The following is a 72089-nucleotide window of genomic DNA, read 5'->3' as shown; positions in this document are numbered from 1 at the left end:
GCAGGCTTCTCCTCTGTTAACAGTTTGCCTGGGTCACAGGGTGCCGCGTCACTCTGGGGATGAGGAGAGCTTTTGAAGTTCCAAAGCTCTTTCTGCACCAGATTCAGAGCCTGTGCATTTCAGCAGCTCTGTTTACTCCTGCAGGGATCCACCCAGACAGGTAGGGACAGGGCTGGGTTGAGTTGTGAGAGGTGGCCTGGAGCAATGTTGGCGACCACCACAGCCAGTCCTGGTTTCACAGCTCCCTCCCCTTTGCTGTAATTAGTTGGGCTGTGAATCTGTTTCTGCGGACCACAGTTCTCAGAACTACAAATATTCTTTTATTTTGATCTGACACTGCTACTGTTCTGTTCCACTTCTAGAACTGGGCTGTGGGGGCAGGGCGAGCTCTGGGAGGATAGGGAGGTGGTAGCTAGTCTCAGTGCCTACGGCTTCTGTTCTCTGCTAGGCAGTGAGGGCTTAAACCACCATTTTCAGCCTTATTCCCTCAGTCTTTGCTCCAAGGTCTCTGCCATGAGCGTGGGTTCAGCCCTGTTATATGCTGTCCCCTCAGCCCTGTGGGCTATTAAACGGAGCCCTAGCAGTCCAAGTTCTTTCCTCTCATACAGCTGTGGTGGTTCCGGGATGCAGCGAGCTCGGAGCACTGAGCTAGGTCTGCGTCCTGGGCCCGTGCAGCTCCGTCTCTGCGCTTCTTCCTTCCCTCCTCCCCAACTTGCATGATTCGCCCACCTTTTGGTGAATTCAGTAATGAGCCTCTTCATCTGGCATGTCTGCTGTGCAGGGAGTTCTTTGTGGAGTTATAGCTGTTTAATTTGTTGTAAATTCCAGGGGAGATTTCCAGGGGCTCACCTCACGCCACCATTTTGATGACATCCGGCCTTTATGTTTCTAAAACGAAATATTTGGATTTTAAACATGAAATTATGTGAGTTTTTAAGTCAGTTTTCTTAGTAATCAGTTAAAAATATTTAAATAAATCAGGTGTTCCAAAAGTCAGTCAAATGGTTTGAACATTTAAGTTTCCATATCGCAGTGTCTCTGTTTTATTCATCAAAAGGATATATCAGCGTGTGGAGGGCATATGTGTGAGGTGTGAGGTAACAGTGAAAACACATGTCTGCTAAGCGGATGTATGGTTGCAGTGGGAAGCTGTTTTTAATCTGTCTATAACCATTCTCCCCTTTGGTCTGTGCCCTGACTGATCCCTGCAGTTCTGGTCTTATCACCCTGATATCCTGGCCACAATAATGACTCATAGCTTGCTATGCTTACTAGATTCTCTCATCAAGAAATTTTAGTTTTGAATAAACATTTGGAAGGGCAGAAAAGAAGCTGAGTCATCTGAAAGGCACACCAAAAAACTCTCTCAGTATTGCTCATGATCTTGACACTTTTGAAGAGAAATGGTTAGTAATTTGAACTTGTCTGATGTTTGCCAACGGTTAGAATGAGGCTATGGATTTGGAACAGAATACCACATATGTCATGTGATCTTCTCGGCTCATCATAGGCATATGTCCTGTTACTGGGATGGTAACCTTGATCAGGTTATTGAGGTGATGTTTGCCAGGTTTCGCCACTGTAAAATTACTACTAATTTTCCTTTTGTAATTATTATTTAAATAATAAATATACTTTCACTCTTTATAGTATGGATATCATATTCCGGATGGACAGCATTTTTTTCTTCTGTTCAGCAGAATGTCACTCCATTGCATTAAAGTTTGCAAAGTATCTGATGAGAAATCAGATCTAATTCTTTTTTTTTTTTCTGTCTATGATATGTGTTTTTTCCCTATGTGAATTCAAGATTTTCTGTCTTTTGTTTTTGTGATTAGCATTTTAAATATCACATGGCTATCTGGTTTTGTTTATTCATCTGCTTGGTGTTCTCTGAGTATGTTTGATCTGGTTTAATGCCTGTTATTAATTTTAGAAAGTTCTTGACCATTTGTCTCCAAACTTATTCTAACTCTTCTCATTCTGAGATCTCATTATATGTTTATTAGACAGTGTGAAGCTCTTCAGAGCTGTCTGCTGTTATAGCTACTTACCCCTCTGGAGAAGATTTCTGCATCACTGCTCCAGAGATGGAGACAGAGACCATGTTGTTCTCTTGGAGTAACACTACTTTACAAGCAGGGTGTTGGGTGGGAGCAGTAGTTTCTGTTCTTCTCAACTTGTCCTTCATCTCCTGGAAACTCAGCTCTACTGGCGTGCTGGAATGAGGGCAGTGGGGGACACAGGATTGTATACCACCTGCAACTGAGTTACAAGACAGTGCTGGGTGGGAAAAGGGAGTCCCTGGTATCATGGCCACTGTCACTTGGATTTTACTCTCTTCAACATGAAACTGGAGCTGTGGTAGATGAAGAATAACGGCAACTTGCCTTTCCTAAGGAGATGGATTACACTCAATCTCCCTTTTGGAATGTGGAAACAGCAGGTGAAATTTCTGCTCGGCCTTTTCAATGCCTCCAGCTGATGTTTACTTCCCGAATCCTTGGAAAACCTTCTGTATACAAGCAGTTCAGCTGTCTAATGGATTTAAACATAGTTTACACAAATGTTTAAAAAATTCCAATGCTTCTACCTATTTTGGGCTCTCCCTCTAAATCTTCACAAGCTATGATAGCTCTGAATTTAAACCTCTGACTCCTGAATCCAATACAAGTTTTGTTTGACTTATAACCATACCAGATTTTTTGTTTGAATTAGATTATTTTGTTTGAATTCATAGTTTGGAGAATGCCCATATAAATGTGAATCTCATTCAGTATAGTTTCCATCTTTCATGGGTATATCTCTCTAATTTTTACCTGCTTTTGGTCAGTATCAAGTGTTTTCAAACTTTTTTTTTTAATATGGAATTTACAAAAGTAACCCAGCTACTGAAACTTGACTTTTTGTTTGCCTGATTTTGCTTGCAGATTTCTTGGGGTTTTTTTTGCAGACAGATATTGCATGCTTCTCTATAAATTGATCAATCAGTGTGAATAATGTCTACCAAGATAGGCCATAATAAGGCAAGTTTTGGCTCCTCATTCTCAATTGAGGCTCAGCTTTCTCTATAGTGTCTGAATGGTAGGAGAAGGCTAAAAGAAAAACAGAGTTTGTAGGCAGATTAAAAGTTTATTCTGATAATCCAGAGTTTGCCGCAAACCTAACACTGAGAAGTGAGTATAAAAGACCAATCTTTCTATAGGATTTTCCTTTTCAAACTGGATTTGAGGACATTCCAGGAATTGTGTATGGTTAAGTTAGGAGATTCAGAATGCCCAGTATAAATCTGACATATATTTCTTTAAGATCAATAGTACTTGACACTATGCAATAACAAAATATTATTTTGATATTAATTTTTAGAGTAGAATGAATATTGACTTATATAATACTATGTTTTAAATTAATTTTCATAAAGTAATTATAACAGTTATACTAAAGCACATTCATCATTGCTAGATATACATGAGTAAAAAGATTAATTATGCAATAAATAATTATAAATATAGTTTAAATATCTGTATTTTATCAAAATTAAACCAAACTGATTGATTTCAGCATAAAAGAAATGTTTTCTTAATAGCTTGATCTCCATTAAAAGTTTTAAACTATTTTATAATGTGTTAAAATATTTTTTGTTAAGCTTTTATTTTTCCTCCTTTTATATGGACTGCCTTCATTGATTTAAAGACAGTCCTCTATTTATTCTAATTCACCTTTTCTTTTCATCCTGCCTGCTCCTAGTGTTCTTTAATGATGCACGTTATTAATATTGTCAAGAACTTAGACAAATATAAATCTAATGCTCATGTGGAAGATAAATTTGTAAAGTCAAATCATCACCATTTCATAATTTATTACCTGGGTAAAAAGTTGCCCTATAAGACCTGGTTGATACTTTGTAACACAGTTTTCATGATCAGATATTTGTCCCATAATTGACTTTCTGAATATTAGTGAGCTATATTATTGATGCGTAAACTTTACAAAGCAGAAACTGTTTTAAGACAGAACATTTCTGAGCTATAGAAAAGTAAGACAATTAGTGATAACTTTTGGTGATTCATTGTCTTGTTTGGTCAAAGACCTAAGTCTGTGATTTATTATAGAAATGTACCAGAGGGAAAATACTTCCATTTTTTTTCTCTTGACAATCATCGACTAGCTGAAGTCACATTTATCAATTTCTACTCTGCTATGGGAGAACTTTATTGAATTTTAAAATATCACAGATTCACTAACACTATTAGAGTTACAGATACAGGCTTTGAGTACAATAAAGTGTGCATTCATCAGTCTTTTCTTTGTTTACTTTTCTTTAGTCTCCTTCTCCCAACAACTGGGTTTACTTGATCCCAGCAATAACTTTGTCATCTTTCACCTTAATGTATGAATCTTTAGAAGAAGCAAGAATTCAATGATGCTTAGCCCAATTACCTGGTCCTGAGTTACACATTTGTTAATCATCTCTGATGAATTCTAATACAGAGTTTTTAGTTTGTTCTTGAGATTTTACCATCTTCCTATTTCATCTCACAAAACTCAAGCTGTGTCTTCACTGATTTCATCAGTGTTATTAAAATAAATTTAATTCTGTGTTCTCATCTTGAGTTCTGTTTTATTCAGGATTGTGGACATGATAAGTCATTTTGCTTCACTATGTACCCATTGAGTTAAACCCAGATATATTTAAATCACCCACCTAGTAATCTTTCATGATTAGTTTTTTTGGTGGAAGGGGTGGTTTTTTTTTTTTTTAATAGTTGGTGAAATGTGCACAACATAAAATTTACCATCTTAACCATTTTTAAGTATACAATTAATTCAGTGGCTAAAAGTACATTCACATTGTTGCACAACAATCTCCCATCACCATTGTCCAGCTTCAGAACTTTTTCATCATCCCTCTTTTTCATCTGTTCACATCAAAAATAACTCCCTATTTTTCCCTGCCCCCAGTCCCTGGTAATAATTATTCTTCTATGAATTTGACTATTCTATGTACCTTACATAAGTGAAATCATACAGTATTTGTCTTTTGGTGATTTGCTTATTTCATTTAGCCTATCTTAAGATTCATGCGTGCTGTAGCGTGCATCAGAATTTCATTCTTTTTTAAGGTGGGATAATATTAGACTGTATGTGATATACTACGTTTTGTTTATTCATTTATCTACTGATGGACGTTTATTTACATCTTTTGGCTATTGTGAATAATGCTGCTATGAACATTGGTTTACAAATATATTTGACTTCCTGCTTTAAATTCTTTTGGGTACATACTTACAAGTGGAATTGCTGCTTTCTATGGTAGTTCTATTCATAAAGTTTTGAGGAGCCACCATATTGTCTTCCACAGAGACAAAATCCTGGGATGCTCCCAAACATGCAGAAGAAAGTGAGGAACAGAAATCAACAAAGGAGACTGTAGAAAAAAAAAAAAAAAAAAGCTATGGAGATTGAAGGAGCACAAAACAGAAGTATGGCCAAGGAATCTTAAAAACAGTCATCCTAAAAGGGAATATTAAATTATTGCAAATCTTCCTAAGAAAGATATAAAAATGTAAACATAGAAATAACAATTGGATTATAAAATGATGCTAGTTGGTGACGTTTTTATTGGGGTCATTGGAGATAAAAAAAAGAACTAAAATGAATAAGATAAAATGGGTAACTAATAAGAAAGACAGTGATTCAGACTGGTCCTTTAGGCTTTACTTAATGAGCCATTACTGCTCTAATGGAAGCACCATAATAAATAAACAAAACATAATTTTAACTCTCAAGAAACTCACAACGTAATCGGTAGCTCATTCACTAAATCTCATTTAATGTTTTAGGCTTTATACTAGCTGTAGAGAACCAGGTTCACTAGGAACACAAAAAAGGACATTATCGACTTAATCTAATTAAGTATTCTATAATTTCTGAAGACAAGTGGTGAAATATATCCTATCTGATGTCAAACTTAAAATGTATTACTGGGCTGACTTTTACTTGTAGCTCTGTCATTTATTCATGTATTTAAATAAATTTTCACCACTTTTTTAACTTTTGATATTAAAGAATTATTGGATTATGTTCACTACATAATATTGCCTTTTACTTTTCTTAACCTCTATATTCTCTTCTCCTTCTTTTGTTTTGTCACTGAATTATGCTTATCAGTCTGATTAAATCTTCTGTCCCAGATGATGATAGAGTTCATGATCGATTATGGTGCTTTCACATGTAGTTTAAAAAATAATATTATATAGTCCTGAAATATGATCAATAAATTTAGCAAAGTGATATCTGTGAAATGATTGTGTGCAATATTATCATACAATTAATTATTTATTTTTACCTCTAATCTGAAGTAACTGAAGGGGCATATCTTAATAAATAGCATGGTGTTTCTTCTTAAGCCATATGATAACTATATATTGAAACTGTACACAATTAATTAAGTTCCAAACACAATATATTTGACAAACACATCTGATGTTTGTGTCCTTTTACAAAAATAATATCAGTAATAGGATGCTGACTTGTTTTTATCAGAATAAATATTTCATAATCTTTTAAAATTACATTGCAGTTCATTTACCTCAGATGAAAAACTCATAAAACTCATTAATAATTAAAACTCAATTATGCTTGTCAAAATAAATTAACAAAGTGTGCTATTTTATACGTACATTTTGTTGTGTTTATATACCTAATTACTTTTCACCAAACTTAGTAATTTGAAATGTTTCTACTCAACATTTATAAAAAGCAAAACTTATCCTAAATTTAATAGGCTGCCTTTGGTTCTCCATTTCTTTCACACACTTGTGTAAAAGGAGTTGTTGCTTCTGAAAATGAAAGTTGTTTCTTCATCTGAAAAATGAGACTTGTAAAAATTGAATAAAATCAATTTTTAGCTAAGAAGGAGAAGTCATTGAACTGGCTTATCCAGCACCTGGTCTAAATTTTAATGCGTGCTTTTGACAATATCATATTCCCATAAACATGGTTTAAAAACTTCTCATGTTTAGGACTTACATTGTGTGTTAATTATTCTAACCCATAAGAAGCACACCATAGAACTATAGTCAAAGCCTTAAATATCATCTAATCTAAACCCTTTTATTTGTGAACGTAGTAAATTTACAACACTTATTCATCACAGAGTGTTCTGAGAAGAATTTCCTCATGTTGATATGAAGCAGGCATTTCCATTTTAGTTCCACAGTTAATATAATTGTTTATTATTATTGGTCCATCTAAAGAAAGGAACATAAAATATTTTTGTATTTTTTTTAAATTAAAGTTTATTGGGGTGACAATTGTTTGTAAAGTTAAATAGATTTCAGGTGTACAATTCTGTAATACATAGTAATATGTTAGTCTGTGTATGTTATGCCTCTGTCAAGTTCCTCTAAGGTTATCCCTTCTCAGAGTGAGGGGCAACACACCCACCATGTCCAAAAAGACCTTTGTGATCTGGCTCTTGGTTTATAATCTGCCCTCATCTGTGACTTCAACCTGTTTTTTCCTTTCTTTTCTAGTCACACTCTTCCTGTTCCTTGACTCATCAAAGCACTTATCTGCTCTGATCTTTGTTTTTACTCACACCTCTCTTTGTGTCCTCTTCCCCTAGATGTCCACACAGCTAGATCCCTCACTTCCTTCTGGTTCTTAATTGAATATCACCTTCTCAAAGAATTTGATTAGAAACCTTACTGAAAATGTCAATACCCACACCCTAACACTGACATTTCTTATCCTCTTTCCTTAACTTGTCTCTCCTCAACAGTTTATACTAGATAATATACTATTTAGTCATCTATTTTTTTTCCTCTCCCTCCAAATGATAAATTCCATAAGAGTTGGGAGTTTTTCTTGTTTCATTTCTTACTAGTAAGCACACCCCCAGCATCTATAGTAGTACATTGCTTGACACACAGTACCCTCTCAACAATATTGTTAAACATTAAAATCTCATTGAACTTCACCTTTGAGATATGTCTCTTCTTAAGAATATACCAAATGACTTTCAAAAGAGTCACTAAATGCAATATAAGATGACTCCTTAATTTAAATCCTTCTTTTTCAATTTCATTTAAATTTACGTAACATCTCATCTCTTATAAATGCCCTCATTTTTATGTGATAACAAAATATCTTTTTTTAGCTTGATATATATTGCAAAAACACTAAATACAACTCTTAGTTTTTACTGATCATCATTGTTCAACAGTACTTTTTATTTCTTAGGTAACTTTCCACCAAGAATGTCAATCTTTTGCAAAGCTTATAATAACTTAGGCAACTATCCTTCCCAAGCCATTTTAGAGCTAGATTCCATTATTATAATTAATATGCCTGGTTGAAAATTTTAAGTTAAAGGGAAAAAAAAAACCTGAAAAATTCAAAGAACTATTTCTTGCTGCTTTGATCTCCTTCCTCTCACTTTCCCCAAAAATTTCATCAGCAAAAACGATTATCAGAGAAAATAGCATCTGATAGCACTTCTGCAGTAGAGGGAGCATGCCTAAACAAATGGTATTTTTAGCATCCTTTACACAAGTATTCTAGTACTTTGCGAATCTTGTTAGTGGGCATGGTGTTTCTGCTATTTCAGAAATTTCATTACTAGGAATGAAATGATGTATTTGAATCACTTTGACTTTTATCTAATGTGATGTGAGAGATGAATATTTTATGATCAATGTATTCTATTAGAAATATATTTAGGCTATGCCTCATAATAAGTCAAATTATTTTACATTGTACATAGAAATCATGTATTCCATGATGATAATTAATATAAACTTAATGAAAATGAAGAAAGTAGGTTCAGCAAGAACCTTCCTGAAAGATTCATAGCAATTTAAGAAAAACATTTTCGTAAAAGCAGCTATGATTATTTAACTTTACACTCTAAGATATATTCGAATGTATAAGGAAAAAAATATTAAATTGATGAACACCCCTAAATGACAAATTTTTGTAGCTTAAAAATGGGCAGAGGAACTGAATAGACATTGTGCCAAAGAAGACATCCAAATGGCCAACAAGTACATGAAAGATGTTCAATATCACTAATCGTCAGGAATATACAAATCAAAACACATTGAAATACCATCTCACACCTGTTCAAATGGCTATCATCAAGAAGACAAGATATAACTAGTGTTGGAGAGGATGTGGAGAAAAGGGAACCCTTGTACACTGTTGGTAGGAATGTAAATTTGTTCTGCTACTATGGAAAACAGTAGGGAGGTTCCTGAAATAATTAACAAGACAACTGAAATGTTATCTACCAATCTCACTTCTGGGTACATATCCAAAGGAAATCAAAACAGGGTACTGAAAGGATATCTATACTCCCATGTTTATTGTAGCATTGTTCACAATGGCCAAGATATGGAAACAAGCCAAGTGCCTGTCAATGGGTGAATGGATAAAGAATATGTGATATAAATATAGATACAGATTAGATACAGATAGGTATAGGTGTAAGTAGCTAGACATAGATGTTAGATAGATAGATGCTAGATAGATAGATAGATAGATAGATAGATAGATAGATAGATAGATAGATAGATAGATAGATAGAATGGACTATTATTCTGCCATGAGAAGAAGGAAATCCTGCCATCTGCAACAAATGGATGGGCCTTCAAGGCATCAAGCTTAGTGAAACAAACTAGACAGAGAAAGATCAATACTGTATGATATAATTTTATGTGGAATTTTTAAAAGCCAAACTCACAGAAACATAGAGTAGAATGCTAGTTACCAGGGGCTGGGGTGTGGGGAAACTGAGCTGTTGTTAAATGGTACAAACTTACAACCAGAAGGTGAATTAAGTTCTGTAGATCTAATGCACAGCATGGTGATTATAGTCAACAGCACTATGTTACATACTTCAAAGTTATGAAAAGACTAGGTTTTAAATGTTCTCACCACACACACACACACACACACACACACACACACACGGAAATTATAATTATGTGATATGATAGAGGTGTTAGCTACATTTATGGAAGTAATCATATTGCGATACTATATAAATGTATGAACGTAACACATTGTACATCTTAAATTTACACAATCTTATATGTCAGTTGTATTTCAATAAAAAATAAAACAAGGACTTTCAGACCCCAAGTCTTCTGGCTGATAAATTGCTCAGCCATTAAGCAGACATATTTTAACGCTCAATTCAGAAGTAGCCATGGAGGGTATTAGAAAAGAACCTATCCTGACTTTGATGACTTACCAAATGACAATCATGTTATTTGGTGGTATAAGATGATTATGATATTTTTTTAAATATCTGCCTTATTATTCGGAATAACCTAAATTGTTATATGTAATACATCAATTTCGGTCAGTGGAAAGACTAAATTCGTAAATAAAGCATGGATTTTATAGGGCTGAAAATCCAGTACACGCTTTCTCCTATAACTGGAACTGGTCTGTTGCACATAAAAGCTAACTCTATAGTGAGCAGTCCTTGAAGATGAGTTCAGCTAGCTTTGCAGGTAGATTTCCTGGATTAGAGTTTAAGTAAGAATGCAGGGAGTTACACTTCAAAAAGTTTTCCAATCCACTGTCTTCAGGGAAGAAGGAACTTCTTTTACAAAGAAAGCAAACTGTATTAGGTCATATTTGATATCCAGAAATTTGACCTTCCTTATTAGTCTATAATATTTTTTTTCTGCTAAATTTGCTCTCACCTTCTTCAATTGGGGCATCTTTGAAAACTTTGGTTTCCAGAAAAATAACATAAAATAATTACTGTGACATGAGAGAATTTAAAACCAAAATTACAGGTTTAGCAAAAGAGTAAGATACATCAAGCTGAGAAAATCTTTTGGATTACATACATTTATTAAAGGGATAGGGAGCAATTATTACAGTTCAAAATTTTGTATTATGTCCTACGAGGACATAATACATAATTTTGTATATTGTCTTATTGAAAGAATCCCATCATTATTAATTCTGAGCATTACTTAGTTATTTAATGGGTGTCTTCTGAAAAGAGATGTGTGACTCATAACTAATTGAGAGCTGAATTAAAATATTCTTCAGTGGACAGAGTTACACTTAATTTATAAATTCAATTTCCATATAAGAGCAACCCTTGAGGAGTTATCTGAACTTTGTACTATTATATGTCACAGTATGTCACAGCCCAGGAACTGGTAACATTGTGCAAGTAGTAGACCTACCATGAAAAATACTTAATAGAAGTTTCCAATTAGCTTTACTGATTAAAATTGATACTTCAGAAGAATGTTCTATGGTTATCCTGGGTTTTCCTGCATTCTGACCTATAGTTGCCCAACTCCAGATTTACCCTTACCTGTTTACAATGCTCAGTCATCCAATAACTTAATACTTGTTTGAGTTCCTTTATACTAACAGAATAATGACAATTTTAAAAGTTTGAATATACGTTATGTGTTATATTTTCCCTATGAATTCTATTCTGAAGGTCAGAGGTGGAGGTAAACAGCCCGGAGTTGAGCTCCCATACTTATGGTGGGGTAACCACAGTCAGAAAGGAACCATCATTCCATATCCAGATTAAAAGCTAAACAACCTTGAATTCACTCCCATTTTAGAGACCCACATCCCGATTTACTATCTTCTTATTTTTCAAATCCCCATAATGGTCATATTAGACCAGAAGATATAAATTGCAATAAGACTTAAAAAATGAATTTTCCTTTTTTTGATTCCTTAAGTATGGACTACTTTTATCCGTTGGGGGGAAAATTTGTAGCATTACAGAGAGCATTCTTCATATGCCTAGAATTTAATTTCTGTTGAATACCTTGTTATTTGTCATTTCCTTTATTTTTATTGACTCTATATAAACACAAAGAATAATCTAATCCAAAATTCCACAACCACTAAGAAATCACTGTATATATTTGAGCTCATATTTTTAAAATGTTTTACTATATAAATATATTCAAATATCTTTCTTTTAACAAATGTGTACTGTCCAAATTACATGTGCCACATTCTGTTGTCACTTAAACTTTCTGACAAATAGAGTGAAGATAACTCTAAAGCTAGTTTCCTTTTCTTTACCCTAATGATGAAGAAGCCTTTCTTTAGACTTTTAGAGGTTGTTTTTTTTTTTTTTTAAATCAACAGTAAGTTTACCCGTGGGCTCTCTCTCTCTCTTTCTCTCTCTCTCTTTTTCTCTCTCTCTTCCTCTCCTGGTTTAGTTGAAAGAAAAGGAATGGAGCTTATCATATTTCCAAAGAAATCATAATCATTTTTTTTTCAAGCCTTATATTGTATTCCTTTCTTTTGCTTGGAGGGTTAGGGTAACAGACTCTCAGATACCTCCATGAATATTTGTGGATGGTGAGCTACCTCTACCTTATCCATCATATTTCAAAAGTCTCAGTTGAAATATCTAATTTAGCATAGATTTTGTTACAGAATAAATAGGACAGTTTTTCATTTTTGGGGGGGTATAGTTGTAGATTTGCGTGCAGTTGTAAAAATGTAATGCAGAGAGATCCTATGTACACTTTAGTCAGTTTTCCCTAAGGGTGACATCTATCAAAACTGTACTATAATATCACAACCAGAACATTGACTTTGATGAAGTAAACATACAGAACAGCAACATCTCCACAAGGATCCTCTGTGTTTTATAGTCACATCAAACTCCCTCTCCCGCTCTTAATCTTCCTTCTTCTGAAAATGTCTTTTCAGCAAAATTGGAATGAAGATTCATATCACCTCGTTGCACAAAGGCAGGGTAGAAGTTCACCTCTTGGTCATGCTGACAGCTTCTCAGCAGAAGTGGGCTCCCAACGTTGCCTTTGAGAGGGAATGTCAAATAAGTTCCCCTGTGAACCTAGTTTCCACTAAGAGAGGGAAGGTGGAGGGCTACTTGCATCAGTCTTCTGCTGCAGGGTTGGGGAAGGAAAGTAAGCTCCCTGTTTGACCCTACTGACATGGAGCACAGCAGAATGCCGAGTACCCTTTCTACCACTTTATTTTGCCTCCTTTATGGGCAGCAGGGGTTAGGGAGTGGGAGGTTGGGGCTTAGCTTTCCATGTGGCTCTGCTGACACCAAGAGAGGGAGGAAACAGTGTCTACTACCCTGACTTGCCTCACTTCATTCCACTTTGCTGATACCAGCTGGAGGAAGAGACTCAACTCCCACCCAGCACTATTGATGCCTAGATGGGAGTGTGAAGCCTAGTAGGGACTAGCCCCACCTACACCATTTCATTATGTGTGTTGCTGGGTGGAGGTGGAGTTTATGTTTGGGCTATACCAGGAATCTTGTGTCAGAGCCCTTCTTTCTCGAAATGTTGCATTCCTATTTTCAATACACTTGAATTTTTGTTGAAATGAGACACAGTATTGATGTATAAACTCTGAGCTAAGAAAAACCAAGGGAGGGGCAGCCAGATGGCTCAGTTGGTTAGAGAGCAAGCGCTCAACAAGGTTGCTGGTTTAATTCCCACATGGGATGGTGGGCTCTGTCCCCTGCAACTAATGATTGAAAACGGCGACTGGACTTGGAGCTGAGCTGTGCCCTCCACAACTAGATTGAAAGACAACAACTTGGAGCTGATGGGCCCTGGAAAATACACTGTTCCAAAATTTAAACAAAAAAAAAAAAAAAAAGGAAAACCAAGGGAAAGACTTTAACATATGTTGGCAATGATGTAACAACAGTAGAATTCTCTTTAGGATCATGAAATTATTGAATTCTATCACAACTTAAACCTTACTACTGTCAATCAATGTCCTCCTATTATGTGTTCATATTACAGTTTGCTGCTTGGTTTCCCTAACAGCAACTTTAAATTTTCATCTTATTCCAAAGTCTGTCCTAGCTCCTCACACAAAAATTTCTTTATCAAACCCACATATAGTTGTGGCAGATCCTTCTTACTGTCCCCACATGTCCATTCTTCCTTTTACCCATATAGTAATATAATCTCAGGGTCGAGCAAGCACATGGCTGCCAAGAATAAGCCTGTTTACTCAGCCTCCTCTGAAGTCAGGCCTACTGTGTGCCTAATTACTAGTCAATGTGAGCAGAAGGAAGAGGAATGTATGTAATGTCTAGTTCATATATTTAAAATAAAGGCATGATTTCCCAAGTTCATCTTCTCTTACTGTGGGTTATAATGTGGACACGTGATGAGCCATCTCGGGCCATGTGGATAAAGGAGCACCATAAGGATGGAGGAGCAAAAAGTAGATGTAGCCTGTTCTACTTGGAGAGCGGAGCTGCCATATCAGCCTAGATTTTTATGTGAGATAAAAATGAACTTAATTAAGCCACTGAGGTTTTGGAACTCTCAGAGAGCCCACAATTATATTCTAACTAATACATTCCTTAACCTCTTTGTGGAATGTAACTTTCAGTTCTTTGTTCCAAATCAAACCTGACTTCAACAAGAGTGAGTGTGATGATCCTATCCAGTTGAACTAAAGATACATTTTGTAAAAGTGCAAATATAGCTTAGAATGGAAAACTAAAAATAATTTGCGAGAATGAGGAAAGTGAAGAAATATACAGAACCCACATTTACATTTTAAACTTGGCAGTTTGTCATTAAGAAAGATTCACTCCTAATCTCTGGTGCTAAATGACCCATGCCATTACCAAAAATCATTATATTAAAAAGAGGTGTTAGGAATGTCACCTGGACTGCTCTCCTGGACTACCAGAAACTTAAAGAGGTCCAGTGATTCACCAATAACCATATGCCAATGTGCAGAATAAAAATTCAAGGTGGTAGAAATGCAGCTCTTCTAAGAATCTCTACTTTTAAAGTGCCTACATTTTTTGCAAAATGAGATGTAAATATAATAAGGATATGCTCAGTTTTTTCTGTCATTTGGCTCATGAAGCAATTTGTACACCTGTAAATTTTATTGTAATTATAATATTGTATTAAATATCTTTATTGATATGAGCAGAAAAATCAAGTCTATTCTATTGACCTTAATTTGAGTTTCTAAACTTATGCAACTATATAAAATATTATTTTAATTAATAGCAAAAATATTTCATAAGCTGCCAAGCTGATATGTCTGCCATAATTTAATTAAACACTGATTAGTTGACTAGGATTTTACAATTCACAACACTCTCTTAGTTTCTCTATATCATTCACTTTCACATCATTACTTATAAAGTTTCCTGGGAGTTATGAAGAGGCCGCACTGACCCTTGTGGGAAGTTGAATAGGAGCCCTCCAATTCAATATGATAAATATAAAACCCTCCAAAATGCATCGCATTACGTTTTATGTAGAATCTGCATATTTAGAAGGCTGTTTTACATAACTTTAATTTGATAAAAAATAATATGTTACGACAAAATGAAATTTCTATGCTACTTAAATTTCAATGTCCATAAAGTTTTATTGGAACACAGTCACACTCATTCATTTACTTGTCTGTGGCTGCTCTCACTCCTCAATGACAGACTAGAGTAGTTGCAACAGAGACCATTTAGGCTGGCAAAGCCTAAAATGTTTACTATCTCACCCTTTCCAGAAAACCTTTCCTGATCCCCAAAATATTTACTAATGTTCTGGGAATTTATACAACAATTTGTTAAAAACAATGTTTTGCTGTTCATTGTTTTTAACAACTCTTGAAAAGCACTGAAGTATATTATTTGATATTCACAAAAGTCCTGTAATATCAGCATAATTTCTCATTTATCTATAAGGGAACATATACTAAATGGTATACCAGATGATCGTGGCTAGTAAGTGGTAGATCAGGCTTAGTAACTTGTTACCCTAGTCAGAACCTTAGTCTAAATGAATCTTCCAATATATGTGAAAATAAAACGTCAACAATACTATTTTCTGCTCTGATTAATATTATTTTGCCTACCATAATGTGAAAGAATACCATTCTCATATCCTCATATTTCAGAGTAGCAGGTAGTGGGTCTAATCAGATTTTTTCTTCTAACAATTGAAACAAATATCACTGAAAAACTTGCAAAAGGAATAAGAGGAAAACAATTCTAAAAATCTCAACAATGTATAGCATTTTATGTTCAACAAAGCCAATTATCACTGTTTTTTACTAACTGGAAAAGAGAGGTTAGAGAAAAGTACTTTTATATGGTAAAGTATACCTCTCACTGACCTTGTTTTGAGATGGATAAAATTATTATTTTTATTAACACTTAAAGGAGTTTCTCTGTCAGATGCCATTATAAAACAATGCGATTAGAAAAAAAGGAAGTAATTCACTATGCTAAAACTCAGCTAGCATTGTGATACAATTTAATATTTAATAAATTATGTTAATCTAAACCAAGAAATATATGTACCTATTATCAGAGTGCCGTCAGACTTAAAGATGTAAATTTTGTTTTCATTCCTAAGATACTGTACATAATAATTGTTTTTTAAAAAATTATTTGGAAGTCAAGCATGTGGATTAAGTATTGAACAAATTTATGTAAATCTCCAAAGCTATAAAATAACAATTTATTACCTTGATGAAAATTTTCTGGATTAAAAAACCTCTCTACCATGCTTATAGTATAAAATCAGTATGCCATTTATTTCCCTTTTCCTGATTTTTTTATTTATTTATTTTGGCCTCCTTCTGGTATTTTAAAGACATACAAAGATGAAGAAAACTGGTAGGTTTAATCATTTGATGAGCTTAGGTTTCTCATTAAGCTGTTCAGCTTTGGTAGTTTGTGATGTAGAAATATTATTCTTTCCTTGTTTTCTATAAAAATGTTTATTTTCAAGCTTTAAGTAAATCAAAGTATATAAGACAACTAGTTTCAACTTTCATATGAAAAGAAAGGTCCATAATAGAAAAATAAATTAATTGTAATGCATTTAAAAGTACTACAATGTAAGTAAACTGTAAAGTTTTCTGGGTGCCTTTTTGGATAGTCATCTAAATTTTAGAAAAATGCACTTTAAGGAATAATCAAAGAAAGATATATATCTATAGACAAGCAATTTTATTGACAGATAATTTTACAGACAATCACTGAAAGATTAAATATAAACATAAGGAAATCAAATGCTAAAAAATCACCACACACTTTACAAGGAACTCATTTTGAAAACAAATGTACGCTTCACTGAAACTATGTATTGTCTATAGCACACCGTTCCAAGTTATATAATTCTGAGTTTATGACAGCTATTTTACAATTCTGTAAATTATAGCTGTCTGGTAATGATGTGAAACCACAATTATAGACAAATTTTTCTCTATGTAAATTCTGTCCTTTCTAATGAAGTGTCAATTGACTTATTTCCTCCACTATGGAAGAATTAGTTCTGTTTTCATTTTCACATTTATTGAAATATTCCTGTTCTATGTATGTGTCTCTGAATTCTCCTTTAAACCTGTTAAAATATTTGCTTGGCTCCCTCACAACAGTTAAATAAAATCTTTAACATGTGTTCATCTGTATACTTGTATAAGAAGCATGATTTTATACTTTCATTAAAATAGTCTCTAATACTTTTGGAGGTCTTCCACTGTGATGCCCATTGGATGCACCTAACAGTACTAGGTTGATTTCATTCCCAGAGAAGGGAACCTCATAACACTCTGAGGAGTCCAGTGGAGTCTTTTATTAGAGGGAGAATCCAAGGGTCAACAAAACTTTGCCTAATCTAATTTTTTCTACTTTGTTCCTAATTGCACTTATGCATTCTAGTACTTTTGTATTTTATATCTAGTTTTTAATTTATATTTGGCTTGTTTGCAGTCAAAAATCATTGCAGGCAGCAATAATTGATCAGTTGATTTTATTCTGATCATTTGGTGATCTCTGAAAATTAATTAATAGTTTATGGGTATCTATTTTCTGTTGGATGAGGGAGAATCTGGCTGTTTGCTTGTTCCTTTGTCCATTTTGACCTCTAATCAATAATTTATGTCCACAAGAACTATTTTTGAAATGTGGACCAGCAAAGGTTTTGTTGTTGTTATTGCTGTTTAATCTTCATTCATGGCTGTAATTTTAGCATTGGGAATGTAAGCCCCCTCTGTATATGTCTGTTGTCTATATAGCTATAATTTACCAAGACTTTTGATTGTATGAGTGTGTAGGTAACATTTTTATAGTTCTTGATATTATTCACAAATTATATTACAAAATCTCTTAAGTTAAAGGAACAAGTACAGAGGGGAGTGCACTTCGAAGGGAGCAGCAATAGCAATAAATACACTCCATTTTGGGGGGGAACATTTACCAGCTCAGCAAATAGTTCCAGTAATGTGGTGTTAATGGAGCTAGCTTTGGCAGGAGGGAACAGGGTAGCATTTACTTACCACACATATTTCAGGGTATGTTTTGATTGAAATTTCATCTCTGATCCTTCCTTCATTTATTGAGACCCATTTTCTTACCTGACTTGAGATCCTTTCAGCCGAAAGTTATTTTTCAATAAATTCCCATTTGGTTTCATTTTGCAATTCAATTTTTGTTGATTGAAACTAAAATTCGTAACTAATTTGACTATTGCCACCAGGAATAGCTTCAGAAAAAACATAACAATTGGACAGTGGTTAGAAATTGGGAGATTTTGCCCCCCCCCCCCCAATTAGTTTCAGTTAGAACTGATGAAAATGCGGATAATATTAAGATATGGACTTCTGGCAACATATGGTATTAACTTTAAAAGAAGGTTAATTCTATTATCACCAGTTATCTTTTAAAGCTTTCAAGAAAGTCTTTTTGTCTGTGGCTTTCAGCAGTTTCTCTATGATGTGTCTAGTTATGCTTCTTTTGTGCTTACTCTATTGGGGTTACATTAGCTTAAACCTGGTAAAAATAACTGGTAAGACTGTGGGTTATTTCTCTTCAGGAGGGAATTTTTAAAAATTTCCTATTGTTATTCAAGGTATGATTTTATTATCATAACCCAAACAATTAATTGTGCAAGTATAAGTCTGAAAATCAGGGCATATGAGTATGTCGGGCAGCAAAAGTGTTAAACTAGAGTAGATGATGCCTTTTATTAATATCCAGCTGCCTAGCACATGCAAACTATTCCTAGTTTTGGAGGTGTTTCCATCTTAGGAATCTGATGGGAGACAAAGTACAGCTTCCAGCTTCAAGGTTAAAATAGCCAGATAATCGTTCTCTACATACCACCCAGTCTTTCCACCTACTTTGAAAAGTTAAAACTTGGGGCTGTGAATCAGGAGTTACTGACATAAAAGAAATAAGAGCAGGGAATTGATTCTTGAGCTATGGTCATAATAAAGATATCTAGTTTCCAATGATAGTCGTGGTCTCCAAAGGGAAGTGCTGGTAGGGGCATTGTCCTCACAAACTGATTGTAGAGACATTGTATTTTCTGTGTGTGTGATATTAGAGTCTTCATTTTATATAACCCTCCTTGTGTATTTGGTTCAGCCTGATTTTTCCAGGCATCTATTAAATAGTATTTAAAACTAGCATACTAACTACGGAGATGCTCATGATGATTTAAGTCATGGGAGAGAGAATTTGCACCTCTGTGACATTTAATTCCTGAGATAAAGTGATACTTGGATGGATATTCTGATGTTCTCTTGAGTACCCACAGAGACAGAGAATTTCTTGTAGAGACAAAATTTTCTTGACACAGAAATTTTCATCTTCTCAGAGGTAAATTGTTCCTGTCCAAGGAGGCCAGACTGTGTAGAATTTTCTCCAAGGCTGTATAAAAATATTTTCTACCTATTACCAACACAAGGATAAGGTTTAAAGATGATTTTATAATTATTTAATTTTGACTATATTATGGTGTTTCTCTTCAAGATAAATTTGCAAACTTGTTCCTTATCCATAGAGATACAAGCATCAAATTTGACCTGATATTAAAAGTAGGAAATATAGGGGTTGGGGTTGACCAATATAGCACTTTTAATCATGTACAATATGGAAGTGGCATAGTGCACACATCATCTCGTGATATCACAACACTACAATAAAAGAGTAATATACTTCCACTTAGAGATGAGGAAACTAAGCTCAGAGAAGTGCTGTGAAAGGATGAAGCAGCAAAGCCAGTAAATGGCAGAACTGGGATTGGAATATTCATATATATTATACAATCCACAGTTCCCACTGTATGTAGTGTATATATTTCAATTTATCTACTAGCATAGGCAAGTGCACTATATAAAGGAATCCCACTTGTTTGTATTTTCATTTGAAGTATGCCTCCTATTACTTTTTTTTAAAAAAAAGATTTTATTGGGGAAGGGGAACAGGACTTTATTGGGGAACAGTGTGCACTTCCAGGACTTTTCTCCAAGTCAAGTTGTTGTCCTTTCAATCTTAGTTGTGGAGGGTTCTGTTCAGCTTCAAGTTGTTGTTCTTTCAGTCTTAGTTGTGGAGGGTGCAGCTCAGCTCCAGGTCCAGTTGCCATTGCTAGTTGCAGGGGGCACAGCCCACCATCCTTTGAGGGAGTCGAACCGGCAACCTTGTGGTTGAGAAGACGCGCTCAACCAACTGAGCCATCCCAGAGCTCAGCGGCAGCTCAGCTCAAGGTGCCATGTTCAATCTTAGTTGCAGGGGTCAGAGCCCACCATCCCTTGCGGGACTCGAGGAATTGAATTGCCAACCTTGTGGTTGAGAGCCCACTGGCCCATTTGGGAATCGAACCGGCATCCTTTGGAGTTAGGAACACGGAGCTCTAACCGCCTGAGCCACTGGGCCGGCCAGCCTCCTATTACTTTTATAACATGTGGGCTTGTACTTGGAAAACAAGAAATGTTTCATTAATTTTTTCATATAAATGAGTTCATATAATTTATATATAAAGGCATACCTAAAAGTGAAAAAGCAGCTGAAGAAACACTGTTTCTTATTTTCTGTCTACTTTCTCTTTTGAAATAAGTCTAAAAAAGAATAATATTTTTTTTTGGCTGTTATCATTAAGTTTATTATGTATAAAAGATGATTTAAATAAAGACAAAAATATCAAAATGAAGCAGTATTGCCAGAAGCATATTTGGTAATTCACAATGATTTTTATATACTCTTTACTATTTTCAAAAGTGACTATAAACTTTTACTTCCTTTAAGCTATCTTAACTAGTTAATCAACATTTAATAAACATCTTTGTAAACAAAGTACCTAAATACTTTGTGTACAAAATATGGCTCTACCATTTAACTAGGTTTGACAAGAAAAAAAAGAGTAGGCCTATTTTTCCTATGTTTTTGCTTTAGCATAATTGGTAGTGGACTAGTACAAACACATTTTAAAATATGGTGTTTTAGCTAACAAAAGAGTAATACTTCATCATTGTCTCAGAGAGAAGAGAGAAAAATAAAATGGATAACCTTTTCATGATCAATACCTTTGCAAAATACTAATTTTCCTTCAAATGCCATAAATCATATAAACAGAACGTACTATATTGTGGCTTGTACCATTTATCTACTTAAGTCTGTAATCTTTTTTTCATGTGTGAATTATTTTAGTTTATCCATGATTTATCTCCCACATATATCTAATGGGATAAAGAAAGTTTCTCATCACCTAGAACATATTAATTGCTTAAATTTAGCAACAAATTTGGACCTTACTGGCAGAGAAAGCAAAGAAATGCCTTACTGGCATTGAGAAGCATTCAGAAAGAGAATCGTTTGTAGAGACATTCTATATTGCCATTAAAACCTGAGACAAATATATAATATAAATATTTTTAGGTAAGATCATTTTATTTAGAGAGTTTTTAAAATAGAAAAGTATTTAAGGAATTATTTCATATTATAACCCTCAATAATTGTTGAACCAGTGTTTCAATAATAACAAAGTTTAAGTGAAAGTATTCATATGATATATAATAAACCATGGAGATAACTGAAAGCATATAGAGTAAGAAACAGTCTCCCAATAAAATGATTTCTTAGGAGACTTTGACATGTTTTGAAATTCACCTAATCCAATAGTGAAGGTTCTGACAAGAGACTAAATTACAAATTCTGATTTCCTTTACACGGAGAAATACATACTTTTGAACATAGACCTATAGAAAGAAAGTTAATATGAGTTATATGTGAAACTATCCTACATATTTAGAAGTAGTAACTAAACATACACAGAAGTGAGTTTCACAGTTGCCAACAGATAATATCAATACTTTTTCTCATGGAAGAACTTAAAATTGCCCCACAACACGACAAAGACTACAGAACAACTTAAAGGTGATTTTGCTTTGAGAGACTTTAAGGGCATATATGAAAATTTGTGTCTGAAAATGAATGTTGATTAAAACCTGTATATCTCTAGCTAGGTGCTATAATGTATTACTGAACATAATGAAATAAACCATCATTAATTTGATTGTTGCAAATGTCTTTAAGATGTGTGTGGTGCTAGATAATCTAACTTTAGGAAACTAATCCTATGGCCTTCCCGAAATCTTTTTATTTTTCCTGTAAAAGCTACCCTGAAAAGAAACACCTAAAAACTTAGTCTTACTGCATACTTGGACTCTATCTGGCAGCCCTCCTTTGTGGAGGTACTTTTTCTATAATTTTAGACTAGCTTGGGAAACAACTGCTACCCAAAGGGATATAAAACAAAAAATGATAACTGAGCTATGAAAATCAAAGAGGCAAAAATATTTTTTTTAACTTTAAATCGATTTACCCTGCAAATTAATCATATCTGTTAACTAATTATCAGTCATTTTGTTTATGTTCTATTACATTTAGTTTGTCGCTTTTTTATATGAGTGTCTCAAATGCCAGGGTTTGACTTTCTGGAAAGCTATTACCTTGTTTTTAAAGCTTTTGCAAAAAAAACGTTAAAATTATATTAGTAACCAAAAAAATGAAGAAGATACAATCATTGATCACAATTAAAATCTAAATTGCAAAATTTGTGGAAGCCATTTATAAAACAATGCCTTAAAAATAACTAGAGTGAATAATTTCATACTTAGCTATGCTTTGGCTGAAAAAAGATTAAATACTAATATATTATAAATGCATGGTTTAGAATTGAACAAAGAATTCATTGACCATCTGCCTATATTCCAATATAAATTTTAACGATCCTAATTTTTGGAAAGAAAAATCTTAATAGTAAACTTAGGTATACTTTTAGATGACTTTAACTGTCATTAAGAAATAAAAACAATGTTGAACATAGCAAACAAATTTGCAACTTTTATAGGCTTTTCAGCATTTCTTGATTATGAGGCAGCTAAAGCTAGTGATGTTATTGTAACTCAGAGGAACAAAACTTTTTTCTACATTTATCACAAACTAAATAATTAGTGGAATTATAAATTGCCACACTTATAATAATGATATGAGAGTGACAGAATAATATTTTTACTTTGAAATTAAGCAGATGTTCCTTAAATAAAATATTGTTGAAGCATTCTCTTAAGGTAATTTAATCAGTGAGTTAATAATAGCATTATTCAGTGCCATTTTTATCATGCATCTCTCTTTTTTTTTATTTGTGTGTATTTTGCCCACCACGTATTCACTATGCTTGTACCAGTAATGTACTGTGGCAGAGACAGACGTTCAGCTGCCCCTGTCAGGCAAAAGAGAGGTTAGATTTTGACATCAGATATCCACTTTTGAATATCAGAGCTTAATATATGTGAGACTATGACAACTTACATAATCTTCTTGATACTTATTAACATCAAATATTAAGGACTGTGTAGGAAACAAATTAATGGTGATCATTATCACATTTTTTGTTCTTTGGAACCAGAAGTTGAGACACATTTTAGGATGCATTGTATTTATCAGGAAACAAAACCTCTGAAGGGAGTGGGTTTTCCCTTGAGGGAGGAAGAAATCAAACTGTGGTGCCAGCTTAACAAAGATTCATATAATCACATAGGAAGTTCTGGAATGTTAAAAAATAATAATAATAATCATTCATTTCTGCAATACACCCCAATTAGTGATGGCATATTATTCCTTTTATATTTTTGGATCAATACGCTAAAATTTGGTTAAGAATTTGTGTATTTTTGTTTATGAGGGATATTGTTCTGTAGTTTTCTTTTCATGTGTTTTCTATACTATTTCGGTATGAGGATAATGTTGGCCTCAAAGAATATATTACATTCTAATATATTACTATCCTATTTCCTGAAAGAATATATGTGAAATTGGTATGATTTCTTCCTTTCATATTTGGAAAAATCCTCCAGAGAAGCAATCTGAAACTAAAATGTTTTTGTAGGAATATGCTAAACTACAATTTCAATTTATTTTACAGATAGACAGGTATTAAGCTATCTATTTCTTCTTGTGTCAGCTTATCGTGTGTGAGTTGGTGTCATTCATAGATTTTATATTTTATTTAATTTGCCAAATTTATTGTTATAAATTAGTGTGGGATATTAACTTGTTACCCTTTTATTATCATTTAAGTGATTTCAGTTATCTTATTTCTGATATTGGTAATCTGGTCGTTCATTCCATCTATTTTTTTGTTTTTCCTGTTGGTCTGGTTTGAGCAGGGTTCTTTTTGTCAAATGAGGGGGACAATTTTGCCCCTTTGGCAATGTTTGAATGCTTGGAGACATTCTTTTTGTGTCACACCTGAAAGGGTATGGCTGGCATCTAGGTAGTACAGCAGGAATGTCTCCAAGCACCCTGTAATGCACAGGACAGTCCACACAACAAATCAACTCTGTAGCCCAAATTCTCAATAGTGCTGAGGTTGAGAAACACTGGAGTTTTTTATATTATTCATTGTCTCTATTTTATCGATTGCAACTCATCCTTTTATTATTTCCTTTCTTCTGTTTACTTTGTGTTTAATTTGTATTTCTTATATTATTTTCTTAAGATAAAATCTTAGGTTACTGAGTTGAGGCCTTTCTTCTTTTTCTGGTATCAGCGTTTAATACTGTCCATGTCTTTTTAGCATTGTTTTAACTGCATCCCACAAAATTTGTTTGTGTTATTTACTTTGTTTTCATTCAGTTCATCTATTTTCTAATAGCCATTGTCATTCTGTCTTTGACACTTAAGTTATTTAAAAACGTTTTTTTAGTTTAAAAATAGTTGAGATTTTTAAAAAATATATTTTTGTTACGATTTACAGTTTAATTCATTATAGTCACAAAATATATTTTGTATGATTTGAACTCTTTATAGAGACTTGTTTTATGGCCCAGAATATGGTATATCTTGGTATGTGACAAAATTGCATGTAGAATTAGTGTGCATTCTGCTGTTGTTGGATAGAGTGTTCTATAATTATTAATTAATAAAAGTTGGTTGATGGTGTTCAAGCCTAATACCTATGTTCTTTCTTAGTGATTTTCTATTTGGACTATGAATTTTGAGAGAAAATGTTGAGATCTCTGATGATAATTCCAGATTTTCCTATGTTATACATTTTTGGTTCTTTTATAACGTTTTTACTTCTGTTAGCTTTGTTAGGTGTATAAACATTTTGTTTTGGTTTGGATTTGGTTTGGCTTGCTTTGTTTTGTTTTGTTGTGGTTTGGCAGTCCTCTCTGAACTGCATCTTTAATCATTTATAGCACTAGTGTCTCTTTATCCCTAGTAACATTCTACTGTCTTTCTGAAATCCACCTTTCCTGATATTAATATACCCAGTGTTCATTTTTTTATTAGCATTAACATGGCATATATTTTCAATCATTTTTAGTGTAAACTATTGGTTTCTTTTATATGTAACATGGGTTCCTTGTGGATAATTTACAGTTGTTTCTTGCTTTATTAGCATCCAATGTAGCAATCTCTGCTTTTAGTTGGAGTCTAACTTACTTTTAATATGAATATTAATATAGCTGTGTTTCAATCTGCCACATTTCTACTTCCTTTATACTTGTCCCATCACCTCTTTTATCTTTTTTCCTTTTTTTCTGCTTTCTTTTAAATTAAATGAATATTATTTATGATTCATTTGTTTCTCATTTGTTAGCTTATTATCTTTATTGATTTTATTATTTGCTTTAGGGTTTACACTACACATTGTTAACTTAGCAAAGATGACAGTAATATGATATTATAACATTTTGATATAGTATAAAAATCTTATATCTCTGTACTTTCATTTTTTCCCCTCCTGACCTTTGTGATATTGTTGGCATATATTTTCCTCTAGATACTTTTTAGATGAATTTCACATAGATAATAAGAAAAGCTATTCAACATCACTACCATGTTTTAGATATTATGCAAGGTATTCTAAACATATATTCTTATCCCTCATAGTCTTATGAGATAATGATCATGCTTTCATTTTTCAGATGTGAAAATTGAAGCTCAAAGAGGTTATATAACCCCTACCTAAGTCAAACACCTATTAAGTAGGGGTGATGAAAATCAAACCCAGATCTTTACAACTCGGAAGCCTATTTTTTTTCTTATATACACCCCCTTTTCAATACGTATGCATTAAATGAATAAATAAACTTCAACATTAATGTAATTGAAATGTACTCTAAATTCCAAAACATGTACATTTGCTTTGTCTGATAATACATGAAATTTCATAAGTGAAGTATATCCTATTAGCTTAAAATGATAAACAACTAAACGCAGCACTTGCAATGTATATCAGTAGACATGGAAGTGATTAACAAACCACGAGTGCTTAGCAAATGTTTAATAAGGATTACATAAAAAATAGCATAACACTGTAGAATGAGAGGATCTGTTTTCTTGTAAATCTCAATGAGGAAATGGTTTCTCCAACCACTGTAGCCATCTCCACAGGTAAGGGAAAGTCCTGGGATTGGATATTTCAGAGATCAACAAGTGGACCGAAAGGTCAGTACTTAAGAATAACATGGAGGGAAACACAGCCTATGGAGAATGAACTGAAGACTGCTTATATAAGCACATTGATAAGCAGAAACTTTAGGTTTTCAAATGAGTTGCATTCCCTCAATAAATCTCTTCTCAGTGAAATGCCCTAAAGGGGATACATGAGGGCATAAACCTATACTGCCGTATTCTGTTAAATACAGCATAAGCTAAGATCATCTTCCTTCCAGGAAAAATAAATAAATAAATAAAAAGTGTGAAGAATTCAGGGAAGAAGAGAAGAACAGAAACAGCCACTAAAGGAACATAAAAGAGTTGACAAACATTTTAAGATTATTTTGTGGGATTTGAATACTGTTGCATAGGATACCAGCTCCATAGAAGTAACAGATAAAAAGAAGAATAACAGGTGAGGCAGGGTTCTCCGTGATTGCTTTACAAATATTGCAATGAAGGGGAAGAAAGGGAGTTTCAGGGAAAGGTGCAGGGGATGTTGATTAGCCTTCATGAAATCAAGGCTTGCTAGAGGAACAGAATGGAATTGCTGGAATGAGTGAAATAAGAGTTTCTCATTGATCATGTAGAATTAGGAACTATGAAAGCCAAGAATGTGAAGGGAAGAGAACGCTGTGAGGATCACCTTGGAAGTGTAACAGTTTCCTGTAATAGCAGGGTTGAAGATTTGCCATGTGGATGGAGAGCTGAAATTTATTGGAGATGAAAGCCATTTAGATCAAGTTCTTTGCAAATTGACGGCTGTGGCTATTTAACCAGTCTTTAATTAAACTTAACACATATTTACTTACTAAATTTAGAAAATTTATATGGACAATTATCTATTTTGAGGTTTACCTATTTCTCTTTTTTGTTTCCCACTCTGTCTGTCTTTGATTCTTAGTGGTTTGCTATTTTTCATAATTCTTCATGATATCAGTGCAATAAGACTTAAAGATCTTTATGCAATTCCTCTGTTAAGTATAAAAATATTTCATTTCTAGCTTTCAGTACTTCTTATCTATTTCTTTTTGAAGAATTTGATCATGAATTATACATACGAGCACAGCATGAAATATTCAACTCATGTTCTTTCTTTCCAGTGAGGCCTACCATTTAAGGAGTGGTTTGAACATGAAAAAGAAGGTGTGTGTGGAATCTAAAGAAAAGAATAAATGAACGAACTAATGAGAAACACTGTCAGAGACATAAAGGAAAAACAGGGTTGCTAGATGGTGGGGTGGGGATAAGGGGGAAGGTGAGGGGATTAGAAAGCACAATCGGTAACCACAAGATTGCCATGGGATAGGAAAGTCAATTTGGGGAATGTAATCAATAATGTTGTAAAGATTTTGTAGGGTGTCTGATGGACACTTGTCTTATTAAGGAGACCACCTCAGGGATGATGTAGATGCCTGATCACTGCACTTTACGCCTGAAGCTGAAGATGAACAATATGAATGCCAACTATAATATATATATATATATATATATATATATATATATATATATATATATACACACACATAGTTACAAGAAGTGGAGTACAGTGTTAGGAATAGAGACAGTGGAAATGTCAGAGGGGTATGCAATGTCAGAGGGGTAGTAGATTGGGGGAGGGGAGTTATCACTTTGTAAAGGATATAAATGGTAAATGTCTAACTATTACATTGTTTTGTACACCTGAAACTAATTAAGAAGAAGAAGAAGAAGAAGAAGAAGAAGAAGAAGAAGAAGAAGAAGAAGAAGAAGAAGAAGAAGAGTGGATAGCAACATACCAGTACTATTTAACAGCATTTTTCCCATAGCAGGCTTCAGATGAAAAGTCCAGCATAACTAAATTTTATACACTCATGTAAGTCATTCAATTAACTGAAAGAGAAACATGGATTTACACATATAAAAAACAAGATTTGTTTTTTAAAGTCAGAAAGAAGTACTATTGCAAAAGTGAATTATCGTTACTCAAACACATAATTAGGCATATTTTAGAAAAGTGGGAAAAATTAATATAGTTTATTAGAGCAATAGCTACATTTGAATAGTAATAGAAGATTTTCACTACTAATGTGAATTAGTAATGGATTGACTATTCTGTTCAGTTTGATTCTTTATGATTAAAAGCTTTCTAAAGCATATCTTTCTAAATCTAGAAAGAGTAAAGAGGAATTATATCTGAGGAAATTGCTTAGATTGAGATCTGACAGCAGGTTCAGGTATTTCAAGCAAACTTTTACAGAAACCTTAATGCAATAATATATTTTATTGAGCTACCTTGCCCCTCAGACAGCCAATCTTCAGATATCTCTCCTTTTGTAAACCAGTGACTACAGGATTTGTCATTTTTATCCAACTGTAAGAGGCATTTTATTCACTAATGAAAAGTAATTTTCCTACCTACCTAAGGTAGAGAAATAAATGGAAGACAATAAAAACAAACAAAATAAACAATAAATTTGTGAGGTTTTCTTGTATTTACTTCATAATACATAGCACATCAAACCACTCCAGAAAATGTTTAATGCATTTTCTGTCTAAGCCTTTATGGTTTGGAAAGTATTTGAATTTGAATTGACTAGCACAATATAAATTAATTCATCCTATTCAATGAAAAAAAAAATTCATTTTAAATATATTTTAAACATTCTTAAAATCTTCTTTTCTTTAAGCTAAGGAGTTCATTTATGATTGAGAATCTATAATAATATAATATTGGATATATGTTTAAAGCCTCAAAGCAATTTTTTCATTTCTGTTAAATATGATATAGTATACTCCAAATGTTGAAGTTTCTTAACTATATTTCTTTTATTATTTCAGTTCATTTAAAATAATTTGATTGAATGTTAATTTTGCATTGGCTATATGAAGTATTTTATTTAAAACATGTATTAAAGTTGTTATTCTCCTGTCCCTAAGCCCCTTGGCTAATCCAATATAAATACAAAAATTGAAATTAGATTTTAAATAATTTATATTTTATCCTTATAAATAATATTTATGGAGCACTGTTTCTACGCCAGAATTTATTTTTAGCATCTTTATATGAATGTTGTATTAGTCAAGGTTCTCCAGAAAAACAAAATCAATAAGAGATTAGACAGGTAGATATTGATTGATAGAGAGAGAGAGACAGAGACAGAGAGATTTGTTATAGGAAATTGGCTCACGCGATTATGGAGGCAGAGAATTCCCATGATCTGATATCTGCAAGCTGGAGAGTAAGGAAAGACAGTGGTGGATTCAGTCCGAGTTCACAAAGGCATGTGAATCAGTGATGTAAGTCCAAGTCCAACAGCCCTAGAGTTGGGGGCTGAATGGTGTAAAAACCAATCTTAGTCCAAAGACCTGAGAACTAGGAGTTCTGATGTTTGAGAGCAGGAGGAAATGGAAGTCTCAGCTCAAGCAAAAAGAGTAATTTCACCCTTCTTTGTTCTGTTCAGGCTCTCAACAGATTGGATATTATCCACCTAAATTGTTGAAGATGATCTTTATTGAGTCCACCAGTTCAAATGCTCTTCCCTTCTGGAAACACCCTCATAGACACAACCAGAGATAATGATTTACCAGCTATCTGGGTATCCTTTAGCCCAGTCAGGAAGACACATAAAATTAACAATCACAGATGTCTTATTTCATACTCCCAACAAATCCACCATGTAATCATTATTATTGTCCCCTTTTTACAGATGATAAAGCCAAGTTATAATATGCTAAAAAATATTTTTAGACCGCATAGGCAGTAGTAAGTGGTGAAGCTTTGATTCTAACCAGGATATTTGATACTGCAGTTTGTTCTTTCATACCTCCTTCAGTAGCTATCCATCAACCCCTTTAATGGCATCAAATTATTTTTTAAATCACAAATTTCTTTATATAAATATTTAAAATTTTCCTATAGCTACACTACTTCACATTCAAATAAAATCAGTGTGTCCCAGGAGTTTTGTAGCTAGAGGAAAAAAGTAGGAAATAACTACTTTATTGTTTCTTGTTTGTTTTTTGAATTTAGACACTCTTCATGAGAATATATATATATATATATATATATATATATATATATATATATACACATACATATATATTACATGTTTATTTGCAGGAGAATTTTCTACATTGCATAGAAAATTGCAGTAAACTTTGGCTTTCAGTCACAATTTCTCTAAAGAAGTTATACTACTAGTAATGTATCACTCTCAGCAAAAAAATGTTTTTAAAACCTTTTGCTGTTGATGTGTTGAATGTTCATGTTCCACAAAATTCATATATTGAGGACAAAATCCCCAATGTGACAGTATTTAGAGGTGGGCCCTTGAGGAGTTAATTAGGTTTAGGTGAGATCATGAGGGTGCGAACTTACAAGAGAAAGAGAGAAGAAAGTGTTTTTTCTCTACAGTCACCTTTTTCTTGGAGTTCCCAGCATCTAGAATTCCAAGAAATAAATGTTTGTTATTTAAGCCACTCAGTCTGTGATATTTTGTTAAAGCAGGCTGAACTAAGACAACAGCTAAAGTGCTATAAGAGTGTAGTTACAAAATAACTTTGAATGATTTTCAGCAGACATCATAAATTACCAATAAAAGTTTAACACAGATTTACAACTAACCAGAATTCTCAACAGCTAACAGAAAATGAAAAGTTGTAGAAGCAGGATATTTCTGATCGTCAAAGAAATGTTGTAAGCAGAGGGCCAATAAACAAAAATAAACTATTCAATCCGTAGTTATTATTAATATCTTTGTGACAGAAAGTTAAATAGAAGGAAATACTATTTAAAAAGAAAAATTATAATTATGAATTAAATAATGTGGGAGTGAGAATGTAATCAGGTGTTTTAAACTTAACATTATATGAGATCCATAAACACTACTATAAAGCTAATACTAAGCTAAATGCTTCATATTCAAGTCCACTTTTGCAAAACTCTATCATCTACTTCCAAAAGAGAGTATTATTTTTGATAGATATAGATAATGAATAAATCTTTAATTTTGCATTCCTCACTTTGATGTCTCCAATTCTCAAGATGTATGTTTTATTATTTCTGCTAAAACTCACCTCAGCAGGGGATTCCTTCTACCAAATAAAGAGCAAACTTTTACATAAAGGGAAAACGTTTTTTAACCACACCAAAAATTAGATCCTGCTGAGTGTGTCCCCAGGCTTCCACAGGTGAATCTCTGCCACCTTAATAAGAAACCCAAAATACCTTTGATCAGCTAAACAGAAAAAAGTTTTATTTCAAGCACATTAAAATATGCAAACAAATCACAGTATAGGCATTGCTTTGGGTTTTTATTTCCTTGTTTATAATATAAGAAAACTTTGAAATGGACTTATAAGTACTTTCTAACTTTAAAAGCATTATTTACAACAAATTGTGTTGGGGGTGATATTTGTTTGATTTTCTGCTAGGTTATAACCTTGATCTATTTCTTTCTTTATTTGAGAAATTATTGAGAAATAGATGCATGATCAATCAAAAAAGCATGATGTCAATAGCTTTAAAACATTTGTCTATTATAATGTAAATAAGCTATTAAATGATTAAAATTGGGTTGATTATCATAAAAATATCTGACTCTAGAAATATCTATGGTTGTTAATATTCTTTTTTGCAAAAATTGTAATTTCTTTAGATATCAAAAAGTTATACTTTTCTTGATTAAAACTGCAATACTTGTTCATTTTTTTCATTTGGATAAAGTTGCAAAGAAATTTAAAATACATATTTAGTCCACAAATATAGCGGCCCACAACTAATATGGTTGATATAAAGCTGGTCCTATATGCATGTATATAATATATTATATATAATATATATACAATATATAATATATTACGTATATTATATATTATGTATTATATATTATATATAAATTAAGATTTTATTTTGTAAATAATAAGCTCTATTGCTTTACTCAAATGCTCTTATATTTTAAACATTTGTTTCTGTTTGAATAAAATAAAAAGTACACGATTTCAGGGGTTATATATTATTCTTTTGAATAGCTGCATCACCGTTGGTTAAACCATACTTTCTTTTTGGCTATTCCAATTTTTAAAGTTTTGTCTGTATTGCAAATAAATCCATTATAAAAATGGCTGTGAAATCTTTGATGATATCTAAAGTTTCACCAAACATTGGTTCATAAAATTACAGAAACATAAACAAGGTTTATAAATCTTTAATGCTTTGAGTATGTTTTACAAAGTTTTTAAGTGTCAATTCAATATTTTCCCAAAAATAGTATATAAGAATTAGCCGTAATGAAGCCATAACAAATTATCTTAAAACATAATACAACTAGTAAGTGAATTTCATTTCTGCACAATTTTGAGAATTTTCAATAACTTCTGGGATTAGTATTTAAATTATTTATTAATTATGTCTATTTCTGCTTATGTAACTTATCTGCATTTGTCCCTTTTTAATTTTTCTGTCACAATATTTATTTTATTGTTTTGTAGAACATCAATGAAGTTGTGATTTTTACAAATACTGTCCAGTTTCATCATTTTTTAGAAGAATGGAGGTTATTGTGGGTTAATCAACTTTATTAAATATTGTATAATAGAATCTACCAATATTCTCTCTCATTAATTTTTTAATATTTTATGTTAAAAATAATACCCATTGAAATGAGTTAAGTAGTCTCAAATTTTGAAGTATCACTTATTAGCCTTTGACTGGTGTTCTGCAGCAATTGTTTTTAGAAATGTTTTGTATTTTGCTATTGATTATGCTGTTTTATTTTGGATTAACAGTAGTGTTTCATACTTCAGGAGTACATTACTCTTCCTAATCCTGACATTCTGGATAGGGCAAAACTATGGAGACAGTATAAACATCAGTGTTGCAGGCATGGGAGAAGGGGATAAATAGGCACAGCACAAAGGATTTTTATGGTAGTGAGACTATTTTATATGATAATATAATGGTGACTACATGGCAATATACATTTGTCTAAATCCATAGAATGTACAACAGCAAGAGTTACCTCTAGTGGAAACTATGGACTTTTGATGATAATGGTGTCAGTGTGGGTCTATCAATTTTAACCTAAGTACCCTTCTGGTGGGAATGTTGATGGTGTCATGTATGGATCAGGTAGTATATGGCAAATCTTTATATTTCCGTCTCAGTATTTCTGTGAACTGAAAACTGCTCCAGGAAAACTAGAGTATGCAGGAAGGAAGGAAAGAAGGAAGGAAGGAAGGAAGGAAGGAAGGAAGGAAGGAAGGAAGGAAGGAAGGAAAGGGGTTGATGCATTGTACTTAATATTTTTCAGTGTCTGTTGAGAAGACTATATACCTTTATTTTGTTAGGTTTATGAAACACCTTAATAAAAGTCTTTTATAAAAGCATATATACATTCGTTGTATTTATATACTGTTGTAAAATAAATGTGCTATAGAATATAGTATTGTAAAACAACCCCATGGATTACATGGCTTTGGATTTTAGACGAAGCACACCAGAGAGTGTGTGTCCTTGTTCCTCAATGTCTAGGGTGAAGGGAACCAAAATTTTGCCACTGTGAAGCTGCCTTTTTGGGTACAGATTTTAAGCTGTTTATTAAGAACAAAGACTCAGAGATCACCTTTGACCGTCCTCTCCTTTCCTGCCCAAGAGTTTCAGAGAAACCTGCTTCAGGAAGGAAATCTTAGAATACTGCCTTAGCCTAATTTGAATTAAGTGTGGTAAATAAGAGAGCATCAGGCAGGCACGTTAGCTAGATACCCATTGTGTCCCAGGGTTTCTGAGTTGCCCAGCAGGAATTTGCCTGCCTTGTAGGTAGGTCCCTGTCCTCTTGCTTGAGTACCTATAAATCTCCCATTCTCCATTCTGAAATCTCACACTCCTTCCCCACTTCTCTCTTTTGTCCAAAGGTGTCTTATATACCCAATGATACCTTGTTGCCTTTGGAATTTTCATGCCTATGTGAATTTCCCATGTGCATATATTAAAATTTTGATTTTCACCTATTAATTTGATTATTCACCCAACTGGAAGAACTCAGAATGTGGGAGGAGAAGTATTATTTTTTTTTTTTTTTTTAGTCCCCAAAAGGGGCCTCAAATGGAAAAGTCAAAGACTGACAGTAGGTCATTGGGTTGAGGATGTGGCCTTGACATGACACATGGCCTGAGCCTTCTTAAAACATGGTTACTGAGTTCCTAAGGTTAGCACTCCAAGATAGAGATAGCCTGGGGGAAGCCATTAGATTACACTGTAGCCTTAGAAATCAGTCCATCTGGCCACATTCTATTCATTAGAACCAAATCACTAAGTCCAACCCATATTGAGAAGAGTAAGACTCTGTCTTTAAGTTGGAGGGATTTCAAATAATTTACATACATCTTTAAAAACTTCCACAGCCATCAATGCATGTCATGTAGTATTCTCTGTGACTACCTTCACTATCATAACTGTTTGTTCCAGGAAATTCCTGACCAGAATGTTTGAAAAACCAATAAATTCCTTTTTTCTTCAGGAACAGCCAATTTAGCTGAGCTCCTTCTTTTCCACATAAACTGGGAGATAGGGGCCTTATGTTTGTGATGTTTACATTTCAAAGAGATGGTTCCTGGGTCCTTGAGAAACACAGTAAGGGGTCCTAAAACTGGGAAAGGGCCTTTTGAAAGATTTACATCTCAAAGAGGCAGAAAGGATTTTTTTCTAAGCGCACTAAGAAAAGGGATGTCAAGGGCCTAAATTAAGGAAGAAGCCTCTCTGACGTTAGTCAAGCAGAGGGTAACTTTAAAGCCATGTCACTAAAGACTCTAGTAGTCTTTTTCAACAATTGCCTGTAGCAGAGTGCTTTTCTAATTTGGGTCTGTCAGTCATCTGTGGAATGCTTCCAAGGGATGGTGCGTATCATGCAGGGTGTCATGCAGGGTCTCTGGTCCCGCTTCCCAAGTAAGAACGCAGGACATGGTGAGGCCAAAAAGGAACACCCATGGAGCCATAGACAGGGGAGTCACACCACAATAGTCTCGTTGGCGGCTGGGTTGGAGACACAGGAAGCAGGAGCCACATGATTGGCAACCTGCCGACTGCTTCTCTGCCAACCAACCAAACCCGCTTGCTAACTGCAATCTGTTCTTGCTAGCTCAGCCACCATCTTCTTGCTAGCCCTCATTTCCTGCTAGCATAGCCACAGAAGTTATATTAATGGCCAATGGCTCATTGGTTACAGCTGACGGCCAACTAGTCCCAGCCGATGGCCATCCAATCACAGTTGATGGCCATTTACTACCTGAGTGAACCCCTTTCCACGTGAGGACGAGAGCCTGGAAACTGCTCTCCTGGCTCTGTCCCCACAGTGTGTGTGGGACTTCTGCCACTTCCCACTTGACTTGTCTATGGACAGAGCAGGCTCTTTCAGCCAGAAAAACCCAAAAGCAAAGGCTCACACATGTTGGAAGTTAACCAAAAATGGCTACAAATCCTAAGGGCTAAGAAGGTGTGGGTGAGGCACCAACAGAAAATGCCCAGTGATGTCATTGTCTGGAGCACTATTCAAGGCTTTAAAGTACTAAACCATTTTTAGAAGTCTGAATAGTTACTGGAGAATTATGCTCAAAATATGCTTGAGTAACTACCTCCGTCTTATCCTGCAAGTCATCAGGAACACTGTTATATGGCAAGCACAAATCATAATTTTATGGTTCATTAAAATACACTTTAATGTATAATAACACTTTGGCAATACCTGTTGAGTTTTATTGTTTTTTACTCAAGATTGCTTATTGAATGGGAAGAGCTGTGTGTATGTGTGTGTGTGTGTGTGTGTGTGTGTAAAATAAGGGTACATATATGCCTTAATTCTATGATTTACATAATGAGTACATTTACATAATGAGTCCTGGATAGAAATTTCTGTATTTGGAAATGTAACGGAATCTCAAGTGTAGATAAATTCTCTCTCCTAGAAGTTCTCACTATCGCTTTCTCATACTGAAAACAAACTACAGAGTAATGAATCCGTAGCCCTGATGTTCTGGTCAAAAGACACTAAAGGAAAACAAATCTCATTCATATTTGTTTAGATGAAATAATCATCAGTCTTCACTTCAGGGTGTTTTAGGACACTTTTCAAACCTTCAATTTCCTACTGAGTATTAGCTAATAGCCTTTGATTTGATAGTTGTTTGGATGGCAAACTATTGGATTAAATGACACCCTAAAGCTACCCCTTGGCAAAATTAAAAGTCAGTACTTCTGTTAGTAAATTGTGCTAGTTTTATTTAATTAGAGATTTGAAGGTGTCTTTTTTTTCCCCCAAGTTTGACATCTATTGATCTTTGCTCTAAGATGTTATTAATTGTAGGGTTGGGATTTAAATTTTTCATGCTGTTAATTGCAGGGTTGGGATTGAATTTTTTTTTCTGATGAAGGATATCAAATTCTAGAAATCAGAAGAGGAGAAAAACAGATTCATAAGATAATATTCAATTAAAGAAAGTATTATGAGTTTCAAGAATATATCATTCTAACAATAGCATACAGAAATTTGCTGATTTTATATAACATATTACTTTTATCTATTCCAAGGAATGACTAAAGCTTTATTTTATTTAAAAAGAATTTGCTTAGGTGGGAGGGGCGTTAGTGGGCAGGGTGAAAAAGGTGAGGGGATTAAGAAGCACAAATTGGCAGTTACAAAGTAGTCATGAAGATATAAAGTACAGCATAGGAAATACAGTGAATAATATTGTAATAACTATGTATAATGTCAGGTGGGTACTAGACTTATTGGGAGGATCACTTCATAAGTTATGTAAATGTCTAACCACTATGCTGTACACCTGAAACTAATATAATATTGATTGTCAACTGTAATTGAAAAAAATTAATTGAAATAAAATGAAATAAAAACAAAAAGAACTTGTTTAAGTTGTACTAAGTGCAAAGCCTTCGGATATTAAAATATGCAGTCATATTTACATCATACAATGGGCAGATATGAATAAACTGGTAAGTTTAGAATGTTTATACTGCTCTTTAGAAATGTAAATTCAGTTCCTTTTTACTATACTGAATATAAAACATTTTAAATACATTATATTTCTTTATCCTTAAACATAAATGAATGTGGAAATAAAATTGTTGCATTCTTTTAGAAGAAAAAGTAAGAGAAGGGCAAAACCACATCTAAGTATGTAGTTGTTTACAACCCCCCACACACACACACAAATAGACACTTAAAAGTATGGAAAAGTAACAGTGAGTTTGAGATCAATGAGAGATGTATACAAGGTAATTTTTAATTAAAGTAATATTTAAATGTGCAACTTTTTAAACTACATGTATTAATTGCAGTATTTTTCTTCTATTATTGGAAGTAGGGAGATTATATTTATTACCATAAAAATGAATCAGTATTTTGTATCAGTTGTTCTAATAAAAATGAAGTAGAGTTTTAATACCATAATGTATCAATTTATATTTAGTGGAATATCTTATTAAGGATAACAATTCACTACAATGTTATAAACATTACGAAAGTTAACAAAATAATTTCCCTAAAGATAAATAAATATTAATGAATAGGCAGAAATGTTCACTCTCATTCCACTAGCCTCTTCCAGGCTCTAGACATAGATTAATTTGCATCTTACACATCAATATAAATGGCTATGCCATTTTTCTTTGGTATTTGGGCTAATACTTAAGCCCTTTGTAACAGTGAGTTTGAGATCAGTGAGAGATGTATACAAGGTAATTTTTAATTAAAGTAACATTTAAATATGTAACTTTTTTCCTCACCTAAAAATAGATATAATAAGACTACTTACCTCAGATTTAAGAAACAGAATAGCACCTGGCATAGAGTAAATATTATGTAGATGCTTGTCAGATGAAGCACATAAAAGAAGTGTCTATGAAGATAACTAAATTCACAGGAATTCTCTATTATAAAAAGTCTGGGAATAGAGAATCAATAGTAGTAATTAAGATACTCTGTGCCATGCAAAACAATGTGTTTAGGTTTTGATAATTTTTTGTGTGGCTTTTACTTTTGCCTATATTTTCAAATAATGACTTAAAGGTAGTTGGATAGATAATCATCCTTTACTCTCTATTAGTGCAGTAATTGTCAGCAAGATAAAAAACCATATGGCACAGTACAAAGAATGTGAAGTGTTCTTCAAGAAAAGCATATGTACTATGTGTAACAGAGTTTGTCAGTCATTTACACAATGTCATCTACTTTACCCAGATGGCCAATATGGGATGTCAGATGTTGGCAAAGAAGATAAAAGACATAGACTTTAATATAATAAGGAATAAAAATTATCATTATCATCATATATTTCCTTGACTAATAGCGTTGCTAGCCTTTCATTTTATGGAGTACCTTAGGACATATTTCTTATCAGATTATATAAACTATGACTTTGAACAATAAAATACAAAAGATCTGAAGTAGGTAGTCAGATTTCTTTGGTTTGTCATGTCTACTGTCTTAGATAATGAGTTTTTCATAAGTTATAGTGCCATTCTTAGTATAACATTGAAACCACAATAAATATTTAACAGGAAAATGTAGGAAATGTAGAAAATAGACCTCTTCAAAGACAATCTGACTTTGTTCCATAAATCTAGGAACTTTCCTCTGCATTTACACATTTGTAACACTGCATCCTTTCTATTGTAGGTTAAATTTATTTTTGAAGTAGCACTGTTTTCTTATATCAATGAATATTTAAGTGAAGAATAAAGTTTTAAAAGCTATATATGTCTGAAATAAAAAACGGCTCATAACTCATGCAGGTATTTTATTCAATGTAGGTTGGACTAGGCATTTCCTAAAGTGATTATTTGGCTTGCAGTGAAGTGTTCCTTATCTGGATTTGCCCCTCCATGCATACGCGTATACTGCCACTGGGCAAGTTTGCACACATGATTTTGTTTCTCATGTCCAAGGTTGATAGGCGAAGAGCGAAATGAATGTATGACTCAAGCTTCATCAGCCTCATGCTCTGTCCCAAGAATTTTAAAACATGAAAAAGAGGAAAAAAATATGAGAGTACCTGAGTCTAACTCTTGTTATAAAGAGCCTTTTTGAGAGGAGATCTATAAACATTCTTGTTACTCAGGTTCCAGAATCTTCCCTGGTCCTTGCCTTTCTGAAGGTTTAGCTTTCAAGAGTTCCTTTGATACTGCAAATTATCCCCTTTTTACTCTAAAATTTACATTTTTATACTTAAAATGTACAGACAAACTTAGTTTTGCTGTTTACAACTAAAATATCTTTGACCAATAAGAAATCTAAAGGAAATTGCTAGATAATGTTTACAAGAAAAAAACAAAACACTTCTTAATGAGAAACTGCCATATGAATATACATTGAGTTACAAATAATAATAGACACAGTGAATTTGTATGAATAATATAATACCTACTCATTGTAAAATAGTCAAACATACAAATTATTGGAGAAGAAACAATAAGAGTATGTTTTTTTGTGTGTCGAACAGAAATGGCTTCCCACTTGAGCCCTGGTTCTTCCGAGGTCTATAATTAATGGCAAAATAATTGTAATTATTAAAATACAGACACTAATTAGCCCCCAATGTTGTTTTTAGAATTCAATAGTCTAATTCACATACAACATTTGTTTCAATTCCTGATCACATAAAAGGCGCTGGAGAATGATATTCTGTTTCTCCTCCACAATGACTATTTCTACATTTATGAGTTTGTAGGGAAGCATTCTTCCCTCCCAGGTTCATAACTAAATGAAAAATAAACAAAAAGTGTGGTTAATAGAGGCCAATTATTAATTTAGTTAGAGATAATAGAAAAATAATTCTATCTGTGGGACAACTGACTTTCCAACTGTTGAATTTCAGAGTCAGATTGGTATTCCCACTGACATCCAGAGCTAGCAAGAAATCCAATCCCCAGGCCTGGCCTGCAGACATAGGGCCAAGCTCATGGAAGGCCAATGGCAAAGGGGACCTCTCTGCAGGTAAACGGGCTCCAGAATGAGCAAGAAAAACAGGGCCGAACTATCCATGCCTGTTTTTTTGTGTGTTTTTTAATTCCAAACTCCCCAATCAAGAGAGGTTGAGTGATGACTATACAGAACAATTAAAACATGGTGGAATGGAGACAATTTTATACATAAAAGCATGTAGCATGTATTTCAGTGATGTGGGTAACATTTATAACACTGTCATTTTAAAAACACAGAATTAAGATTTTTTAATAAGCTAGTGGCGCTATGCATAACTTCAGCAGTACTAGAAAAGCAAGGAACTGGAAAAACATATTAAAGATGAGGAGTCAGAAATGGAAGAGCATGAGGAATGATCAAAAGTCTGAAAAATAATAAAAAGTAATATGAGTTGAAGGGAATAAAACAGAGGAACATATGTGAAGTGACATTAACAAGATTTTTAAAATATATGAATATTTTAAACTAGAATACTTTAAAATTTTTCGTTAAAGCATAGACTGACCCATAAAATCAACTTGTTAGAATAAAACAGAAATATTTGGTGGGAATCAGAAATAAAGACAGTAATTAACAAATAGTTACTCAGATATATATGTGCATGTGTGTGTGTGCACATAGTAGTGTGCATGCTATGTCTTTTCCTTTTCCTTTTGAAAATCTTTCCCTTTTTTTTCCTTGAATGTATTTGTTGTAGTAGAAATAATGGCCTCCCGAAGATGTCAATGGAATCTGTGAATATGTTGGATTATTTGGCAAAATGGAATTTGAAAATATGATTGAGTTTATGAGCCTTGATGCAGGGAGGTTATCCTGTATTATCAGAGTTGGACCAATCTTATCACATGCAATCTTAGTAATGTGGAGAACTTTCTCAATCTTGGTAAAGGGGAAAGAGGAAGCATAGGGGAGGGCAGAGAGATTCAAAGCAGGAGAAAGACTCAGCCCACAGATGCTGGCTTTGAAGATGGAGAAAGTGCCCACAAGAAAAGAACATGTTGGTATCTAGAAAACCAAAAACTCTCCCTGACCAACAGCCAGCAAGGAAAGGTGGACCTTAGTTCTATAACCAATGGTACTGAATTCTTCCAACAGTCAAAATAAGCTTTGGAAAAAGCTTCACACTCTGAGAGGCTCCACAAGGGAAGACAACCTTGCTCACAACTTGATGTCAGCTTCAAGAAATCTGGAGCTGGGTGTCCACTGAATCAACCCAGACTTCTGAGGTACAGATCTGTCAGATAATAAGTTGATCTTATCTCAAGCTGCTAAATTTGTGATAATTTGTTATGCTAGCAATAGAGACAGGAACAATATTAATTAGGTATTTGTAATATTTTATATGCATTTATTGTTTTTCTCAGAAGCTTTGGAGAGGGAAATTAATTTTTTATTGATTGATGAAATAGGAGCCTCATGTTACAAGTGGAGATAAAGTGATGGACATTCAATTTAAAAACAAAAACAAAAACATGATTGCATAAAGTAAAAAAAAAAAAATGTGTGAGATAAGTCATCTAGGATGCATGCTATAGAGATAAAAAGGATTTCAAATTTGTGTTTGGCTTGAAGTAGGTAAAAGATGATATCTGGAAAATCCTTGCCACAATAGAATCATGAAAATTAAGTTGATTGCTATAGGGTTGTCTCATTCAGTGGTGACTGAAAGAAAGCATATTTATTGTGGGTGTATGTGCTGGAGTCAAAAGAATTGCGATATTCAGATCCGTATTTACATAAAATTGGTCTTATATAAATAAGGATCCTTAAATTTTCCTATTAAGAAAACATTATACAGGGTAAAAAGTGCAATCAAAGAAGCAATATGAATAACTGTGATAAGATGTCATGAAATCAAGAATTGATTATTAGTATAAACCTAAAGGAAGATTAATTGATAATATATTGAAATAAGAAGATGGGAAGTCATGAAAATAATGATATTGAGGTCCAAACTCACATGATTTAAAGAGTGGTAATGATCTGTGATCCTGAACACAGAGAAAGGCTTAAATTGATCCTTTTGGGTTTAGTTCTACAGAAGAAAACGGCATTACTCTATCAGCTCTAAGAGAAAGTAACAATTCAAATTATTTTGCATACGAAAATTAAGCTTAAAAAGTTTCTTTATTCTCCGTAAATATTTTAAAAGATATCTTGTTCCCTTTCTTTTAGTTAATTATTTTATAATTATAATTTATATTTTGTATATTGCTTTATTGTTCAACATCCCATAAATGCTTATCAATGTACTAGGAAAAGAACAAATAGTGTTGGGAAAGATGAATGGCAAACACATTTCCTTGATGTTCTGATGAAGTATTGTTCTTGTCCTTTACAAAGGACTGAAAACTAAGGACAAATAACTTTCAAATTATGTGAATTTTTGAAAACCAGATGGTCCAAAAGCAGGCATGATTGCATACACATATGTTTCCTTATTTCTTCTTCGGTTTAAACTTTGAGTGGCTTATCTACACATTCTCATAAGGTTTCCTTATCAGTGGCAGTGGCTTACTCACTTTTCCCCATTTTTACTTAGTACTTTTCCACTCATAGCCCCTCCTCCCCCTCTCCCTGTGTCAGGGGCTCCTAGATCCATAAAAAGGCAAAACCCCCAATAATTCATGGCTCCTTAGCAATGAAATGATATGTCTGTCTTTGCTAGATGTCCTCTGACTCTCATATACACAATTATATTATATATATATGTATATATATATATATATATATATATATATATATATATATATATGAATAGGTGTATGTATATTTCTTTGTACAGATATGTGGATAAAGCTTTAGAATAAATTACTGTAAATGAAATTGCCATTTCCATGTGTGTAAGCAGTTTAAATTTTTGCTAAATATTGCCAAATTGACCCTAATAACAATGTTTGAGAATGCTTCTGTACATATAACCTCACAGTAAATATAACATTAACTCTTTTATCTCTGCCACTCTTGCACATGGGAAAACGGTTATCTAATTGTCTTTTTATCATTTATATTTTTTGAATGAGACTAGAATTCTTTTCAAATGTATAAAGACCATCTGTATTTTCTTTATTGTGCCTTTGCTGTTCCTGATTTTGGCTATTTTTCCTTGGCTCATTTTTCTTAATGATTCACAGAACCTGTTACAAGATTAAAATGTATCCCTTTGGTATGTGTTGCAATATTCTTCCAGTTTTCTTGTTTTTTTAATACATCGTTCATGGTATTTTTTTTTACCATATAATAATTTGTTATTTATATGCCGGTAAATTTATCCATTTTTTCTCTCACGACTTCTAAATTTGTATCCTTCTGAGAAAGGCCAGATCTATAAACAATATTTAAAAAACAATTCGGCTTTCCCCCACAGATAAGCAGTACATCTTTTATTATAGATGAATTTGAGTATATTTGTAGACTCTTCTTTTACATGAACTGTTTACTTATTAAACAATACCACATTATTTTAATTAAATTATATATGTAAGTTTTAATATATGTGTATACCTCATCTCTTAGTAATTTTAGAACATCTTTTGACACTGCTGCAAATGTATTTTTTATACAGGAAAATTAAAATTTGCTTCTGAAATTCAAAAAAGGCTGTAGAATTTTCATTCTTATTAAGCAAAATGTGTAGATTAGCCACTATGCTATACCGATAAGCTTGTATGATAGAACATTTTTGTTTTTGTTTTCCTCTCTTCTGATAAATCTATTTTTCTTAGTGCTGTTGCAAAATGAGCTAGCTAAACTATTTTTAGTTTTCAGAATCTTTGAGGTTTTCTGTGCCTTAAAAATTAAGTTGTGACCATTTAATTGACCCTTAAGAAACAAATAATTTGGGAAAAGGTGAATCTCTATAATACTGAGAATTCTTGTTCAAGGACATGGTATACCTTCCCACTGTTTAAGTTTACCTGGTATCCTGTAATAATATGTTATTTTTTTTCTTTTTTTGTTGTTTAGATCCTCTGTTGATTCATTTTTCATTATTATTTAGGTTGAAATACAATGAATTCTATGCGGGCCCTGCTGTAGATCCAAGAATAGGAGAAATGACAACAGAATTTCAGGCTGGTGCACATTCTCCCTCCAAATCCAAGTGAAACAAGACTGAATGTTCATAAAATGACTTCTGATTTCCTGATTACTGGTTTACAGATATCAGGGACTCTTGACTACAATTAATTACCTCTCGCTTCCTTAACCTCTGCAGTAATCTGTCTCTGGGCTTTCTTATTCAGCTTTCATACCCTCCTAGTGTTGGGAGCTAACAGAATCAATGGAAGCCCCTATGGTTGAGCTGTGTATCCTGTCCCATTGCTCTCAACAGGCCTGCTGTTCGGTCCCTCATTGTCACCTCCATTGGTCAATCTTTATTGACCAATGGAGGCTTCATCTGAGATCTGCTGCCAGATCTCTGTTGTTTATTTTACATGTGTCCATTTTTCACAGCAACCCTAAATTCACATATTACTATCAGCATTTTGGAAATGAGTCAAATCATAGTCAAAAACCTTAAACGACTTGCCTAAGTCTACCCAATGGCTATTACAATTAATTTCATATTGTGAATAACTAGGGAAATGTATTTATTTAAAAAGAGAGTTTTTACTTTTTATTACACAATTAAATCTTAATAATAGTAACATTTTTGAAACATCTGTTTTGAAAAGAGATTTTTGCTAATGCATTTTGAAATAGACTTTTGCCCAGTTCTCTGTGATGAGCAGCTCCCCTAAGTCTAGGGCCCAGTCCATTGGGAAGAAAGTCTCTTAAGTGAAAAATGGCATTTCCTTGGGGCTGCTGGATGGCTCAGTTTGTTAAAGTGTGAGCTTTGAACAACATGGTTGTCAGTTCGATTCTCACATAGGCCAGTGAGCTGTGCCCTCCACAACTAGATTGAAGACAACGAGCTGCCGCTGAGCTTCTGGAGGGGTGCCTAGATGGCACAGTTGGTTAGAGCACGAGCTCTCAACAAGGTTGCCAGTTCAATTCCGCATGGGATGGTGCCCCCTGCCACTAAAGATTGAAAATGGTGACTGGACTTGGAGCTGAGCTTCACCCTCCACAACTAGATTGAAGGACAACGACTTGGAGCTGATGGGCCCTGGAGAAACACATTGTCCCCCAAATAAAAAAAGAAAAAAAAGAAAGAAAAAAAAAAAAGAAAAATGGCATTTCCAGACTACACAGCATGGCAAGGACCCTATCAAGACCCTGACTTCATATTTGCTGAGTAGGCTGGGCAGATTTGCTGAGTAGGCTGGAAAGTGTGTGCTTGAAAAACAGCCATCACCTGATAGACCCCTGAATGAAGTCGCCGGACACAGTTCTGCAGCACCAATCCCTTGACTTCAGCACTTTATATAGCCTTAAATTTGAGGGCAGTTTTTAGCTACTTGGTTTCAGAGTGAAAGACAGTTTTTCATCCATATGAATTAATCATGTAGGAAAGAGAATATACACAGGTAGATGGCAAATAGGGCATCTAGCACAGCTGACTGGCTATACCTACTATCGTTACGTAAATAAATCAGGAAGACATTCCTGTGACTCAGCACTGTTTGCTTTTTCTGTGCACAATGAAAGCAAGAAACAAAAATTGAAAATAAAGTCAATTATAATAGAACCAATGCCTTGATATCAACTTCAGATCCTCAAGTGCCCTATTATCAACACTTTCATTTAAAGTCACAGTACAGATTGAAATTCTACAATATATATTTAGTGAATACTCCTGATTTTATGATACATTTTAAAAAGTAAATTCATAGTTTATAGGTAAAGGGAAATGAAATGTTCTATTTTCTCCTATCATCTCTCAGAAGCCAGGTAATTTAGACCTTTTTAGTGCATCATGAATAGGTGTATCATTCTCCACTTAAAAAGGAAGGTGGAAGTATCTTTACTTTTTTATTTTTATTTTTATACAATGCATTTAATTTTATTTGGTTTTTAAAAATTCAAGAGAATAGCATTGATTGTGTGAATATATTTCTACCACTATCGGTTTAGAATGAACCTGCTGTGGGACTATTCAGAGTTGACCTTTCACATTGGTTTTTAATTCAACATATGCATTTAAAAGTTATCACATATAGTGCATTATTTAAAAGGTTTATTCCAAGCACTATTTATAATAAATAAAATGGAAATGTTAAGTTTACTAATCTTTATGTATACACATTAGCAGTTTGGTTCATTCTAGTAGAATTTCACAATATAGAATCTTAAAAATAATTCATGGAGTAATTAAATTACCCCAAATCTGTTACTTCCTGGTTTATTTTCAATAAAACTTCCACATTTTCCATGTATTTCCATGGGCAATGATTCAGGTTAAGACAGTTTTGACAGAGCTTTCAGTGTTAATTTTGGTAGTTCATTGCTATAACTATGGCTGTCCAGTGGGCTCACTGAGATAGCAAATAACAGCTTATGATCAACCAATGAAGGTATGTTTTAATTTTAAGAGCTTAATCCTTAAGATTTCCAATAGATATAGATATATTCAAGTGTTACATTTTTTATCTGGATTACACATAACATTGGGAAAGTAGGGTTCAGAAAATATACATTATTTACTTCCACAGAAAGTAAGAGTATTTGATGATAAATAGAGTGGTCATATTTTTTATGCCATGGGAGTCACAGATATTTTTAACTTGTTACAAAATATCAAAGTCTACTTGATTTACATTGATGTTTCTGTTGCAAATTTAACTGTGAAATTAATGCATTTACATGATAAAATGCTGAATCTTCAGATGGCTATTCAAAAATGTTCCTCTGTACTTCTATGTGTGGGTACAGTTTGAGCAACAGATAATAAGAGTGTCAAATATAGATGTTAAATAAAATGCATTTCCTAATAGCATTCAACACATTGTTCAACACAATTTCATTAATAAGATCATTGTTTATTGAGATCTCCAATTTATTTACACTCTTTCATACATACTTCTTCCACATCATAAAAAAACAGATGCATCAGCAAAGAAGATAAGCCAGTCAAAATCATAATTTGTAAAAGAGTCCACATGAAAAGGAGTTCTGTTCTTCTATGAGCCAAGGTCTGAGGCAGGAACAGAAGGAAGAAGTCTAAAGTAAAATTCTGTACTCTGTCACCAGGAAAATGGAAGCCCTCAGAAAGCATTTCACTGTTTTCAAGTAGGGTACCTTGCCATTTGGAGACCTTCCCTAAACTGACCTGTCAGATATTCCAGAGACCAGAGAAATGATAGTATACCCATAAGGAGGGCAAGGATAAGGCATCTCTCATGCAGAGATTTCACAGGCCAGATGCCTCTGAAATATCCATTATTATTATTACCCATAATAATAATGGATATTATTATGTAATAATGGATATTTCTCTTTTATTAAAGACTTCAATTGCTTTTTGAAAATATTTCTTTGAAATAAAGAGTCAAATTGCAAAGAAAATAAAATGGCCTGTAACTGAAATAACCAAACTATTTTGGCAAAATCTGGGACTTGGGTGTTGGACTGAGAAGAAAACAGAAGCATTATAAAGGTTTTCTAGCATTGGAGGCTGAATCACTGAAGATCTATACAATGTCATATTCTGGGTAGGGGAAGCATGGAACTATGGAGTGAGTGTTCTGGTTGTAGGATAGAGTTGATATATGTAGATATGGTGGAAATAAGTTAACTGGTTATTGACATTGAGAATATAAAACAAAAAACAAACATAAAAAAACTTGACAAACAGAAAAGCTTAAAGGATGTTCCAAATTAACTGGACTATAGGTGAGGATGAACAAAAATTAAACCATCAAAAATAAGCAAAAGATAAATGAGAATGTATAATAACAAAGCAAAAATAATTTTTAAAATGAACTAAGACGAAAGGAGTACAATCACGTATGTAGACATGCATTATATGTATGTATCTGCATTAAATGTAAATTTATTTCACAAAACAGATTTTAGTGTTGGGTTAAAATAAATTTTTTTATGCATTATATACAGGAAACGCTCTTAAAACAGCACTAGAGTTTGAAAACATGTAAGATAATATTCATACAAATACAAGTGAAGAGGAGGCAAGAGTGGCAATACTGACATCATTTTCAGAATCCTACTGATTTCGTAGAGGAAAATAACTGAAGAAAGAGAGAATTTGAATAATGCAATTAGCATACAGAAATAATTAGACTTATTAATAAAGTTGCACTCTATAAATGGAAAATATATTTCATACAAAAATATAAGCTAAAAAAATTTCTGGAGGGTCCTAAAACAAGTGATACATCTAGCAGATAGAAAATAAGCACAGAAAGTTTGATATTTAGAGTATTCCATTTTCTTCAGCACGCTTACTTTCTCCATTCCCATATTCCGGTTTAGGCCTTTACTCTCCCCCTTTTTGAGTTTTGGTTGCCACAAATTGTCCCTGTTGATGGTAGTCGAATAGCCTCCTTTAGTATTTCTTATAGTGCAGGTCGTGTATTAGAAAATTCCCTCAGCTTCTGTATGTCTGGAAAGGTCTTTATTCCTCCTTCATATCTAAAGGATATCTTTGCTGGATATATTATTCTTGGCTCATGATTTCTCTTAAGGGTAACCACTCAAAAAAAATCCAGAACTGAAATATATACTGAAATAAGAGAAGAAACAGAGGGAAACATCATAGAATACCACCACACAGAAATAATAGACAACAACAAAAAGGCAAAGAAACAATGGAGACACAGCCTTACCAGAAAACTAAAGATAGAATGACAGGAAATCCTCACATATCAATAATCACCCTAAATGTAAATGGACTGAACTCACCAATAAAAAGGCACAGAGTAGCAGATTGGATCAAAAAACTAAACCCAACCATATGCTGTCTCCAAGAGACACATCTCAGCTACAAGGACAAGCATAGACTCAAAGTGAAAGGGTGGAAATTGACACTCCAAGCAAATGGTAAAAGATGATATAGGAACATTTGTGACAACATGGATGGATCTTGAGAGAGTAATGCTGAGCGAAACAAGTCAGACAGAAAAAGCAGAGAACCATGTGATTTCACTGATATGTGGTATATAAACCAAAAACAACAAAAGAACAAGACAAACAAATGAGAAACAGAAACTCATAGACACGGACAATAGTTTAGTGGTTGCCAGAGGGTAAGGGGGGTGGGGGGGGAGGTGAGGGTAAGGGGGATCGAATATATGGTGATGGAAGAACTGACTCTGAGTGATGAACATACAATGGGATTTATAGATGATGTAATACAGAATTGTACACCTGAAATCTATGTAATTTTACTAACAATTGTCACCCCAATAAATTTAATTAAAAAAAAAAAAAGAAAATAAGCACAGATATTGAATGTCAGCCCAATATAATTAGTAAATCCAAACAGAGTATATTGCATTTATTTCAAAATGCTCTTCATTATATCCATAATTCTATGTATCACTAGGTAAATAATGCTTCCAATAAATCTTACACAATGCTCTGTTATTGTTTTAAATATTTTATCCTGCATTTACTGAAAATACATATTTTAGTTTCATATGGTTATATTTTGCAAATACCACTGCGGTGCATGCATAAATTTAAAAATATAACACAAATACGTAAGTTCTTTTCACCCTATTCCCATTTGTAGATTTAGACATTTCTATCTTCTTAAATTTTGCACATCATTATTTGTAAATTAAAGTCTGTCATATGCATCTGAAGTGAAGAAATTACAGAAAAAATAATGCTTTCTTTCTGTGTAAAATACTTTTATAAATATGGTTTCTTCTTTATTTCATCTTATTCATAAAATTAACCAATAAAATAAACAAGAGTATGTAGAAAGGAAAAGAGAAGCTTAAGGTTAATAAAAATGGTGAAATGAAGGATAACAATGTGTTCTTAAGGAAATGTTATATCTATTAATGTAAACATAGTAACAGTCTTAAATGCTTGAAAATATAAATAGTTTTATAAATGAGTTTTGTACCATAAAATTATCTGCTTAAAATGTACAAACTGTCTTCTGCATGTCTTTAATTTGCCTGTTTTCCAACTTGATTACTTGAGTCTAGACCCATTTCTACTATTTCAATACCATTTTTTCTTGTCTTTTCTTGTTTCCTTGATTAAAACTTAGTTGAGTGTTTTCCCTTTTGTCTGATGACTTCATTAGTGCTCAAAACAAGACAAAAAAAAAAAAAAAAAATGCTCTAGATGGAATCATTCCCAGACTTTCAAGGTACTTAAAATATGTATGGAGCTTAAGTAACTCATTGAAAGTATTTTCATTGTTTCATGAATATTTTACTTTTCTTCTCTCTTCCATAACCAACTGTCATAATTTTATTTTCATTTCACTTGTTTTCATATTTGCAATCTAGTGAGTGATATTATTATTGCATATAGCAAAAATGTGAAAACATCAGAAAAATATTAGAAAATGTTGATATCATCTCTAAAATGAAATGTTGTAAATTATGGGTAAAGATACAGTTTTGTCTTTAACTCAAAAACTGGGTAAGCATGTTGCCATGGTGTTTTAACTGTTTCAGTGAAAATTACAATTTAGACACATTTTGGAAAATTTATTAAATTACTTTACACACCACTTTAATTGTTATTTTTACTAAGTAATCAAAATTATATAAGCTGAATATGAAAGGAACAAAATTCCTTCTATCCTCTGCTCTAACTTCTATATCTACATAGAATAGCTGACTGATATTCCAATTGACAAGAAGGGGATTTAAATAATGAAAAAGCATGCTTTTTCCATTTAAGAGTACAAACCAGAATTGCACACATCACTTCTGGCCAGTATTCCATTTGCCATCTCTTAGTTACCTGGACACACCAGGCTGCAGGGAAAGCTGTGATATATATTCTTATTACATGATCATGCGATAAATGCAAAATGAGCATAATGGAATAGCTGTCTCAACCACATCAACTTGCAATAATGAATGCCTGTGTTCATTGTTTTTCTTAATAATTTTTAAGAATAACATATTATTTCACCAATCAATTTCTTAACGTTTTTTTCTTACTGTTTTAGCTCCAAATCTTTAGGCAGAAATCACAGATTTTATATTTTAAAATACCTTATATTTCATGTAAAATGCACATATGAATGTGTTACATTGCTCTCTATACATTAGAAAGAAGGCCTTAATTATCATTTAAGTAAACCATTAATTCCATTTTCTGATTTCTTGCCATCTCTGAGTTTCTTAATTCCATTGGACAAAACTTCACAGTTCACCATTTTTTTCAGAATATTTTTTCTTCTACAATGTAATGATTTGTAAAAATTCAGAACTACATAACATGTCATTTGCTTAAAGGAAGTTTTCATCCTCTTCTCATTTTGTAATGATAAAAGTTACCTTAGAGCTATTAACTTTCCTCTCTTTTTCAAGAACTACATATCTTTTCATTACATAGACACTTTAGCACTGTGCTAGGGCTCATTAAATGTCAACAAGAAAAAAACATTTTAATTAGAACTAAACATCAAAATAAAAATTTTAAAATATCCCCAGTCCTTATATCTATCTATATCTCTGTACACATATACACAGAGGTATATATATATATATATATGTATATGTATATATATATATAAAACAGAATATGCATTCGGTGTATATTTTGTGTATAAACACACACACACACACACACACACACACACACACACATCCAGCAAGAGGCTTGAGTACATGTATACTAACAAGTAACACCAGGAGTCTCAGCGAACAAACAAACAATTAAGACAGGTTGCTTTAGAAAGATTTGTTAAATTTGATATGTAGAGTAAACTGATACCCATTCTTCTCATGAAAGGAATAGAAGTTTTCTTATGAAACGTAGGTTAAAGCCTACGGCCGTTCTTTGTATTCCTCTAAAACTGTAACACAAGAAGAAAGCTGAGAAATTCCATAGTCCCCAAGAGGATATATTCTCAACGGCACACTTCATATTGAGATTAACAAGGAAAAAGTTAGCAGAGAGCAGAACCAGAGCCCAGACAGAAGAGAGGAGCAGTTCCTTCCAGAGTGTTTATAGGTCCCAGAACCTCAAAAAAAACAAAAAAAAACAAACAAGTTCCTGGTGGAGAGGACTGTATATAGAACTGGATGTAGAAGTTGCATGATATGTCCGGCTTGCCTTGTTTGAGGACTGACAGAAAGAAGAAGGATAAGCACAGATATAAGGGTTACTAAAGGGGCAGACTATGGCATGTGCACATATTTTAAGAAAGGAAAAAAACTGTATTAGAATTGTACCACTCAATATATACCGATAACAAAAAATGAATGCAAGTGATGTGTATACATTTTTTTGGTACCCCTGGTAGCTGTATATTCAAACGTACTCCCGATATACTTTTTAGTAAAAGAATCCCAGTTTTATTGAAGGAAGAAATACATCCAGGAAAGCAATATGCATAGGTCTCCCTTTACATTTTTTTGATGAGGAATCTTTTTAGGGAAAGTGTAGGTGCAAATTTAGGACTATATTTATGCCTAATTTTACTGTACCATTAGACCATATTGTTCTGTTTAAATTGAATATATCTTAAGAGTGAAATATTTCTACCCTTTTGAATTATTATTGATGGGAAACTATACTCTGAAACTCAGAGTTTTTGTTTTGTTTTGTTTTTGTGACCTATTATTTTAGAAAGATTCATCATTGCATTAAGTAAGAAATAAAATATAATTGTTGTGTCACATTAAAATGTTAACTAGCTAGCAATGGTTTACTCTATTTCTCTCACATTAGAGAAATCAAGTGTCAATCAACTATTTTCAGAAACATGGAGAAATTACCACTAATCAAAGATGGAATAGATTCATAAAGCCAAATATCAGGACTTAAATTAGAAAACAGGTTGATAGTCACACTGTCACCCACTCCCAACTACACTTGCCCATTCCAGAGTGATTGTTAGGCAAAAAGCCATTCCTACAGCACTAAATTAATAGTTCCTATTGTACATGTTAGGGAAATGAAGTAATGAAAGAGAAGGAAGTGGAGAAAAAAAGAAAACCACTGTGTGTATTATCACAGGGGAGATGAAAGAATACCTAATGAGGAAACGCTTTTATTTTTTTTGTTTTGGTTATTGTTTGTTTCTTTGGTTTTGTTTTTATGTATCAATTTTATTGTGGTAAATATAACAGAGCACGTCCACAGAAGCATTCTTATCACATCTTCAGTTCCAGGAAAAGTAAAAGAAATAAAAATAAAATGTCCTCTCCATTTGAAGAGACACAATATAAATTCCTAAAAGATTTTCCTAGGGGTGATGCCTGAATAAGGTGCAAATTCTGATCTCACTGAAATGTATACTGAAGATGAAGAGAGAGAATCCTCTTCCCTCTTCACTGGCAAATCCCAGGATACAAATCTTCTCATTTAAATATGCTCTTTAAAATATTTTGCAGCATGAGAACAGTAGAGAAGATGTGAGAGAAAACTTCATTTTCAAAAGGAATTTACCACAAGAGATTAAAGCAAACTTTAGAAAGTAAGTATTTTTGTGTTCTCAAAATTACTTCATATTTTAAAATCCATGGTATATTGTTATAATTGTAATTTATCTAAAAAGTATTCCCAGTAATGTTTTCTTTCCTCTGTTATGTTGTACACCTAAAATATCAATTAAATGAATTATTTGGGAACTGATTTTCCAAATAAAACCAAATGAATGAATAGCTTGCTAAAACAAGTAAAACAGACATTTCTTTCACAATTATTTTCTTTGTTTAATGTACTGTGTCTTTTTACTATTGTTCTTTATTTTACAAAAAGTAATGAAAACTGGATCAAAATGAAGACTGAACATGGATGTCTATAAGACCTACACCTGTAATCTCAAGAAATGGAGGACAAGATGTTATGAGAAAAAAAATAAATAAAAACAATTTAAAAAATACAAGAAACAAGGTGGGGTGGGGGTGGGTATGAACTTACAGAGGAGTTCTGTTCATGAATTCTAGAGTCTAGAGGTGTTGCAGATGTTTGAGTAAGCATTAAAAATGTGGATGTTGACTAAGAACCAATGTCACTGGGATTTAATCTGAATTACTGGTATTAATTATTGCAAATCTTTGTCATCTACTGACCTATGTAGAGAGTACTAACTACAGTGATCATCTGAAGTAGTCCACTTAAATCATTAATTCATAGCTATATTTTAAATTGGATCATATAGGTTTATATTCATCATCCATTAACAAAGTGTCTACAATTGCTTTCAAAACAGTGTGAATCTCTATGGATATAAAAATTCCCTTTACTCTGATTTATTAATATGTCTTGGTAAGGATTTTATTTAAAATGGAGAGATGCTGAGATTAAATATTTGTGATTAATATACAGATTTGCATAAAGGAAATTAAAATCATTTGATTTAATGTTGAAATTGATTTCCTTGCATTATGCCTAAATATAGGCTGTATTGAAATCGGCCCTAGCCTGGCACCTGAGCTCCTCACAGTTGGGCACTCTCTCCCATTTCTTGTACTTGCAAGTTATGTAGTCCAGCACTCTCACTACAATTAACCTGATTCCACAGGTACTTCAGGTCTATTGGTTCTTTCTTTTTTTCTTTACTGTTGTCAAGACATGGAAACGATCAAAATGTCCATTGATAGACAATGGGATAAAGAAGATGTGGTACATACATACAATGGCATGCTATTCTGCCATAAGAGAACATGAAATAGTGCCATTTGCAACAACATGGATGGATCTTGAGATTATTATATTAAGCAAGATAAGTCAGACAGAAAAAGTCGAGAATGATGATTTCACTGATATGTGGGATATAAAACTGAAAACAACAAAGGAACAAGAAAAACGAATAAAGTCTACTGCTTCTTATATTCTGCTATAAGCAACTGAAGCCACTTTCTTTAAAATCTCCTGAATCGCCTCTAATTCCCTTACCTCCCTCTAAGTAGTCCAGAAAAATGTATTATGGTCAGCCTTAACTAAAACATTTTTATTCATTTGTATTCTTCTTGAATACACTTTGCCCTTTTTTCCACTTTCCTAACTTCTTCCCATAGTTCAATATCCAGGTAATTTCTACTTTTTCACAGATCTTTTCCCAAACTCCAACGCCATATGTTGAAATTCATAAAAATGTGACCTGTGTTATTCATTTTTCTACTTTAAATTATTATTTAACTATGTCTTATTTGTATGGCTGTACATTAAATAAAAAGTGACTTCATGTGTGTAAGGACTTTAAACTTATATCTTCATGCACACAGAATTAATTGTTAAACAGACAAATGCACAATTAGAAAAACATGAGTGATCATAGTCATTGTCTTTGTGTTAAAAGTCTGTTTTATCTTTCTTTGTACATCTCTTCTCCGTTACTACTTTAACAGGGCTTAGTCAAAAATTGTGGCATTGTTTTGTGAAGATTTATATTCACACTTTCAATTTCTGCTTTGATAGGACATAAATTGCACTACAAAAGTCAAGCTATAGACATTTTTCAGTTAAAAATGATGTACAAAGGAAAATGTTTGGCACTTTATTAGCTGTTCCCATTGTTAAAGAACACATCGCACCACACAAGATGAGTTGCAGAAGTGTTTGTTTGTTTGTTTGTCTGTTTGCTTGTTTGTTTTTGATACTATTACCAAGAATAGGGAAGTGAGCATAGACCAATATGGAAACTCAGCTCCACTGAAATAAATGGCAGAAGAATTTTAAGAGCTGGGGTGGAGGGCTCATAGGTCATCTGTAATTTGTTAATTGTCTTTATCCAAAGGAAAAGTAATCTTTCTCTTATCTTCATGATAAGTAGAAGGAGGTAGTTTTCCAGCTGGCACCAAGGCCCCCACTGAAGTTAGGCTTTTACCCCTCCACAGAAACTGAAAGATAGGGCACTAGCTCCTTTGATGATTACATTTCAAAGGGATGGCCTCAGGTTCCTGGAGAAAGACAGTCTTCAAACTGTCTTGTAAAATTGGCAAGAAGCTTTTAAAAAGAGTTAAATCTCAGGTCTTATGTTTAGGTCTTTGATCTATTTTGAGTTAATTTTGGTACCTGGCGATAAATAGCCGTCTAGTTTCATTCTTTTGCACCTGGCTTTCCAATTCTCCTAGCACCATTTATTGAAGAGGCTGTCTTTTCTCCATTGTATGTTTTTGCTCCTTTGTTGAAAATTATCTGTTCATATTTATGTGGGTTTATTCTGGTTTTTCAATTGTATTCCATTTGTCTGTGTGTCTGTTTTTCTGCCAATACCATACTGTTTTGATTATTGTTGCTCTGTAGTACAAAGGAACAAGACAAACAAATAAAGAAGCAAAAACTCATAGACACAGACAATAGTTTAGTGGTTACCAGAGGGTAAGTGGGGAGGAGGATGGTAGATGAGAGTAAAGGGGCTCAAATATATGGTGATGGAAGAACTGACTCTGGGTGAACACACAATGGGATTTATAGATGGTGTATTACAGAATTGTACGCCTGAAACCTATGTAACTTTACTAACAATTTTCACCCCAAGAAACTTTAATTAAAAAATAAAATAAAAAATAGTTAAATCTCATAATGACAGAGAAGGAACTTGCAGTTGCAAGTTTTCTGATGTAAAGGATCTAAGGAAAGGGAGATCAGGAGCATAGACATATCAACAAAACCTTGAAGAAATATTTTTATATCAAAATAATTTAAAATTAAAATTAACTATCCATATATGGAACTTTCAGTCATTTAAGGAAGACTATCATTGATATTTCTGAATTTACTTTTGTTACATATATTTAAATGATAAATTACTAAAAATCATAGTTATTTTGCGGGGGTAATATTTCTAATGAAAAAACAAGAAAGATGAACTTTGCTCATACCATAGCTGCTAGAATTGATTATCATTAATTACATTAGTTCACGAGGAATTTTATTTTATTTTGAAAAGTTTTAGTAATATCAGAGATATAAATTTCTATTTGTGCTGATTCCAATGCCAGAATTATTAAAAGATACTTGATTATGTAATTGCCTGAAATTTCTGGCCAACTTTATCACTTTCAGTTAGCTTTATAAACAAAATTTTTAAATATTTCTATTGTTTATGCTTAGAGTTTTATCAAATATATGTTATTAATTCTCCAATATTTATGGTACAAATTCATTGAATTTTTGTTATTTTATATTTAAGTGCCATTTATTTTTTAGAGAAAAATCTGATAATCCATTGCAAACTTTTAAAAGCATAAATATTTTTCAATGGGAGGCAACAGAATCTAAGTTCAGAGAGAAAGAGAAACTAAGAATATGTTGTTCAGTAGTATAAAATTTTAAGACATAAAATTAAGTTTCTTTTAAAACTCAAATTCACATAGCATTTCTTAAGAATAGTGGATTATGCTTTCTGATATCAACTTTAGAACCAATTAAATTACATGAACCCCATTATCTATCTTCCTCAGAGACTTTAAGATCAATGTTCCATCTACAGCCTATTAAGGATAAATGTTTTACACATCTTTTTCAGTAACTGCGTTAGTAGCTGAAGCATGTGAAAATTTTACCACTGGGAGTTTTAAAAGAAATGGAAAAAAAATACATCTACAAAAAAAGTCTTTCATGAAAAATTTCCTTCAGACTGGATCTTGCTACTATCATAAGTATTTTTTTTGGGGGGTAGGGTGGGCAAAAGACATGTGTGCATATATTAATATATAGTTATAATTTAGGAAATATTAAAACTATAACAGAAATTAACCAAAATTGCTATATTTAAAATAACCAATAATTATGTTAAACATCGTAAATAAACTTTACTTCTTGATACCTTGACAATGCCAAGATTTTAAATGAAATTAATATTTCAGAGTATTTCACACTCTACTCTTCCTTGCCTTCTGTTCATTTATATCTGAACTTGCTCTGCCCTCATTTTTTATTGTCTTCAATTTTTAGATGTGCTGGAAATGAGAATACTTTTCTCACCTGTTGAAGTATGTTCTAATAAATATCAATAGGTGAATTTTATGGAGAATGGTATGTATTTTCTAAATACATAATAAATCATGGTATGTGTTGCCTAATATTCTACAAATGAGGAATTTTATTTCAAATATTATTATTTATAATGTGCCATTTCATAAAATGTTTAAAGTGCCTATGGATTTTTTTTCACTATACAAATTAGGAAGGAAAAATAAAAAAGTTAAAGATTTTGTAGTATTTTGAGACTATATTAAATAAATATTTCTATTAAGACATCATGATAAAATTAGAAAATAAAATATTTCACATAAGGTTGTATAGTATATAAGATTATTTTGAACAAAATAGTTGGGGGGAAATTTTTCTGGAAGTAGATATATAGAATTTAGAGGATAGTCTTTAGAACAATTTGCATCGGATATTAATGATTAGCCAGTTGAGATCAGTGCATACAAAAGAAGATCTAATAAAAAACCAAACAAACAAAAAAAAAACCCTCACAATGGATATGATAGAATTAGTAAATATGAAAATTCTTGGAAATCACTGCAAGGGAGTTGGTCTATGTGCATTGTTAAGTTCAAGAAAACCCTAAGTATAAATTTACAAAAAAATTAATACAGTTTTGGCATCTGGGTTAAGAAGACATTGAAAACATGAATAACTTTCTATCTCTCTATATATTCCAAATTATATTCAAAGAACAAGTTCTTGAAATGTTTATAGTGGTTCTGTGAGTAAAAGTGTTTTATAGTCTGTTTAACACAATGTTTAAAAAATGAAGAGTATCAGAGAAACTTCTGAGATTTAACAAGCAAGTATAATACATTGCAAATTTCTAAATGTTGGGTACTGTAGGCAGTGTATCAAAATTATTTGACCCTAAATCATCAGTGAGGCAGGAGCTCCACAATATGTAATTTTGGAGAAATGTTTCAACCTTAACTTAAAACATTTTTGTGTGTTTTCTGTTGGAGGAGATAAAATCAGTTACTTAAAAAATAGTGAGTGAAGGATGGTATTTGTCAAGTAGTAAGATCAATAATTTCTTTTTAACCTGTAATTGCATGAGAAGGCCTATTTATAGCACATGAAGTTCACAATATAACAATGAAACAATGTGAACAGAATAAATTCTTAATTTATGACTAATGTTACTGAAATGGTTGATTGTTCTTTATATTGTTTTTCACCTGTTTCTCCTTCTAAGGATCCATACCATGTGTAATCACCTCTCACTGAGTACATAGAGTATGTGTGAATTGCTTCTAACCAACAGAATGTGGCACTCCTATGGAGATACATGCATGTCAGTTCTTTATGTTACAATATGTAAGACTTCATTTTAGCAGACTACAGCAGTAGATTATCCTCCTTGGTTTGATGAAGTAAGCAGCTTTATTGAGGAAGTCCTTGTGGCAAGAAACTCAGTGGGGCCACACAGAATTGTGAGTGGACCCTGAAGCTGGCCTTTAGCCAACAGCCAGCAAAAAGCTAGAGCCTTCACCTCAGTCATTCAAACACAAAGGAATTACTTCTCCCAATAACCTGGACGCTTAGAAGTGGATTCTTCCCCAGCCTAGCCTCCAGATGAAAACTCAACCCGGCAAATACCTTGATTGGAACCTTGTGTGACACTGAGCAGAGAATCCATGAATACTATGCTGAGTCAGGAGGTCTGTGCTCCTAACTCTGAAGGCTGCCGGTTCAATTCCCACATGGGCCAGTGGGCTGGTGGGCTCCGCAACTAAGATTGAACACTGCACCTTGAGCTTAGCTGCCTCTCAGATGGCTCAGTTGGTTGGAGCGCAGGCTCTCAACCACAAGGTTGCCAGTTCGATTCCTGCAAGAGATGGTGGGCTACGCCCCCTGCAACTAAGACTGAAAGGACAACAATTTGACTTGGAAAAAGTCCTGGAAGTACACAGTGTTCCCCAATAAAGTCCTGTTAAAAAAAAAAAAAAAAAAAAGCCACAAAAATGTAAGGATTTAAACAAATACATTAATACATTAATAATATTGACAGGAAGTATGACTCTACTAAGACAGAGTTGTGCTTTAAAGTAATATATAATAAATTCATTAAACAGTGTTTAAATATTATATTTTGCTTTTAAAACTACAAATTTTAAAAAAGAAACATTAAATAAAAATATAGAGGTAAGATTTAATAAATATAGAAATATAGATTAATGAATTTAAAAATACAAAAAGTAATAGATACACTTTGTTACCATAAAACAATAAAAATAAATTCAAAATAAATGAATAAATCATTTCAACCATATAGCAGTTTTAAAATATTTTCCAAATAAATTTTTTGCCAAAATAAAAATCAAGATTGCAAGTAGAGAATAAAGACAAATTAACTGTATTCAAGATAATATTAATATTATCAATATTATAGGATATCATCAAAATTTTATTTGCAAGTTAACCAAAACTTACATGTTTTACTTATTAAGTAATATTATCAATATAAATATAAAAAAGATATTGCTACTAACAAAATAACATTTCATTTTAAAAGTAAAAAGAATTAAAAATAAGTTTAAAAATAAAGTACAAAATACTAAGTTAGATTAAAACCTGATAAACGAATTATTGATTAATTTAATCAGAGTTTAAAAAGAAGACATTTCAGCCATAAGGTCATAATTAAGAATGAAAAATATAAAAACCACAAATAGAGATTAGATGAAAACATTTAACAGATGACTATTCAGAATTTCACATGAATAGGAAAACAAATGGGTAATATAGAAAATAAAACTTGAGCCACATTAAATTTAGATATAAAATAATCAACATAAAGATGAAAACAGTTTTTATTGAGCTATTTCCCATAACATTCAATGCATATGTTCTTTTGAATTATTTAAGAAACAAATATCCATAGATAGTACTATGTAAGCCATTCTAGACTAAATAAATAAGGTGACTTTTTTTTCTATTGATTTTAAATACAGGGGGTGCCAAAAAAAGTATACAAGTGGACACTTTGGTCAACGTTGCTCAAGCAGTAGTTTGCCATAATCAGAAGTGTCTGAACGCTGATGGTAACCACTTTGAGCACCTCTTGTAATTGCAGAAGTCAAACATGACTTGTATTCATCTTTTGTTATCAGTATATATTGAGTATTACAATTTTAATACAGTTTTCCTTTCTTAAAATCTACATACATTGTTTTGGCATCCTCTGTTTCTAACAGAGTCCTAATACAACTCTGGATGAAAATAGCATGCACGGAATATTATAGGCTCATAAAAAATTGAATATATATATATAAATTATAAGTAAATTAAAATTTAAAGTCACATGCATATTAAAAACAATAATTTCTGTTCCCATAAAGTTTAAAACAAGCAAAGTCAAACTATTATTTAGAAATCCATGTATAGCTAATAAAACTACAAGGATAATCAAGACAATAATTGTCTCAAAAGTCAGGATGAACACATTCAATCACAGAGAAGCAGGAGGCCTCTTCAGTGCCATAAATGTTTAATTAATTGACTCGTGCTGTTGTTCACAATATACTTCTTCATACACAAACATACATATGTATGCATGCGAGTATATATGGAAAGAGTATGCATATTTCTTATGTGTTTTGTATTGCACAATAAAATACTGACAGAGAAAGAAAGACAGAGACAGAGAGAAGGTGGAGCTCCTTAAAAAGCCCTTCCTAGGAGTTCCACACTCCCCAATTTAGAATATGTTCCCATTCCAATTGCAACCCCCATTTCAGTATCAAAACTAGTAGCCACTATAGCAGGATGACTAAGAACATTAATTCTTGAGACATATCCTGTCTCTGATGCTTATTATTTTTTGGGGGGAGGGGTGTTGGGAGGTAGAGGAATAAATAAATAGAAAAATAATTGATTCATAATACATAAAAATAAGGCAATAAGTGCTGCATCTGTACAGCCAGCCTGTCTGGATTCATAGCTTAGTTTAGCTACTGATTAATCATGTCCAGAGAGAAGTTACATAACTTAAAACTGCCTCATTTTTCTTATTTTAAAAATAACAATTAAAATACCTACCTCATAAGTTTATTTTGTAGGATCTAAAAACCAATATATTGAAGCATTTAGAACAGTCCTAGATACAAAATAAGCATGCAATATATATTACGTGCCTTTTTAAACAATAATGTGCATGGTGATTCAATGAAAATGTCTTTCTAATCATAGAAGTAAAAAGCTAAATAGAAACTTAAGCTTATAATGCTATAGAAAATTTTTTTTTTTTAATTTTTGCATTTCAGGAAATTTAGGTAAACTCATTTTTGGAACTGAAATCTGTGGGTGATCTCAATTTAAACATTTATTTATTTAAAATTATATTATATTCATATTTTATAATCCATCTATATAAATATAATGTAATTATGTTTATATTATAATTTGTGATGGAGAGAAGATAAGAGTATAGATTTCAGCCAAAAATGGTACACATGGTTACATACATACTAATATTGTACAAAGAAGACTAAATATGGGTATAGTCTACAATATTTATTGATTTTGTCCATATGTAATCATCACAAGGTAATTAAGTAAATGTCCCCTCTTGGTTAATACTATATAACCTTGATTAAACTGCCTACGAACAATCCGATGATCTGAAACTACAAGCAAATAACCTGTGGAAAAAGAATTTTTCTGTCACCATGAGTAAGATGGCATGTTGCTTATCAAAGTTCTGATTCTTTGGGGGAAAAAAATGAAGGGTGATTTCAAATATAGCTTTCTAGGTCTACAAACCTAGACTATATTCAACTTAGCGTTCCTTGGTATATAAGTTTATCATTACCAATTTAAACATGTTGTATATTTAAAAAAAACGACATGACAAAAAGCAAAACAAAACCAAGTAAAGGTGTATAATTAACTAAAGACTATTCATTTTAGCCATCCTTTATGCAACACAATTCAATAAGAAATTATTTAGAGTGTTAACTAGTGTATAAACAGTGCAGAACCTGTGCACCAGAGCTCTCTGATATGCAAACTAAAGCCAGCACTAAATAAATATAGAGATTGGCACATTAAAACGTTCCCTTACTTACAGCATTTTAATTAAAGCAAGTTCAGGGGAGAAATCTCATTTTCACAGGCATCAGTCATCTGTAAAATCCCTAGCTTTTGCTGATGCAAATTAGTTCTAAAATACACATGGCAAAAGATAGGTAAAGTGTAAGAATTTCCCCAGTAGTTTATACAAGAATTCTCTGATGGTTCAGGGATGAGTAATTTTAATTCTTTAAGCATGTATTTTTCTAAATTACCAATTTCTCATTTATTTCAATCTAATTTCAGAATTGTTAATGCACAAGATTATTTTATGAATCTCTCATTCAGTTTCTCAGATAAACTATGAGATTGTAATAATGGCCAGGTGATTGCAAAGAAGTGGGATAATGGAAATGGGGAGGAGTTTGAGAGAAGCAAAAGCAAATAAAATAAAATACAACTCTTAGGCAATTCAGCCTTTTATTGAACACAAAGTGGGTATCTTTAATTAAGTTCAAATGATCTCAATTCATTAAGAAAAATTATGGAGGCCTTTACAGAGGCTTAAAAGCAGTTCTCTTTACTGCAGAATGAAAATATACTACTATTCCCTAAATTAGAAAATTTTCTCCTAGGGCTAAAGATGTTAGATGATAAGGTTGAATGCCTTGCAGCCCTCAGTATCAATAATGGTCAGTTAATAAATAAAACTGTGGACCCTTTGGTGACTTTACTCTAGCAGTATCGTTTACCTGGCATGCTTTTCTTCCCTTTCATTTCTGTCAATCTTGATAAAATTCTATTCACCTTTTTTGTGATGTTGTGATGTACAATAAGAAATGTATATTTGCTTTTTCTTCCCTTTCTAACAGAGATCCTGAAACCCTTCGAATTTCCTAAGTGATGAGAGCAGTAAAGGTGCCTTTTGTTATGTTAATGAGGTGATTGTAGGAAGACCCCTGAGGAACCAAAGGATGGGATGGAGAGCCAACCGTGTAATTAGAGGATTGGAACTTTCAGTCCCACCTTCTCCCCTCCCTCCCCCCCCCAGCTCCTGGGCGGGGGGGGGGGGGGGGGACTGAAAATTGTGGAGATTGAATTAATAACCAATGGCGAATGATTTATTCAATCATGCCAAGGTAATGAAGCCTCTGTACATACCCACAGGACAAGGTTCTGAGAGCTTCCAGGCTGGAGAACATACAGAGGTGCTGGGAGATTGGTGCATCTGGAGAGGGCATGGAAGCTCTGCATCCCTATTTCTATACCATATCTTATGCATCTCCTCCATCTGTCTGTTCCTGAGTTATATCCTTTTGTAATAAATTGGTAACCTAGTAGGTAAAATGTTTCTCTGAGTTCTGTGAGCTGTTCTAGCAGATTAAACCCAAGGAGGGTCTTGTTGGAACCTACAGCCATTGGTCACAAGCACAGGTAACAGCCTGGGCTTGCAATTGTAGTGTGAAGTGGAGGGGCAGAGGCAGTCCTGTGGGGCTGAATCCTTAACCTATGGTATCTGAAGTGGTAATTATATAAAGGCTAATCAAATGTGCTTCAAATATTGTGAATTAAATCTGTATTTAAAAATCTATGTATAACTAAAAACAGTCTATCTCATTCCCACTAATTCTCAACATGATGCAATTACTTTAAGTCAACTTGATTGTATCAATTTATTAATTGCATCATTTGATAATAAATGCATTTAAATTAAAACATCAAATCTAGTAATGAAAATGAGGAATTATGTGAATATTTTATAGGAAATATCACATGAATATATCAACATAATTACATCAACATCAGTTGCATAACATTAATATTGGTATTTATTGACATTTTAAATACTATTAAATTTAGTTTTGAAATGGAAGTGAACACACTGTCTTTTCTTAATGAATCCTGTTTTCCACTTAAATATTTTACTTTTAAACAAATGCTGATTCAAATATATTTTTATAAATTTTAGATGTATAAAAATTTATTTCTTAATAGCATTATGTCTTGCCTCAATGACTTATACTTAAGCTAAAACACAACAAATATATAATGCTTTCCTTCAAAAATGACATGTACAATCAGAAAAATTTAAGAGAAAATGTGACAAGCTAAATAACCTACACTTCCAATATTTGGGGGGAAACTGTTTGGATTGCAGACAAAATGTATCAACAATTTTCAGAATAAACACAATGTCTATAGCATAATGCTAATAGTAAAAATCAAGGGTGTCAAAGGAATAAAAAAAGAAATGACATAATGCAAAGTTTCCATTCTTTCCTTTTGGTTAAGACTACAGATTCTCATTTCTTAAATGGAAAGTATTACCTATAGTTGAGTGTATCTACCCTCGATCACTGGATTACTGCGAACTTTTATTAGCTGTGAATAAGGCTCTGTACAATAGTAGTAACAAAGATCCTTCGAAATACAGGTCTTTCTTTTGCTATTAAAACAGAAAAATACCCCTTTACACATTAAATATTTATAGTAAAAGAAAACAAAACAAAAAAAAATCAAGAGATCCAAGATAGTGGAGTATATAAAGACACAAAATGGGCTGGCTCCAAACTTCTGTGTGGTGGTTGAGAAATGAGAGAGATATCTTGGCTAGGGAGATTCCCCCCAGAGGAGTGAGGGACTCCAGCCCCATACCAGTCTCTCCAACCTGGAGTACTGTTGCCAGGAAGGAGAGTCCCCACAACATCTGCCTGTGAAAAACAGTGGGGATTCCAACCATTCTGGTGGGATGGAAGGCTGTGTGGAAACCCTGATGTCCACTTAAGGGGCTCATGCACAGAATTATTCACTTGCAAGCATCCACCCTGGGCTCTGGCAAAGGGACGGTGATTCAGGGGTCATCAGAGGTATATGGCGGGAGTGGGGGGCGGAGTGCATGTGCAAACTGAGGTGTGTTTGGCTTCAATTTTAGGGCTGGAGGACATTCACCATTTTCTCTGTGAGAGGGCCTTCTGTGCAGCTGACAGGTGGTCGCCATCTTGCTTGTGGTGAGCCCACCCCCACTGGTCAAATTTGAATCTGATTAGTCTGGTGAGCTCCACTGCTGCACCCTGCTGACTCACTGGAAAACTGCCCTACCCGACTTCCTCAACATAGAAGGCACCTTCTTCACCAGCAGCTAGCTCACATTGCACTCTTTCTTGGAAAATAATCAGTCTGCAGGCCCCAGGCAGGCTGGCCATGGTGTTCTCTGAGGCTAGCTGAGTAGCTCCAGGCTCAGCACTGGCACAAAACCAGAATCTACATTAACCTGGTGACCACAACTCTTCCCACTCTAGTGACTCCCTGAGACCCTGCTTCACACAACTTTCATACTGCATGAAGCTTTACCAGTGGCTGAACTTTAAGGGAGCCGCCAGGTGGCAGCAGGTTATCCTGGCTTTTGGTGGAGCTACCCCAGGCCCAGTATTGGTGGCAGACTCCTCAGTTCACAGCATGGCCTCTCACACACACACCCAGGTTTAACACAGGCAGCAAACAAGTGTGGATTGCACTGTAGCTCCTACCAGGAAGTCCCGGGCTGGTCACAGGCAGTGTGTGACCAGGGCCTTCACTGGAGCCCCTCCTAAGAGGCCCCAGGGCTTCAGACCACAACATAACACCACCCAATTAGCCGCACAAGTAGTATGCTCAAAGGGTGATCTTAACAGGCACCAGAACCCACTGGGACAAATCCCACTCAGTGGGGTAAGCTCCCTGCACAGCAGCCTGTAAGCTGTGGACATGGCCAAACCCCACAGCCAATCAGCCTGAGGGTCAACCCCCATTAACATGCCAATAGTAATCAAGGTTCAACTACAAGTGGATGACACATATACATGCACACCAGGGACACTCATGGAACACCTGGAAGAGAGACCAGGGACACTGTGTCAGCGCCCCACAATACTCCTACTACATAAGGCCATCTGGCCAAGACAGGGAGACAAAGATCTACCTGATGCATAGAAAGAAAGAAGAAAGGCAGTAAAAATGAGGAAACAAAGAAATACATCCCAAATGAAAGAACAGGAGAAAAGTCCAGAAAAAGAACAAAATGAAATGGAGGCAAGCAACCTACCAGAGACAGAATTAAAAACAATGATTCTAAGGATGCTCAAGGAACTTAGTGAGAACTTCAACAGAGAGATAGCAAGCATACAAAAAGACATAGAAACCATTTAAAAAAAGTCAGAAGTGAAGAATGCAATAACTGAAATGAAGAATGCATTAGAAGAAATCACAAGCAGATAGGTGAAGCAGAGGATCAAATCAATGAATTGGAAGACAAAGTAGTAGAAAACACCCAATAGGAACAGGAAAAAGAAAAAAAGAATAGAAAATAAATGAGGATAGTTTAAGAGGCCTCTGGGACAACATCAAGCATAATAACATTTGCTTCATAGGGGTAACTAGAAGGAGAAGAAAGCAAGCAAGGAATTGAGAACCTATTTGAAGAAATAATAACTGAATATTTTTCTAACCTGGCAAAAGAAATAGACATACAAGTCCAGGAAGTGCAGAGAGTCCCAAACAAGAGGAACCCAAAGAGGCCCACACCAAGGCATATTATAATTAGAACGGCCAAGGTTAAAGACAAAGAGAGAATCCTAAAAGCAAGGAGAGAAAGGCAACTATGAATCTAACTTACAAGGGAGCTTCCATAAGACTGTCAGCTGATTTTTTAAAACAGAATCTTTGCAGACCAGAAGGGATTGACACAAAATATTCAACGTGATGAAAAGCAAGGATCTACAACCACGATTACTCTACTCAGCAAGGTTATCAGTTAGAATTGAAGGACAGAGAAATAGCTTCCCAGACAAAAAAAAAAAAAAAGCTAAAGGAGTTCATCACCACCAAACCAGTATTATAAGGAATCTTAGAGGGACTTCTTTAAGATGGAAAAAAAAAAAAAAAAAATCAAAATTATAAATAATAAAATGGCAATATTTACTGTGCTTCCCTGAAAATAAGACCTAGACGGACCATCAGCCCTAATGTGTCTGTTGGAGTAAACATTAATACAAGACCCAGTCTTATTTTACTATAATATAAGACCAGGTCTTTAATATAATATAATATAATAATATAATATAATATAATATAATATAATATAATATAATATAATATAATATAATGTAATAGACTATAATACCTGGTCTTATATTAATTTTTGCTCCAAAAGATGTATTAGAGCTGATGGTACGGCTAAGTCTTATTTTTGGGGAAACAGGGTACATATCTATCAACAATTACTTTCAATGTAAATGGATTAAATATTCCAATCAAAAAACATAGGAGGACTCAATGGATAAGAAAACAAAACCTTTACATATGCTGCCTACAGAGAGAATCACTTCAGATTGAAAGACACACACAGACAAAAAAATAAATAAATGAGAAAAGATATTTTACGAAAATGGAAATGAAAGAAACAAAAAAATCAGGAATAGCAATGCTTATATCAGACAAAATAGATTTTAAAACAAAGGCTATACAAGAGACAAAGAAGGACCCAATAATCCCATTTCTGAGTATTTATCCAAAGAAACCCAAAACACTACTTTGAGAAGACATGTGCATTCATATGTTCATTACAGCATTGTTTCCCAATGGCTGAGATGTGGAAGCATGCTGGCCTTGATGGAAAAATGGATAAAGAGGAGGTGGTACATATATATAATGGAATATTGCTCGGCCATGGAAGGGAATGGGTTCTTGCAGTGTGCGGCAGCATGGATAGACCTAGAGGGTATTGTACTGAGTGGAGTATGTCAGACAGAGAAAGACAGATGCAATGTGATTTCACTTATATGTGGGATCTAAAGAACAAAATAAATAAATAAAACAGAAACAGACTCATAGGTACAGAACACATTTTGATGGTTGCCAGATGGCAGGGAGGATTGGGGTGATTGAAAAAGGGAAAGGGATTAAGTACAAATTGATTGTTACAAAGTAGTTATGGGGATATAGGATATAGCATAAGGAACATAGTCAATAATGCAATAATTACTGTGTTTCCCCAAAAATAAGACCTAACCGGACAATCAGCTCTAATGCATCTTTTGGAGCAAAAATTAATATAAGACCTGGTAATTATATTATATTATATTATATTATATTATATTATATTATATTATATTATATTATATTATGACCTGGTCTTATATTATAGTAAAATAAAACTGGGTCTTGGGGTGGCTGAATGGCTCAGTTGGTTATAGCACAAGTTCTCAATAACAAGGTTGCCGGTTCAATTCCCGCATGGGATGGAGGGCTGCACCCCCTGCAACTAAGGACTGAAAATGGTGACTGGACTTGGAGTTAAGCTGCACCCTCCACAGCTAGATTGTAGGACAACTACTTGGAGCTGATGGGCCCTTGAGAAACACACTGTCCCCCAATATTCTCCAATTAAAACAATAAAGAAAAATCGGGTCTTATATTAAGTTTTGCTCCAAAATACGCATTAGAGCTGATTGTCTGGCTAGGTCTTATTTTCGGGGAAACATGGTATGTATGGTGTCAGATGGTTACTAGATTTGTTAGAGTGATAGATGGTTGAGGGGCAGGGTGAAAAAGGCAAAGGGATTAAGAAATACAAATTGGTAGTTACAAGATAGTCATGGGGATGTAAATAAAACATAGGGAATATAGTCAATTGTATGGTAATAACTGTATAGTGCCAGGTGGGTACTAGACTAGTCAGGGGGTTCACTTGTTAAAATATATTAATGTCTAACCACTATGCTTATACATGAACTTAATATAAAATAATATTAAATGTCAACTGTAATTGAAAAATTTTAAAAGGGGGTAAAGGTGACGAGGAATAAGAGGTTCAAATTTCCAGCTATTAAACAAATAAGTCATGGGGATGTCATGTACAGCATAGGGAATATAGTCAATAATAATGTGAGAACATGGTATGGTGTCAGATGGTTGCTGTACTTATCATGGTGATCACTTCTTTAAGTACATAAGTGTTGAATAGCTATGGTGTACACCTGAAATTAATATAACATTTTTACATTAGCTATATTTTAAATAAAAATCTTAAAAAAGAAATTAAATGAAAAAAGCACTCAAAAGTGTCAAACATAATATACAGAGAGTGCCAAAACATTTTAATGTATACACATTACACATTAAAATGTGTTGTTTTTTTTGTCACCCCAGTATATGACTATAAGAGATTTGTTGAGGTGAGTGATTCAGTGATATCACTAACAGACATTTCTTCACTACTTGGTACTTGATATTATGAATTTGTATTGATGCAAAGCTCAGTGCATGAACTCAAAAAGTTGAGATAGGGACTCATAATTCATTAAAAATCATCAGGTGCCAGGAAACGTGATGAATAATACACTCCCCAAATAAACATGAATTATCATTTGCAACCCCTATACTGAAACTTCTGCGGAATCCACATAAATATTCCTTAAGAGACTGTCGAGGAAATTTTTGGAAGACTGATATAGTCCAGATATACTCAGACACTAATTAACTTTACACAACATAATTTTTGCATGGATCCAATTATTACGATAATATTTCTATAACACCAAAAGCTGGAAATAGTAGCTAAATTTAGTTTAATAATTCTATATTTTATCCTACCACAAAGTCTATCTGTAATGAATCAAAAAAAAAAAAAAATGCTATGAATCTACCTCGATAGGTAGAGGTACTATAATAGATCTCTTCCTGAGTTTCCCAGTGTTTGAGAAAACAACAGTGTAGCTTGCTTGTTCTAGAGGTAACACCTCTAGAAATGAATCAATCTACCAAATATCATATTGTTGGAATTAGAACTTGGCATTTATACATAAATTGTTAAAAGTTTCATGTAGTAAGTGATTACGGTAGATTGATTTTTTTTCTTTTTTTGCACTAGCAGAATCTGGGAGAGAAAAGAAACCTTATAAACAGTAATTTATGGACCACTGATAATAATTAACTTTACACAATTTTTAAATTTTATGTGGACCCAAATATAAAAAATACTTCTATAACAACAATAGCTGGAAATGATCTAAATTTCTAAAATTTGGTGAAATATATATATATATATATATATATATATATATATATATATATATATAAAGCTATAGAAGCTATATTTCAAAATATTCATCCATAGAAGATCATGTTCAAAAATATTTAATATTTAGGAAAAAATCAATGTCTATATAGTTTAAAATCAATTATTTCTTGGGGAAACTACATAATTGCAGTTATATGTACTTAGAGAGGTAGAAGATGAGGTATCACTTTTGCTTTCTATGTAATTTTCTAGAGTTCTTTTCATTTTTAAAATA

Source organism: Rhinolophus sinicus, chromosome 3 (genome assembly GCF_057876585.1).
Source record: "Rhinolophus sinicus isolate RSI-liver-muscle chromosome 3, RSI-T2T, whole genome shotgun sequence".
Lineage (NCBI taxonomy): Eukaryota > Metazoa > Chordata > Mammalia > Chiroptera > Rhinolophidae > Rhinolophus > Rhinolophus sinicus.
Note: the sequence above shows the minus strand (reverse complement) of the source record.